This window comes from Neltuma alba, unplaced genomic scaffold, assembly GCF_004799145.2.
Source record: "Neltuma alba isolate B1F8T4 unplaced genomic scaffold, ASM479914v2 tig00012663_pilon, whole genome shotgun sequence".
In the NCBI taxonomy this organism is placed as follows: domain Eukaryota; kingdom Viridiplantae; phylum Streptophyta; class Magnoliopsida; order Fabales; family Fabaceae; genus Neltuma; species Neltuma alba.
In genome coordinates this window covers 96,239-163,875 of record NW_021637096.1, presented here as the reverse complement: position 1 = coordinate 163,875, position 67,637 = coordinate 96,239, and the positions used below count along the sequence as shown (strand labels likewise).

At 37.3% G+C, this 67,637-nt stretch overlaps 11 protein-coding genes, 1 long non-coding RNA gene and 1 other non-coding gene across 19 annotated transcripts in view; 8 read left to right on the top strand and 5 right to left on the bottom strand.

The window, feature by feature from the left end:
- The window catches only part of LOC114729678 (heat stress transcription factor B-4), a 1,387-nt gene extending 115 nt beyond the window's left edge, over positions 1-1,272 (top strand). Inside the window, exons 1-2 of the mRNA XM_028916716.1 lie at positions 1-300; positions 425-1,272. The exon at positions 1-300 is cut by the window's left edge and continues 115 nt beyond it. Coding sequence (XP_028772549.1) covers positions 52-300; positions 425-1,201 — 1,026 coding nt within the window. The 5' untranslated portion in view covers positions 1-51 and the 3' untranslated portion in view covers positions 1,202-1,272. The remainder of the gene's footprint in view (positions 301-424) is intronic.
- Positions 1,273-7,485: 6,213 nt separating this feature from the next.
- On the top strand, positions 7,486-8,223 carry LOC114729666 (transcription factor HEC1-like). Its single transcript, XM_028916701.1, has one exon. It carries the CDS (start codon positions 7,509-7,511, stop codon positions 8,124-8,126), a length of 618 nt encoding a protein of 205 aa, XP_028772534.1. The 5' UTR covers positions 7,486-7,508; the 3' UTR covers positions 8,127-8,223.
- Positions 8,224-10,762: 2,539 nt separating this feature from the next.
- On the bottom strand, positions 10,763-14,586 carry LOC114729669 (uncharacterized). Of its 2 annotated transcripts, none has more exons than XM_028916706.1 (7): positions 14,196-14,586; positions 13,661-13,787; positions 13,450-13,545; positions 12,691-13,350; positions 11,975-12,341; positions 11,478-11,559; positions 10,763-11,261 (listed from the first exon to the last, which is right to left on the bottom strand). In XM_028916706.1, the coding sequence occupies exons 1-7, from the start codon at positions 14,391-14,393 to the stop codon at positions 11,055-11,057; spliced, it is 1,737 nt and encodes a 578-aa protein (XP_028772539.1). In that variant the 5' UTR covers positions 14,394-14,586; the 3' UTR covers positions 10,763-11,054. The 2 variants fall into 2 exon arrangements, with proteins under 2 accessions (XP_028772539.1, XP_028772540.1); XM_028916707.1 differs by having other exon boundaries at positions 11,975-12,338.
- A 3,379-nt stretch (positions 14,587-17,965) lies between these two features.
- LOC114729667 (THO complex subunit 5A) lies at positions 17,966-20,819 on the top strand. Its single transcript, XM_028916702.1, has 5 exons — positions 17,966-18,228; positions 18,539-18,829; positions 19,088-19,424; positions 19,919-20,256; positions 20,388-20,819. Exons 1-5 carry the CDS (start codon positions 18,025-18,027, stop codon positions 20,655-20,657), a joined length of 1,440 nt encoding a protein of 479 aa, XP_028772535.1. The 5' UTR covers positions 17,966-18,024; the 3' UTR covers positions 20,658-20,819.
- Positions 20,820-21,338: 519 nt separating this feature from the next.
- On the bottom strand, positions 21,339-25,148 carry LOC114729687 (ABSCISIC ACID-INSENSITIVE 5-like protein 5). 2 transcript variants are annotated; one of them, XM_028916726.1, is made up of 5 exons: positions 25,076-25,094; positions 23,410-24,634; positions 22,644-22,715; positions 22,482-22,511; positions 21,339-21,823 (listed from the first exon to the last, which is right to left on the bottom strand). In XM_028916726.1, exons 2-5 carry the CDS (start codon positions 24,508-24,510, stop codon positions 21,749-21,751), a joined length of 1,278 nt encoding a protein of 425 aa, XP_028772559.1. In that variant the 5' UTR covers positions 24,511-24,634; positions 25,076-25,094; the 3' UTR covers positions 21,339-21,748. The 2 variants fall into 2 exon arrangements, with proteins under 2 accessions (XP_028772559.1, XP_028772558.1); XM_028916725.1 differs by having other exon boundaries at positions 23,410-25,148.
- A 5,619-nt stretch (positions 25,149-30,767) lies between these two features.
- On the bottom strand, positions 30,768-33,999 carry LOC114729668 (protein DCL, chloroplastic-like). 2 transcript variants are annotated; one of them, XM_028916704.1, is made up of 4 exons: positions 33,429-33,999; positions 32,543-32,657; positions 32,403-32,444; positions 30,768-31,249 (listed from the first exon to the last, which is right to left on the bottom strand). In XM_028916704.1, exons 1-4 carry the CDS (start codon positions 33,776-33,778, stop codon positions 31,073-31,075), a joined length of 684 nt encoding a protein of 227 aa, XP_028772537.1. In that variant the 5' UTR covers positions 33,779-33,999; the 3' UTR covers positions 30,768-31,072. The 2 variants fall into 2 exon arrangements, with proteins under 2 accessions (XP_028772537.1, XP_028772538.1); XM_028916705.1 differs by lacking the exon at positions 32,403-32,444.
- Positions 34,000-39,446: 5,447 nt separating this feature from the next.
- Positions 39,447-45,401, top strand: LOC114729684 (serine/threonine-protein kinase tricorner-like). Of its 2 annotated transcripts, XM_028916720.1 has the most exons (13): positions 39,447-39,838; positions 40,657-40,831; positions 40,912-40,995; positions 41,558-41,799; positions 42,444-42,666; positions 42,855-43,019; positions 43,101-43,232; positions 43,348-43,461; positions 43,837-43,884; positions 44,409-44,487; positions 44,567-44,623; positions 44,948-44,983; positions 45,107-45,401. In XM_028916720.1, exons 1-13 carry the CDS (start codon positions 39,651-39,653, stop codon positions 45,136-45,138), a joined length of 1,575 nt encoding a protein of 524 aa, XP_028772553.1. In that variant the 5' UTR covers positions 39,447-39,650; the 3' UTR covers positions 45,139-45,401. The 2 variants fall into 2 exon arrangements, with proteins under 2 accessions (XP_028772553.1, XP_028772554.1); XM_028916721.1 differs by having other exon boundaries at positions 39,450-39,838; positions 44,948-45,401.
- Positions 45,402-45,479: 78 nt separating this feature from the next.
- On the top strand, positions 45,480-47,622 carry LOC114729685 (uncharacterized). Of its 2 annotated transcripts, XM_028916723.1 has the most exons (5): positions 45,480-45,918; positions 46,007-46,104; positions 46,259-46,435; positions 46,872-47,118; positions 47,199-47,622. In XM_028916723.1, the coding sequence occupies exons 2-5, from the start codon at positions 46,012-46,014 to the stop codon at positions 47,303-47,305; spliced, it is 624 nt and encodes a 207-aa protein (XP_028772556.1). In that variant the 5' UTR covers positions 45,480-45,918; positions 46,007-46,011; the 3' UTR covers positions 47,306-47,622. The 2 variants fall into 2 exon arrangements, with proteins under 2 accessions (XP_028772556.1, XP_028772555.1); XM_028916722.1 differs by having other exon boundaries at positions 45,480-46,104.
- An 871-nt stretch (positions 47,623-48,493) lies between these two features.
- Positions 48,494-59,507, top strand: LOC114729691 (coenzyme Q-binding protein COQ10 homolog, mitochondrial). Of its 2 annotated transcripts, XR_003738764.1 has the most exons (5): positions 48,494-49,259; positions 49,634-49,829; positions 50,384-50,515; positions 51,369-51,633; positions 59,498-59,507. XR_003738764.1 is itself a non-coding variant. In XM_028916729.1 (4 exons), exons 1-4 carry the CDS (start codon positions 48,988-48,990, stop codon positions 51,513-51,515), a joined length of 747 nt encoding a protein of 248 aa, XP_028772562.1. In that variant the 5' UTR covers positions 48,494-48,987; the 3' UTR covers positions 51,516-51,683. The 2 variants fall into 2 exon arrangements, 1 of the variants encoding a protein (XP_028772562.1); XM_028916729.1 differs by lacking the exon at positions 59,498-59,507 and having other exon boundaries at positions 51,369-51,683.
- Positions 53,210-55,451, top strand: LOC114729672 (pentatricopeptide repeat-containing protein At2g04860-like). The gene has a single exon (XM_028916709.1). The coding sequence runs from the start codon at positions 53,265-53,267 to the stop codon at positions 55,449-55,451; it is 2,187 nt and encodes a 728-aa protein (XP_028772542.1). The 5' UTR covers positions 53,210-53,264.
- On the bottom strand, positions 57,203-58,938 carry LOC114729692 (uncharacterized). Its single transcript, XR_003738765.1, has 3 exons — positions 58,879-58,938; positions 57,445-57,541; positions 57,203-57,278 (listed from the first exon to the last, which is right to left on the bottom strand). It is a non-coding gene; the product is annotated as an uncharacterized LOC114729692 (long non-coding RNA).
- A 917-nt stretch (positions 59,508-60,424) lies between the features above and the next one.
- Positions 60,425-64,232, bottom strand: LOC114729671 (protein WEAK CHLOROPLAST MOVEMENT UNDER BLUE LIGHT 1-like). The gene is made up of 2 exons (XM_028916708.1): positions 63,045-64,232; positions 60,425-62,529 (listed from the first exon to the last, which is right to left on the bottom strand). The coding sequence occupies exons 1-2, from the start codon at positions 64,230-64,232 to the stop codon at positions 60,658-60,660; spliced, it is 3,060 nt and encodes a 1,019-aa protein (XP_028772541.1). The 3' UTR covers positions 60,425-60,657.
- Positions 64,233-65,682: 1,450 nt separating this feature from the next.
- Positions 65,683-65,755, top strand: TRNAR-CCU (transfer RNA arginine (anticodon CCU)). The gene has a single exon. It is a non-coding gene; the product is annotated as a tRNA-Arg (tRNA).
- The last annotated feature ends 1,882 nt before the right edge of the window (positions 65,756-67,637 follow it).

Below are 67,637 nucleotides of genomic sequence, written 5' to 3'. Positions count from 1 at the left end.
CTCTGATATATCACGGACTTCCACCAGCCTCAGTCGCGAGAGCTCAGCGACATGGCTCTTCTGCTAGACAATTGCGATGCCATATTGCTGTCCCTTGACTCCCACAAGTCGGTGCCCGCTCCCTTCCTCACCAAGACCTACCAGCTCGTCGATGATCCCGCCACCGATCACATCGTCTCCTGGGGGGAAGACGACACCACTTTCGTCGTTTGGCGCCCCCCCGAGTTCGCCCGCGATCTCCTCCCCAACTACTTCAAGCACAACAACTTCTCCAGCTTCGTTCGCCAGCTCAACACCTATGTATGTATTCTTTTTCTCTTTATGCATATCTCGCCATCTTCTCTCCCCGATATTTGAGCTTCTTCTTCTTCTTCTTCTGTTTAGTATTGACTGTTTGATCTTGTGTTTTTTTCAACTGAACTAGGGTTTCAGAAAGATTGTGCCGGACCGGTGGGAGTTCGCGAATGAATTCTTTAAGAAGGGAGAGAAGCACTTGCTGTGCGAGATCCACCGCAGGAAAACGGCTCAGCCTCATCATCATCAGAACCACCACGGCGTCGGCGTCCCCTCTTTCTTTCCCTTTCCTTCCAGGCTCAGCATCTCTCCTCCCAGCGACTCCGACGACCAGCACAATTGGTGTGACTCGCCGCCGCTCACTTCTCCGGCTCCTGTTTCTTCCCTCATCAACGGCACCAACTACAACTCTTCCTTCACCGCTCTTTCCGAGGACAACGAAAGGCTCAGACGAAGTAACAACATGCTCATGTCCGAGCTCGCACACATGAAGAAGCTTTATAACGACATCATCTACTTCGTTCAGAACCATGTCAAACCAGTCCCTCCGAGCAGTTCCTACCCTTCCTCTTTGCTCTCTCCACCTATGACCACCACCACCCCCACTGGTTCCATGGTGCAAAGGCCCCTGAACCAGCTTTTGGGGTACTATTCCATGAACAATAAGCAAACTCCGCCTATTGTGAACTCACCTACCAACACATCAAAGAGCTCCATAACCATAGTTGAAGACCCCAGCAGTAACAGCTGCAAGACCAAGCTCTTTGGTGTATCGCTTCAGTCTAAGAAAAGGGTGCACCCTGAGTACGGTTTTAATCCCTCCAATTCATCGGACACCAGCAAGGCTCGTTTCGCTTTGGAAAAGAATGACTTGGGCTTGAATCTCATGCCTCCTTCGACTTGTTAGTTGCTTTTAGATTCACTTGTTTGATTTTCTTTCCTTTCTAAATCTATTTATTTCCCATCCTTAATTTTGAGTCTCAGACAAAGGCAGATGATATTGATGGATACTTGTGTGTGCGTGCCTGCGGCTGTTTGTGATTCTGTGTACATATAACTTAGTGCCCCATATTATATCTTTGCTCCGCCCAACCAACCCCCATTGATGGACGGTGGATGTGGTCTGAGTGAAGGTCAAATGAATCCAAACTTTAATGTTCAAACTGTTCTTTCTGTTTTACTTATACTGTCTTCCTTTCCATTGGTGCAATTTATTGCTTTCGATTTTGGGATCTTTTCTTTCATCAGTTTCATATCTCCCCCTTTTTCTGAGTTTGCTCTCTGCATGCTTCAGTTACATAAATGCCAGCGGCAGAGGGAAGTGGGTTTTTTGGGGGGGGAGGAGTTCCGTACAGTTCCATTGGGTCAAAAGCTGAGAACAATAAGCTAGGCTAGACTAGCTGGCTCAGGCAAAAAAAAAAAAAAAATCTCTAGGGCTTTCTCTACCCAGCCCCCACTAATGGCTTCAATGTACCGGCAAGCAACACAGAATACTTTGCATCTCAATTCAAAAATCCCATGAAAAGACGAGTGATAATACTATAAAGTAGGTGACAGCTAATCAGGTCTACTTGCTCAAGAAAAAATTCCGCTCAGAATGATTGTGCTCGTCATTGTTTTCTCCCCATCATAGTATTCCTATATAATTATATTATCATTTCAGCAGAAGAGAGTATATTACTATGATTTATGGGGAAAAGAAGGTTATCATACCCATGTCATGGACAATAATTCTGCCTCATGATTTAATGAATCGTCAGTAGGGTAAAAAAGTAAAAGCCGCTTCCCCCCATAAAAAACAAAGGGAACTACAGAGAGAAGGGAGAGAGGCGAAAGATAGGAACAAAATAATGAAAACTAGAAATCAAGAGAAGGAAGATACAAGGATACGAATAATCCGATGAAAGCGAAATGTGGGAGGAAAGTGGCTAAAAATGTTATTTGAGATGTTTCTATCAAAGCTTCTATACTTCTTCCTCTTCGGACCAGAAACCTTTGCCTTTTCCTACTTTAAGTAGTCATCTGATTAACGTTTTCGCAATTCTCTTTGGATTCCAACTCTTTTTCCCTCCATTCCCTCCTCTTGGTCTCTCTCTTGGCTTCTTCCTCTCAGACTGCAACACTAATACTGGCCATTATTATTATCACTCACAAGTCACAATAGCTGTGGGGGCTTACCCGCTGCATCAAGTATGAACAATTCGCGCCCTTTGCCCAAGAACCCTCGTGTCTTTTCTCCTTGTCGGGTCGTGCTACATCCCTATCAGGGTAAAGTACTCTCTCATAAAAGTTTGACCCTTCTTTTCTTTACCTTCTCCTCGTTATTTTAATCTCAGTATATTCGTGTTCGTGTTCACATTCACGAATGAGGGGCATTAAATTAAATGCCACAAACCCAGAACACTGCGAGAGAGAAGGCGAGTGCTTAGGGCGTCTCTCGAGCCTAGAGCAGAGACGATCAATAAAGATTCAAATAATTCAGGACGAACATAAAAATTTAAAATAAGGTAAAGCTGGGAACATTTTTGTGGCGCGGCAGGATAATTAAGTTGGTCTGAAGAAACTGTTGGTCACTAACAATAGAATAGGAAAAAGAGAACTTTAAAACGAGGAAGGCCTGCTGCTTTCAGACGCACCTTTTATCCTACCGTAGTATACCAAACACAGCTTCTTAATAAAGCGGTCAAAAAGACTCTCTCGTTGAAATATACAGCAGTGTACGTAGGCTTATGATTCTTCAAAATTCAATTAAAATAACACTGTGCGAAGGAGGATTAACCAGGAAACTAATGCAAATAAGTAAATAATGCAGAGAAGTTACATCGCTATCGGAGGATAAGCGGTATAAACGATTTGTCCTTTGTGGGCAGGGAAGAGGACGATGCACGTGTATGTGACAGGAACGAACGAAAGAGTAAAACTGGGTGTATAGTATTGTAGGGTTTCGCTGGTAAAGACCAGAGAAGTGAAAGCAAAGGCGGGTGGGTGTGGATGGTAAAAGACGCTTTAGGAAGTGCGTTTCTTTTTCATTTCTTTTCTGCTTTGTGGCAACGCCCCTCATTGACTGGTCACATATATATATATTATATTCAGAAACTAGTCTGTGAATATTTTCTTCACACGCATTCGTGTAACTGTTAGAAAAGATTTCGATTATTTTATTATTTTAGCCAAACGTTTCAATCATTTATTATTACTGCTATATTCTTGTTCTTCTCTTCTTTTTATGTGCCGTATGCTTTACTCGACCAAATGTTGGGGGAAAGCAGGAAGAGGAAAATCAGGGAAGCTCCCAAGCCCCGTCTTCTTGGGCCCTGATTTTTTTTTTTCTTATGGAGTTAAGAATAATTGTTCAGATCGTAGTGTGGCATTGGGCCTGCGCTGGCTCTCTAATCCATGACAAAGCCTGTTTGGATTAGCACAGAACACGCAGAATTTAAAACCCAGAACAATGGCGGGTTTACGTACGACTCCACTCCGGATGGTGGCTGAGGAATTTTTTTGTTTTTTTTCGCTGCCTGCTTTATGGTGTTTGTTTTGTGATCATTGTACTGTAGTTTCAGTTATTTCGGTCCTTGAATCACCCAAATAAAAGGACAAAAATAGTAAAATACATAATTCACAGTACCACAGTAAGGAACACAAGACAACATATAGCCCCCAGGACCCCCCCACGTCGTGTTGTGACTAATGAGTGTCGTTTGAAAAATTTACTGCTGGGCTGGTCCTTTATATCGTAACTCTGCTCAAATCCTCAACTGCCATCCAAGTATCTTGGTTTCTTTTGGGGGCAGTAAGAAAGTTTCTTTTCTTTTCTTCTCTAATCAACGAGTATAGTCATACACTTTCTCCTTCTTCTTGGTCCTCTTCCTCCTCCTGCTCCTCCTCCACCTCTAGATTGGATTGTGACAGTGAAATAACAGACATTGGAGCTTGAAAAATGTTTGTGAGATTATTGGAGAGTACAATGGTTTGCGCAACTGGCTAAACACAGAGTTGATGACCCAAGTGGGAACAGATGAAGAATCATGCACATACAAACACGTAATCAGAGATGCGGCCACTCTGTTTGACACACCTGATGGGGACCATTCCAGATTGTAATACATCATTGGCTTTTTTTTGCCCTTTAAATTAATGAAAAGCAGCTTCAATTATATGCTTTGATGAGCCCGCCCCTGCATGCGTTTTTTTCCAACGGCGAAGCTGGCTCTACGAATTCAAAAGGTGGCAAACATTCAGTAAAGTATGCTCCGTTCATGTCTTCATATCAATAAACCAATAAAGCACAACAGAATCATTGTGAAGACGGTGGGACAGAATGTAGAGTAACTAAAAAGAATCCATCAGCACCCAAAAATCTCTTCTCTATTAGAATGCAGAGAAGGTTGCCACGAATAATAATGGAACAGTACATGGTAGATGAGTTCAGAGATGAAGGAAAAAAGTGGCCAACAACATTTCTCTCTTCCGCTGGTTTTGAGTCACTCATCGTGGTTGGTCCCAAGAAATAGAATAGCTCCATCTAGAATGCCCCTTATACTGTTTATTTGTTTTAAACATATACGCATGAACGCAATTAATCCTGTGCTGCTACGATCATTTATTGAGTTTTTTGTCGCTGTGTGTGTGTGTGTGTGTAAATTAGGATTCAAATACTTCGACATGAGAAGAAGGTTTGGATGTATTTCAGGGGGACCAGTGGAAACAGATGACTCGTACCAAGTTGAAGCGTGTACCCCAGCACTTGGTTAGTTGCTTGCCCAAGCTTGAAACTAATATTTTATTTTCGAATATAACCCTTTTTAAATCTTCTTGAAAATGTATTTCTGGTAATGAGACGAGATTTTTAATGGGGAAACCGGGAAAGCATTGTATTGTAAATAATTAATCATTTTTATCTCCAAACCCTTAAATGCATTAACGCACAAGTATACACATATATAAAGAGGTGCTTTAATTTTGGTATAAGAGAAATGAAAATATTAGCCACTTGGAAGTAAATAATGATGAGGGGAGGTAGGAGATAGTGAGTTGAAGACTATGAGGTCAACTCCTCATAATATAACTAAGAAAAGCCAATAAAAGCCACATCATGTAGCCCAAATAACTTTGTTCTAGTCTGAATTTAAATATTTGACTGGATAAAAAAAGTATTTAAAAAATTGTGTTCAACCAATCAATAAAGGTTGGGTATAACAAAAAGGGTTAATTCTTTACAAAGTGATAAACCAATATTCAAATTTCTTTTAGAAGCAATGCCTACATTTAGTGTTTGACAATGCCTCTGACATGATAAGAGGATATCAATACCTAGCAAAAAAATTGTGTTCAACAATCATTTTGTTAAACATATATTTTTTTATATTCACATTTAAGAAGAATTGCTGAAAAATTTTTAAAAACCCTCAACGCAATGAGCATATCTTGACAAGTTTTCAATTTAAAATTGAAAGAATGGGAAACTTTTAATCTTGTGATGAAAGAAGAGGATACTTGGTAGTATACAAATGACTTTGCCCAAAAATATTAGGGTAAAATACACAAAACTCTCTGAACTTTGGGTTAGTTGCATATCACCTCTCTAACTTTCAAAATTAAGAATTCTAACATTTCATGTTCTGACTATAAATTTTTCTGCCTTTAAAATTACTGTTAACTTTAGTGATTTTTGCCATGTTGCAAGTTTTAAACCTTTTATTATATATCATATCAATTAAAAAAATAATACTTATCATTTGACGTGTAATTTTAAGTATTTTATACTTTTTTATTTTAAAAAGACATTCAGATTTAGTTAATTTATTTTAAGTTTTTAGAAATTTTTTTTCAAATTTCAAATTTCATGTCAAATGTCAAATATTATTTTTTTAATTGACGTGATGTATAATAAAATAGATAAAAATTGTGAAATGGCAAAATTCGTTAAAGTTAACGAAAACTTTAACAGTAAGGGAGTTTATAATCAAAACATAAAATATCAAGATTTTTAATTTAAAATTTTAAAAGTTAGGGAGGTGATGTACAAATACAACTAATCCAAAATTTAAGGGGATTTTTTCTATTTTAGTCAAAATATTATGCAAAAATTATATAAGAAGCCAATATACAAGGAGGCTGAGCCGTTTCTATTTCATAAGGGGAATATTGTCAACAGAGAAAAGATAAATGGATGATTTTGAGGCGTGATCATCACCATCATCATCACAATCGACCCTTATTATTATTTGCAAGCTGCGGCAAAATGATCAACCACGATACAGTGCATTGAATCATCCACCACCGCTGGATGGCTATCATCTCTGACACCTCCCACGTGCGTGGGTCTTCTTCCCTCAACAACAACACGAGAAAGAACCCTGGTGCCAAGGCAAACTTGATTAACCACCCCCACGCTCCCCACTCGTATCCTTTCAATCCTCTTATATGTAGTGTGGTAATTTGTATGGCAGATTAATTAATTAAACGTATTATTCGCTGATATCTATATCTTCTATCACTCCGTCTCCGTCAAGTTCGACGGCGCATATATATATATATATATATGTATATGTATGTATATGGCATCCCTCCCTGAGACCCTGACCATACAATAATGCTGTTTGAGGTCGCAATAATTGACACGCAACCCCCCGTGTTCTCATTTTGATACCAAAGAAAGATTCTTTCCGCAATAGGAAGCATATACATATATTAAAAACACTCAAGATGAGGCTAAACTTCTTAATTTGACAAAGAATAAGAATATTAAAGCGTCATTTGTGACCATACATATATCAGAATATAGAATAAATCGATGGCGTTTATTCAATGTACATGTCACTGTACGTGAAGCCACTTGTTGCACAATATACAGTAGACATTCAATTCAACTATATATATATATATATATATATATATATATAAAGTCAATTCCTTAGGAACTTGGTGCAGCTGGCCAGCCAGTCTGTTCCAATGTCACTATTATATTGATATTTTCAGCATCCATATCGTTTCTCCTTTTCTCACCAGTAGGGCAGCAGCCTGCTAAGCCTTCAGCCTGCGTTCTCAAACAACTTCTATCCCCCTGATTGATTCCTCCTTGTTTGTGTCTGATATTTTAATTCCTTATATACCTCTCTCAGCTCGTAGCTATAACCATACATATATAGATGGACTGTGGCACTGGAGATGGGCCAAAGGGGTCATTCTCATGGGCGTCGCCGCAAGATCAGATGGACTCGACGACGCAGCCTCCCCAGTTCTCAGCAGCTCATTACATCGAAGATTATGAAGCGACGGGCTTGCCTGTGCCGCCACCTGAGCTCTGTGGAACTACACCAGCGATCGGCAAACCTAACTGGTGGTCACTCGCAAGTACAACAAGCACATCATCGTCGCTGGGAAACCCTACGCCACAACAGCAAGAGCAAGACTTGACGGAAAGAGGGAAGAACCCCATGAGGGAGATGATATTTAGGATAGCAGCGATGCAGCCAATACACATAGACCCGGAGTCAGTGAAGCCTCCAAAGAGGAGGAAGGTCAAGATATCAAAGGACCCTCAAAGCGTGGCGGCTCGCCATCGCAGAGAAAGAATCAGCGAGAGAATAAGGATATTGCAGAGATTGGTGCCAGGTGGCACTAAAATGGACATCGCCTCTATGTTAGACGAAGCTGTTCACTACCTCAAATTCCTGCAGTCCCAGGTTCACTCCCTCCAACGAGCAACCTCAAACAATACCCCACCACCACTCCCTCTCTTCATGTCCTCTCCCCCCAATCCTTCCTCTAATTATCTTTCTCTGCATAAGCTTTCTCAACCTCCTCCTAACCCGAACCACTTTTGCTGAGACTCATAAGTTCAAATATTATAACTTCGAGTTTTCCAGTTTTTCTCTTCATTCATATATATGTGTGTGGGCGCGCGCATGACTGTTCTTGTTTATCTATACACAGTAAGCTTGTACTCCCCTTTTTGGGATGTTCAGTTTTGTTATTAGTAGTCAAAGTTGAGCACCGGTTCTAGCCAGTGTAGCTTTTCTTGGTTTCTTTCTTCATTCAAATAGATCTGGAGCTCATTCGCACGCAGAAGATTGTTTTAGAAAACGGGAAAAGTCAGTTTTCATTATTTCTTAATAAGAAATGAAGAACAATCACAATGTGGGCTCGTGCGCCTGGACAATCTAAAGTGACAGAAGATATATAGTTTGTGTTGGTGGAGATCAGGGTGCACGGGAGTAGACTGTTGAATATATATATAGATGCACCAAAAATTCGATACTGCCTGCGATCGGAGGTAGCTGTGACTTTGAGGATATGGCAGGAAATGATTAAGATGACAGGATTGAGTTTTAGAGGGCAAGTGCATGGAGTTGTGTGTGATAATGAGTGAGGGTAATAAAAGATGAGAAGCGGGACAGAACATGCACGAGAAGTGCACGTGATGATCTAACAGGTGTTTAAAACTTTTAAATAACAATCAGGGAAGGCCGATGAGTAGTCGTTTCTTGTCAATGCCTTGACATGTGATCTCCATCTACATGGTCAACTCGAGTGAGCCATGTCATCTCACGTGTATGTCCACGTCGGATATTCAATACAATACTTCTCTATTCTTGTTTATAAGGTATTTTCAGCATGTTTTACAAACAAACAAAAATCTTAAATTTTATTATCTTTATTTAATGTATATTATAATTGATGTAAATAAAATCAATATAATAATAAATAAGAGATAAAATTATATATACATACAATAAATTTTTTTCAATACCGTATAAATAAACAGGGGATAAAAAAAAGACTTTGTCTCCGTACCCTTGTTAATTGATTGTCCTAACTCCTAGCAAGACCCGAAATGCCATATTCACTTTAGAATTCCAGAATTTGATGCTTCTATAGAACTGAACCTGAGAGTGGAAGAGTAATAAATACGTGGAGAAGAGCCATAAATGAGTAGACAATTTGGTCAGAGAAAGCTGTCAGAAGACCCATGTGACCGTCTTGCCCCAGGCGCCAACACAGAGAGACCATGGGTTTGACTTTTGAGCTTGGAGTGAGAAATTTTCAATAAGAGCATGACAAAGGAAAATGAAAGGTAAAAGAAAAGATAGAAAGTGACCCAAATTATATTTAGCACCTAATAGAAAACATAAAACACACATATTAATTACAAGTATCGGATAGAAACAAAAATATAAATTCAAACAGATCACTTTATTTATATATTTTTTTTTTAACAAAAAAATTATAAGTGAGCTAGGTCCAAGAACTTATTTGGACCAGAACATATCTTCATACTCAAAAAATATTTACAAATTGTGCATCAATAATGTTCTCATATCAACAGTGAGATTTAAATTTATACTTTATGAGTTATGAACGACTCCTTACCAATTTAATTAATTCTTGGTGTTTGTTTATATATAATGTAAAGAAGTTGAAACCGCTGCCATTTCTCTGAGGGGATGGGGAAATGAAGTGTGGGCTTTGCATTGTTGATGTCGCCGGTCATTGCCAACAAGCAGAGTATTTCTTTTTGAGCCGAACATTAAAAGCTGTCTATTCGGTCCTCTCACAGCTGAGGTAGTGACTGGTAAAGTTAGAAACGGAACAAATGCATAGCTGATATAGTAATGAATGGCACAACGCGAGCAATTAGTGAGATACCAATAAAACACTCAACGAGAGTTTAATACACTGATGTCGGGTGGTTTGATTGGATTAGTCAAGGCCTTGTTTGCCATGGAAAGATCCTTCTTCTTCGTCTTCCTTTTACAAAACAAAATTGGGCTAAGACCCTTTGAAGGAGCCTGGTTATATTTTGTTTTGGGCCGTGCTTGCCTTTCCTATGCATTCAGCAACAATGAGTCAGGAAGAGAAGATTCTATAAACCGAAATGGCCACAAAATGAACCCAACTAAACCCAACTTTCTAGTAACACATGATGGATCCAACTTCAACAGAACCCCGTCCAATCAACCCTTATTTCCTGCTTTAACCTTTACCATGTCCATTGCGACATACGCCCTTCTAACCTGCTCTCTTGCGTTCTTCTAGCGCAACAACTGCTTAAGCTTCTCTCAAAACGAAATTAGGTGCTTTAAACTTGGTAGGAAATAAGTTTAGAGAGAGAGCAATAACATAAATTGATGCACTTCAGTCTCTATAATTGTAAGACAAACGGTAGAGACGTTTTGCTCTGTAATAATAGATGGATTACATCTCAACGGGAAAATTGGGCGAAAAAATTACAAAACACCGCGCATAGAGTTTGGGCCGCGCCAATACATGCATCATGAATTTATATAGGGCGAAAAAGGCGATCAAACTAATTTACCAGTTACATTGTGCATCACACTATTCATTCATATCCTCCATCCGACGCATTTGAACCCCTCAGAAAACCACTCAGACCAAACATGGATGTCAATAGTAGAAGTTTCATGTTTAGTTGCAGAGACGACAATAAACTGCAGCTTATTTATATTTTTAAAGGAAAGCTGAGGATTAATGGATAATATGACAGAAGAAAGCAATAACTTGCCTCTGCTTGAAAAGTCAAAACAGTCTAATAACGCGTGAAAATGATTCTTGTATATCTAGCTAATAACATCTGTTTACCTATCAGCAATCTGTATCCATTTGACAAAAATTTACCATTCAGAAGCATACAATGATGTAATTTCTGAAACAGGACAAGGTTTGAACTCTACATTTTACAGGGAAATTTGCCCAGCATCAGGCGAACTGAGAACTTAACAATACTGGACTGTGCATCAAAAAGCCTGGCAGGTGAAACAACCACCCAAAGAACCCATGTGGCTACTTCCACGGAATGATATGGCCTTGTGGGGAGTTCCAGCAAGTCCGTTGGCCTCGTTGGCTAAAACTGAGCTTCTCATTTCCTGAGCTTTCTTTTGAGCTGATTTCAGCTTGCTCATGATCTTGTCCATAGAAGATGCTCTCTTCTTTTCCAACTTCATCTAAAATAACAAATAAAATAATGACTATAATAATTCATTGTTTCTGCAAGCAAAATTCACATTCATACAATCTGACCCACAATAGTCAAGTTAGCAGGAAATATGCTACAATCTGCTAACTTAGGATTAACAAAATTATGTTAAGGAAAACGAGGGAAATTTAATTTAATTATCACCGATAACTGATGGTAAGGAAATATGTTATTAGAGAGTTACCTCTAGCTTCCGTATCGCTGCCTCAGCTTTTGCCTTTTGCAAGTTTTCCCATGCAGTGATTTTGGCCTCCTCCCTTTTTGCCCTAAACAAAAAGGGAAAAAAAAAAAAGCTGGCATTTTACTAACATTAGAGATAGAGATAGCACTAACAACTGTTAAGTAGGATATTGCGAGATTTTTCTCGTGGCAGATACTGTCAGATCAGAGAACTTTATAAACTTCAGTTCTCTAGTTTTGATTATGCAGGATGCTGTTGTGATGGTCCGCTTCTACACCCTTGGGAAGGGGATGAAGATGGATTATTGATTACTCGAGTAATCATATCAGTACTAATAAATTATAGCCAATTTAGTAACCAAATCACAATAAACTCCTAGACTACTGTGACCTGCAATTTAGTAATCATTCATGAGTTTAATAAAGCCCTGCTGTATCATTTTCTTCCTCATTTAACAAAAGAAATTGCATAAAATTAATATAATAAAAAACAAGACATACTTTGAGTGAGTCTTTGCTGTTCCAGTCAGGTCCCAAGATGAAGAATGAGCTCTTATTTCTTTCTTTTTCCGCTTGTCAACATTTTCTGAGCCTTTCCCTGAGAAGAGGGCTCTATGCTTCTTGGACCACCTTGTCATGGTGACTCGTTCATCAACCTGCACATCTCTGATATCCATTTTAGAGGAAGATACACCCTGCAATTCAGTGATGGGCAGGACAGATGGTGTGGAGGCAGAGAATGATGTCCTCGTGCTGGGAGAGGAACATTGGCTACCCTCTGGACTCATCTGGGTTGCCATGTCCCTCCTTAAAATAGCACCAGATACATTGGTGGCAGCATCTTTGAAGCCGCCAAACTTTTTCTCTGCTAGAACCAAGGGCAAGAGAGCAACATAAGATGCATAGAAGCACAGTTGAGTGGTCATATAAGGAAACCATCATTTATAGTTATGATGACTCGTTAGATTCTGCATATCAAATAAATATTGACATGCGTTAGGGGGTTTGCACGAGGTTCATTTAAAGTTAGATAACTAGATTCCACGCAAAATTGTTTTAGCCAATCCTTCTCAGCTCTTATACACCAGATGATCCTCATAGTTTCTTTCTCTGAGATCAAAAATATTCGACGATGTTCCAAACTTCAAAGATAGTCATTGCAAGCACCTAACATTGAAGTAAAATGGAAAGGAAGATTGGAACATTGAATATAGTACCTTGGGAAGGCATTGATGATTGGCCCTGCATCTCAGAGCATCCATGCACACTAACTGAGCGGGCCATGCAAGATTCTGCTTGCATCGGAAGGATTCCACGAGGGTCACTGGATTGAATTGTCAAGCTATCAGTTGAGATAACACCACCTGAAAATGGAGAACAAGCCATGAAATTCCCCGCATTTTCCCCTTCGAACATTGGTGCTGCCGGCGAATACAGTGAATAATAACCAGCACCAGGAGGTCCAAGCGGACCGCTCTTTGACTTTGGCCTCCTTTGGGGCTCAGGAAGCGAAGCCCGCCCCGTGCTATCTCCTGAAACGGGACTGAGAATCCATCTCTCGGCATCCTCCCATTTGGATGGCAACGTTCTTCCATTATTGAGAGGTAACAGGGCACCAGCGACATGCTTCCGGCTCGCATTTGTGTGCAAGGGAACTCGCTCGGAGCTCCAACCCTTTTGCATCGCAACACTCGCTTTTCGATAATCAGGTGTAGCAGGACTAGGGAAAGCGTCAGATCTTAGGGAATAAACCGAATTCTTTCTCATGTTTCCCAATCGAGGAGAAGTTCCGGTCGCATTGTTGAGATCTAAAGAAGCAGGCCTTCGCCGGTCTGTCTTCTTCAAGAAAGCTTCGGACCTTCTCCTATTTTGGCATTCTTTATAGAGAAGAGAAGAAGTAAAGTGAATAGGCGAGACTAAAAAATAAACCAGAGCGAAGAGGCTTTACTTCGGATTGTGTGATGCGATAAAGGTACCTTTGAGAGCTAGAGAGAAGGAGTTCCTCGCTGAATCCAATTGCAGGAGTTGATTTCCGTCTTCAGTATCACCAGCATCGCTGTCATCCTTTTGAACTACGTGAAATTAATAGGAGACGGATAGTAAGTCAGTGGGCACGTCAAATTTAAAAACCGGCCGGGCCTAGTCACTTTGCGGATTTTGAAATTTTCCAACAAAACAAAAGCGTACCTTTCGCTTTTTCTCCCTTTCTAGACAGACGACCGTGCTTCTTCTTGTGCAGTGCAGGCTTGTCTGGATCTGGATCTGGACCACTCCAACTCTCGTGAAAAATCTCATAATCATGGCCTGCCAAATGCTGCAAGAGATCCAAGAAATCAACACTAGAAACTGGGCGAATCTCAAAGTAATTAGCTAAGATTTGACCAATCACACATGTGCCATCGCAATTCGCACGGTGGGATACCGTTTATTTATCCGAAAACAAAGAATTAGATCCTTTCGTCGTTTTTCTTCCTTCCGAGAGACATAGAAACTCAATGTCAACTTCGTTTTCACCAATTTTAGTTCAAATTAGCAAGAAGCACATAGATTACGTGACTAATTACTTTTCATTGAATGACAGAAACCGCAGTTCAAGAAAATTACTGCGTGAAGCTCCTTTGCTGGATGAGAACGAAATGTCATAAGACGACATACAAGTAAACAAATCAGTAAATAAATAATGCAGGAACGAAAATGAAAATGCAATCATTGTGAGAAGTACCGGGGAGATTTCAGAGGCTAAGGAGTCATGGTCATGAGCATCGGACGCAAAGGATCGGCGATCGACGCTTGCAGAAGCAGAGGAGAAGAGGCTGAAGTTGGAGTCAAGCGTGAAAATGACGGAGTCAGGGCTAGTATCGCGAGGCCTGAAACCAGGTCGACCAGACGGCGCTGCTTCCTGAAACCCTAACTCCGGCATTGTCTAGCTCAAAGAGACTGAGAATGAAGAAAGCATTGCGATGGCGGGACTGGAAAGGAAGGGTCTGACGTCTCAGTCAATAAATAGTAATGAAAACACAGATAAAGACAAAAGAAAATAAATCGGCTTTTGAACTCTCAAGATCGAAGACTTTGTGTATGCTCTTTAAGGGGAATTTTCATGGCGTTCTAGTAGGCAGTGCTTCGTTAATCAAGTGCTGCCGCTTATTGGGATTGGCCTTCCTTCCCCCACTTTGAGGGTTCTTCCTCATTACCCTTTATCATGCTATTATTCCAGCTATCATGGATTTGTCTGGTGGTTCAAGTGAATTCACGAATGGTCCACCTGTTGCCTCCATTGATTCAAACTAGCTCGGGATCACGGCGCCTTTTTGGTTTTCAAAGGTACTAGAAATTTGTCAGCATAGGATAAATACTACCATGATTATGTCGTCATGTTGTTCACAGTTAAAGATCTCAGTCACTTTCCAGGTAAAAATGCTGGTTAAAAAAAAGTTCCGGGCAAGAATAATTGGCCAGGAAAAAATTACAGGTGAGAACATACCAGAGGAAAAAAAAAAATTAAGAAAGTGTTTGGATAGAATCAAAATCATAGTTTTAAAAGTGTTTTTATGATATATAAAATAAATATATAGAGGAATTTATTTCGATTGACGAAAAAATACTTTTCAGGAACATCCAAACACCCCCTTAACGGTGTAGAAGTAACTTTTTTCCAATCTGACTTTAGTATAATGTGATTTATATTTGAATTGGCTTTTGAAATAAGTCCGTTTGATAAATTGAAACTTTTTTGGAAGATTAATGAAAAAATCAGTTTAGATGAGAAATAAATATAACTTGTATTGAGTAATACTATTTCTTGTCCTTAATATAAGAATTGGTTTGATATTTAACTTGATTTTAAATATAAGACATAATCTATTTATTACAAACAATTAATTTAACTAACTTTTTTTAATTTTTCTAAATTAGTCAATTAGTGTTTATATTAATGATAAAAAGTATTATATATTTAATATTAAATGTATATAACGTAAAAATTATAAAAGAAATATAAAAAACAACATAATTAAAAATAAAGAAATTAATCGTGAAATCACACCCTGATTTGTGTTGTGGGGCGGTCCCGCGGAGTCCAGGCTTGCGGGTTCGTTTCGTGGCGCGAGGGCTGCTTTATATTTAGGGGGTGTTTGGGAAACCCAAAACCATAGTTTCAGAAACACACCTTTCCATAAAACGAGATAATCTCCTTCACATATTTACTTCGTAATCCGTAAAACACTTCTAAACCATATTTCTAATCCAAACACCCCCTTAAAAGCCTGAAATTCCTGGGAACCAAAAAACTTTGGCCTGTCTTTGAGTATTTGAGTATTGTCGTCTTCCTCCACGACCATCATTGATTGCCGCTCAGTAAGCGTGTTTTGGTATTTTAATCCCTTTCCTATAAAAAAAAAAAAGTGTTTTGGTAGAATTTAAATTATAATTTTAAAAATAATCTTATAATGACATGAGTATATAAGGAAATTTTATTTGATATTGTGTGAAAAAACGTTTTAAAAATATTTTTTGGATAGACTAAATACTCCTTAATTATCATTGGCAGCTAAATACTGCAACGTCAACGCGGACCACCGCCAATCACTGGTATTAGCCACGATCATCAACTTATGGGGGTCAATTTTGAAAATCAGAGTTCAAAATTTTTGGTTGTAGAGATTCCGAGCTCATTACATTGTAAACAAAAGAGGCTTAATTGTGCTTTTTCACCAAAAATAAAATAGCATAATCACGCTATCAATCTGACGAGAAATGAATCTACTTGGGACGAAGAGTGAATGCTCAGGGAAAAAAAATGATCTAACATTTTATTCTGGTCAGCAATTCCGAAGTTCCTTTTTTTTTTTTTGGGTTTAAGATGTAAATTTATTTTAAAAGTTTAGCCCTGGACATCTGAATTTATTTTTGTATAAATTTTCCTTAAAAACTTAAAATCATAACAATATTGGCAAATTAGTATCACCATTTTATCCATTAATATTAGTTTTTTAATGATATAAAATGAAATTGTTATAATTTTAAATTTTTATGATAAATTTTTACTCAGACGCCTGTTCGCTCAAGTAGATTTTCACTCAAATTTATATTTTTAATTTTCTTTTTCCTTATCCTCCTTGCAAAATTTCATGCTCTTATTGCCTTGTTATTTGCTCCCTCCTTCCTCTCATTATTAAACTCTCGAGTTTTTTTTTGGTTCAATCTCTCATTTAATATGTAAAATCTTTAATGACTTTTCTAATCTATCTTTGTTAAGTATAATTTGTCTTTTTTTGTTGAGAATCAAGTTGGTTAGAATTAAAAATAATATTTAAAGCTATTTCGAAATTCTAAAATGATAAATATAAAAGGAAGTGGAGGAATATTACTTTAATTATATATAGACAAATAGTTGGCAAAAAACGTTTTTTTTTTAACCTTTATGGCACTTTTGGTTGGATGCATTGCATTTGAATTCCTTGTAATGCTGATGCAGTGCCAGCTTTCACATGTTTGGTTTGTACATTTAGATTGTAAAAGGGATTCAAGATGCATCAGGATTACTTCAAATGATGTAATAGGAATTGCACTGCTAAAGGCCCTAAACGAGGATTACAACACGTGGGAATTTGAAAAAAGATATTATTTATCCTTGTATTTTTTATCATATTTTTCTGCCCTGATCTCATGCTCATATTTGAAGTCTTCTTCCAACTCTCACTCCTGGCCTTTCCGCTGAGAGGAGAGAAAGGCTAATCTAAAAAGTACTTGGGGTTTGAATAAGTGACAGGTTAGAGAGGTATTTTGAGAATTTCAAAATAACATAAAATGAATCAGCCTTCTAAATTTTGTTTTTGGTTTTTACTTCTTTTTTTTTTTATATAAATAGTTTTTACTTCTTCTTTCTGGTTTTGATTCAATTTTGTCGGAAGAGATGCAACCCAAAATACAAGGAAGTTGGGTTGAGGGTCAACGATGGATGAGGAAGAAGGAGGGAACGCATACCTAATTGCAATTTTATCTGGGTTTAGGTGTATTTTTGTCCTTTTAGTTTTATTCGTGTTTAATTAAATATGCATAATGAATTAAATTTTATCATTCTTAATTTTGAACCAAACAATTTTATTGTAATTACATTACCTACATTCCCAACTACTACTTCCGATCCTTAATATAAGACTTCATTTAACTTTTATTTTGATTCAAATATAAGACCTCAATCCATTTTGTCTATCATATTTATGTATTTTTTTCAAAGTAATCCTTCTAATAATAATAATTATAACCATATACTTGATTAGTAAGGATAGTTTAAAAAAACTACCTTAACTTATTTTTTAATTTATTCAAATTAATTAATAGCTCTTATAATTATAATAGGGGATAATATTATATTTCATTACATTCCCACATATTCAAGTGGACCAAATGGGCCATGATGCTGGTCCCCAAAAAAAAAAAGGGCCATTAAAGAATAACCTCCATTTGATAATTCTCAGCTCCGACGCCCACACAATTTGGGAATTGGGAACCCCTGGGGTGTTGGTGAGCAATTAACGGCGGGAAGAAAAATGGAAGACGAAGACAGACAAGGTGCGCACTCAGCGGAACAGCGCTCGTTGGAGGAATCTCCTTTCGAAGTACTGCAAAATTGCAAGACTTCGGCGGAGAACATCGTCGCCGAAATGCTATCTGTTAAGAAAGATGGCGCACCCAAATCGCAGCTCAGAGAGCTCGTCACTCAGATGTTCCTCAACCTCATCACTCTCCGTCAGGTCCCCGACTCTACCGCTCTTGTTTTCTGCTCTAGGGGTTATGACTAACCTTTTAGTTAAAATGGTTTCTGCTCTGCCAATTCAAATGAACGATCCTGATTTTAATTCGAGACAGTATCCGATTTCCATAAGTTATCCTTCCTATTCCCTAATTGTTTGTGATGTCATGAGTTTAGCTTCCTAAACCATTCAGCAATGTCATGATCTATCTTTCCTATTCAATCCCTATCATTCGACATACCAAGATTTAAGTCCCAAATAACGCGCTTCATATTAATTCGAAGGCATATATATGTCTTTATGTTTCCAGGCAAACCGTACCATCTTGCTAGAGGAAGACCGTGTTAGAATGGAAACGGAACATGCAAAGCCGCCGATAGACTTCTCAAGTTTGCAGCTTCAAAACCTGATGTATGAGAAAAGCCACTATGTTAAAGCAATAAAGACTTGCAAAGACTTCAAGTCAAAATATTCTGATATTGAACTGGTAACGGAGGAAGAATTTTTTCGCGATGCCCCGGAAAACATCAAGCAGTCTGTATTGTCAAATGACAGTGCCCACGATTTGATGCTTAAGAGGCTCAATTTTGAGCTATTCCAGGTAAGACTCGGTAATTATTGCAAAAGTTCACCCGTTGCATATAACAATCAGCAATTAGGTGGATTTGTGCGCATAATAGATGTTAGCTTTTAGGGGTATCAATGCAACAAATTTTGTGTTTCTTGATATATGCTGCATCTTTGCCATGTTAAAACTGGACACTTTTGTCTGTTTTGTTTGTGTTAATAATCTGCCTTCATAGTCTTTTCTTTCAATTGAAGAGAGTTAGATGCCATAATAGTTACTATTTTGTATCAGCGGAAGGAGCTCTGCAAACTTCACAACAATATAGAACAAGAAAAGAAAATCCTTTTGGATGCAATTGCAAACCGGAAAAAATCCCTGTCAAGTCTCCCTTCACAGTTTAAGTCTCTTAAGAAAGCATCGCTGCCAATACAAAGCCAACTAGGAGTTCAGCAAGCTAGGAAACTAAAGCACCAGAGTTTGGCAGAGTTGCTTCCACCACCTCTTTTTGTGATTTACTCAGAGCTATTGGCTCAAAAGGAAGCATTTGGGGAATCAATTGATCTGGAGATCACGGGAACCCTAAAAGATGCTCAAACATTTGCCCGTCATCAAGCTTATAAGGACACTGGTAAATGACAGTTGACATTTAAATTCTGGCATTCTTTGAGGGGCATCAAAAATGTTATCCAGTACTGTAGCAGCTTGCAGTAAGTCTATTGACAAGGGATTATGAATCTGTCCTTTCTATATGTTTCTAATGATTAAACCCTATACTAGACCATTACTCTGACAATATTATCTAAGACGAGGATTTATGATAGGTGAAATATTAACAGCATCCAAAGAGTATCGGAAAGAAAGTCTTGTAAGTGTTCAAGATTAGTTTTTTTGGTAAAAAAGGCAATATCATACAGAAAGATTAGTTATTCCATATATGCTGCCTTAAGATAATAAATGGTACAATTGAACATCTATTTTTAATTGTGTCCACCCCACTTGGCTTTATGATTGCTAAAGTGTCTGAGTACTAAGTTCTGACCCTCTTCAAATTTGACATTTATTTTATTATTCCACCTCAATAGAAAATTCATGATTTCAGTGCAATTTGGTTTTGATTCTCAGGTATTTCCACCTCCTTGGGTGTTAGCAAATTAAGAGACGAAGCACCTGATGACATAGAAGATATGCAGGGACAAAGAAAACGGCCTAGGATGGTTCAAGGCAAGGAGAGTCTTTACCACTCAGCCGCATTGCAAGTCCATCCACTTAAAATCAATCTCCACGTGTATGATGATGAGGTTCCCGATTTTAAGTCGGCAAAACTCATCATTCTAACATTTGAATACTTGGTGAAGTTGAATATTGTATGTGTTGGAATTGAAGCATCTGATGATGGTCCCAACAATGACATCTTGTGCAATTTATTCCCCGATGACACAGGTCTCGAATTCCCTCACCAGGTATGCAAATGGGATGTTTTCTAATTCATTTTTGTGGCTCATTCTTCATTGTATATCTCTATCCTTCATTTATTCCCACAACTTTGTATGATATGTCTGTGTCATGATAATCCTTTTGATTGGTAATACAGTCAGCCAAGCTCATTGTCGGGGATGCTATAATGTTCAATGATAATAGAACATCACGCCCTTATAAGTGGGCCCAGCACCTGGCGGGAATTGATTTCTTGCCTGAGGTGTCCCCCTTGTTTTTTGCTGGGCATGAAACTTCAGACAACAGGGAAGCAGCAAAAAGCGAAGGTGTTAGATACAGTCATTCACTATGCTACCAGCCGAACCAAGTACAGACAGTTCTGCGGAGAATACGCTCGCATAGAAAAGCTCAGTTGGCTCATCTGTGAGTCACTGCTCCTTTATGTTTTTATTTTTTTGGATACGAAGGATCCTCCTTGATGCTCTGAAGATCAATATTATGATGAGATCAACTGAAAGATTTGCTTTAGTTGTTAGTGTAACTGACATCTTAGTTGTATAAATAGGGATATTGACTCTGACTCCCTCGCTCAAGACTTTTGTAGCATTCTAATTTTAATTCTGATTCTAATTTTTGGAATTTTTTTTGGATCTTGTCAACTGGGCATGCTTAAGTTAAGGAACTTTCAGCGTCATTGGACTTTCATATGTGCCAGATTGGTGTCTATTGTTGTTGTTTTTATTTGCTTTTGGACCCTGTAAACCTCTTTTCTAACTTAAAAAAGGTCAAATCCTTCATAAATTTTATATGTCTAGTTACTTACAGGGTGAATGGACCTAGAAGGCGGGGAATACGCATATCCCCAAGCCCCTATGACAATTGAAGGGCGGCAACAATCGTCTCCCTAGAGAGGGGGCCAGTGACTCTGGTTTATTACAGAGCATGTCAATATCACTACGAAGGATCTTCTGTGATTCTAATCAATGTGACTGTAGTTTTGAATTAGTATTTGTGTGTTGCGAATTCTAAAACTGTAGCTTTGAATTAGTATTTGTGTGTTGCGAATTCTAAGTATGACGATGCCATTCTCATTGCTTTGTACTAGGAGTTATCAGAAATTTGCCCTTGAAATAAAAGCAATTCAAACACATACATACATACATAAGGGATGAAATAGTGTCAATGCTAACCGATGGCGCGAAAGAGGCAAGGCTGGTCTATTCTTCTAGGGTCCTATGAACCGTAATACAAAAGATGCAAAACTTAAATTTCTCTACGACTCATATTCGGCAACGAATAATCTGCACAAGAGTGTTTTCCAAAGACGACATGAAACTGAACGTTTGCAAAAACACCTCTTCTCCCCAACAAGTGTCTGAAGTAGAGGCTAGATATCAAACTTTCAAACGCCTATCTAGGAGTTATTGACCCCCAATCTACGGCAGAATACGGTATTTGGAAGTATGTACGTGTAGTCATGCATTTAGCCTACATCAGCATCATTTCACCATCTTCATTCTACCATGGTCCAGTTTGAGTTCGTCTCAAGCATCTTCTCTTGACTGCTTGTTGCGTATTTATCATCTCCATAATCTGGGAATGGCAGAAAAGTAGGGATCAGTTTCTAACCATATGCATGAAATATTAAGTAGTGCCCACAGCTACACGAGGGCAAATCTGATAGCGGCGAGTGTTTATTATCGAGTCTTCAAATGATGATGGCCATGAACTAGCAGTCCTAAAACAGAGTAGCTGATGGAAGTATTCACGAAGAAAGAAACTTTCAACGTCATCTGTTGCTCTCTAGTTCAGAATTCTCGAACACACGCATCATATAGGGAAAATCCTCAATTAGAGAACTAACAGGCTAGAACGATGGAAGGTAGGGATTCTTGCGATAGGTAAGCGGACTTTTTATGACCCATTGCAAACCACTAACAGCTCCCAAGGGCATAAAGAAAAAAACCAATTTCTATCCCAGAAAACAATTCCAAACTAAGACCTGGCAACCGTAATGGGTCTATAAAACTAAAACATATTCTCTAGGGTAAAGATGATGCTGTATTTCTTCGGCCAGATTTAAATCATGATACCGGGACCAAAAATAGTTATGAAATGGGGCATAACCTCATTGCTCAACCATGAGAAAAGTTTTGACCACTCAATAACAGTAAAGGTCAAACTAAACATAGAAGATGGAAAAGAACCCTTAATGGGGGAAAAAACAAAGGTAAACAAAGGCCCAACTTACATGTTTTTTTCGAATTTCCATGATTTCAGCCTGCAGAGTCCAAAAAGATGATGCATCAGAAAATATTACACTAGTGTACGTGAACTTAAGCCATATGGATGAATCGGCAGGTGTTCCGGCATCTCACATCCGCATGGAACATGCTGCAATAACAAAAATTACCTGCTTCCTTCGAAGTTCTTGGTTTTCATCTTTTAACATTTTAACTTCTGCTTCCAGTTCCGTGGTATATGCCTGGAAGAAGAGAAAGTCGAGGATCAAGGTGAAAAAAACATATCAGGCATCCTGATACATTTATCAAAACTTCCATCTGGACCGTCTTCCCACGTTATGTCCCCAGTAAAATCGATTCGCTGGTAAAATATATTAACTTATGCCTAGTGCTTTTAATGCTATTTTATGCATTTCATTGATCAGACGTTTCAATATCTTGCACAGCATGCCAACGGAGAATAAAAACAGAGTTAAGGTCTAGTTGAAATGTTAGCATAGAAATTAAATAAGGCAACTTCTCATCATATTATGTTCTTTAGATCCTGGAAATAATTGCATCTATTGATTAAATATGCAGAATTTTTTTTCCTTATTGAGATTACACAAAATCTCTTTCCTGTTACTAGAATTACATAAACAGTCTGCAGCAGGGGCCAACATCTTGCGTGAGATCAGCTAATCCAGATGGCAATTCTACAGAAGAGTCAGAAGGGCGCGAGTTCCTTTCTATTTTAATCAATCCACAAATTTCATTACAACCCAAGTGGATTGAAGTTACTCTCTTGAATTCAAGCACTCAACCAGTCGAATGAGTAAATGCAGCAATCTCGATTGTTAAATTTAGAATAATCCCAATAAGTCAATATAAAATTGTAGAAACAAAGAAGCTGGGTTGACGGGAAGGTGAGAACGAGCTTATAGAACAAAAATTCACCTGCTTGCGAGCCCTCGACCTAGCAGCTGATTCTCTATTCTTTATCATTCTTCTCTGCCTCCTTTCAATTACCTTCTCCACAGCTCCACTGCGCTTTCTTCCCCTTAAACCACCATTGAATACATAAGGAACTGGCGATACTGACGAAGTATCCCCGTTAATCTTCCCAGTTTCATCGCAAGACAGTTGATTCGCTGGGGATCTTGTAGCTACATGAACACCCCCATGTCCGAAACCCATACCATCGATCCCTCCACCTTGCAGTGCAGAACCCGGAACTATATTGGCCTTTAGATTCTGATCAGCAAGTCCCACTATTCCGCTCTTGATTCCTTGATTGCTCATTAATGGCACTGGAGCTGCATAAGACATAGCAGGTTGCTTTGGAAGTATCTGCGGTTGCAGCTGCGGTGGCTGTGAAGTAGGCAACTGTTGATGATTCGATCTAATCCCGTTAACATTGAACGGCAAATTGGTTGACGATTGAAGAGTTAGACGATCGTTGTTATTGCCGGGAATCGGGCCTCCTACTAACCCTGCACCCTTGTTGAATTGCGGAGAACCCATCTCTAAACCACCATGATTCCCTGTCCGAGACAAATCGGCGAAAAGCCCCCCGTTTGGCTTTTCATCTAGTTGTATATCTTCTCTGACCACGCCGGCTCTGACCAAGAACTCCTCCAGCGTCATCTCTCCCAGAGTCTGCTGCCTCTGAGGAAAACTGGGGCCTCCAGGACCAGTAGCAATCCCGTACTTGGAAATATCCTTCCAGACTTCATCCACTGTCTTCTGGCTAATTGTCCGTGGCAGTGTCAACGATCCTTGTTTCTGCAAATGGCCATCACCAGAGGTACCGGTCACCGGTTGAACAAAGCCGGCGGACGCCATTGTTTGCATTTCTTCAGCTGTCCAAATGTTCTTGAGCAACTCATCCATGTTCATGGACCCAAAGTCCTTTCCAGGACCTCCCATGGTACTCATGAATTCGTCAAATGTCAGAGAGTAGACGGACGGCTGTCGTGCCAGGGAAAAGTTCACTGGTTGCCTTCCGCCACTGCTGTTATCGACCGCAGGGTCGTTCTTCACATTCTTAAAGTTCATTGTGGTCTCAATCCGGGTGAAATCTGAATGAAGCACTATCGGAAGCTGATCTAAGCTTACTACGGGCAAAAATTCAGACTCCACTCTCTCACACTTCTAAACGAACTCAACGAAACTCGACTCACTATCAAATACGAAATAGAGAGAGAAGAGACTACGGACTTGAGTTTACATGTATAATAGAACAGTGAATTAAGCTCAGCTTCTTCAAACTATGATGGAAAAGGCTCAATTGAGGTACAGTACTGTTGAGAAACCTGTTATTTTTCTTTCTCAAATATATATGTCGTGAGAGAAATTCATGAAACGTCCAAATGAACAAGGTTCAACCTGACTTCAGAATCAACCATTATTCCAATTTAAACGATGATGACAAAAAAAACAGAGCCACTGGATAGAAATGCATTAAAAAGGGAAGGAAAGGGGCAAAGAAGCATAAAGTAAAGATAAAATGAGTATAATAAAACTGAAATCTCCAAAGGATCAACTTATCGTCAAAATCAGCAAAGAAATCAATACAACTCAGACGGATGACTGTTGACTGATGAGTGATCAATTACAATACATCTCATTACTAGCAAAGGAAGGAGAAACCAGAAGAAGTAAGAACAGGAAAAGGTTAAGGAACGGAGAAGGAATGAGGGGTCAGTGCATTTACCCTTTTTATCTTAATTTTCCTTTAAAAGTTTTCCCGATTTGGTATCTTGTTCTGAAAATTTCCGTAGAGTAGTGTCTGGTGGTTTCCTAGGCTTCCTCTAAGATCGCCAAGTGTCCATGGCCCGTTGTCTCTTCACATTGTTTTCAGGATTGAATCGGGACGCAGTGGGGTCACTGGCGTAATCCGTAGTTTTATTAGTGCATTTATTATTAAATAATTATTTTGTCGCGATGGCGGAGAATTAGATAATTGAGTCCCTGCCCGATGCTAGCCTTTAGAAAGGCGAAACGTGGAGCAATGATCAGCAGGAACTGGACGGCCCAGATTGTGACGGAACCCAATCAAATTTTGCTTTCTGGGAGAATCTTGCCTCTACACGTGTCCCCGAAAAGAAGGGTCAGAGATTGGTTTTGATGGTCGGCGACGAAATGAGCGGCATAATCACATGCGGATATCCATTCAACCCACGTGAAACTTGTCACGGACTTGGTCGTAATTCCAACGAACAGTGCGGCCTAGCAAACTTCTTGCCTTAAGTTGCTAGTCAGCCTAACTCACGAAGGAACACAAAGGAACAAGAGACTCAAGAAAGTGAGAGTGTTGTAAGTACTTGAGAGATCAATACAAAGTTCTTTCTTTGAGTCTCTTGTTCCTTTGTGTTCCTTCGTGATTTGAGTCTCTTGTTCCTTTGTGTTCCTTCGTGAGTTAGGCTGACTAGCAACTTAAGGCAAGAAGTTTGCTAGGCCGCACGGTTCGTTGGAATTACGACCAAGTCCGTGACAAACTATGTGAAAGTTCTGCTCCGCCACCTCGGTCCATACTCAATAAATTATTATAAAAAAGTATACATAAAAAAACAGTACATAATTAGCTTGAAACTATAAATAAAAAAAATCAAATAATAAGTATTCTATAAGTTTTGCAATTTAAAATTTAAAAAAGAATCCCCTTCAAGAGGGGTCTCGCGTTGGCCCAAAAAAATAAAAAATAAAAAAGAAGCAAGGGCCCACTAATGTGGCAATGACCCTATGGTAATTATGTATACCTTGTATTTTTTTTAATTTTTAATATAAAAGTTAATTGACTAATTTAAATAAATTAAAAAATAATTATATTAGTTATTTATAATAAATAGGCGTTGTCTTTTTTAAAATATCCTTAATAATTAAATGTATAAGCTAGAATTAGAATTATTATTATTATTAAAATAACTATCTTAAAAAATAAATATATGAGAAAAAAATAAATGGAGATATTATACGTAGTGTTATATTTGCACGGCGTGACCGGAAGTTCGCCCCGGGGGTGGTTAGTATAAGCAGAAGACTCATCATAAAAGTCCAACTATGAAAAATTTCTACGTTTTATGAGGCTTTCTACCGTTTTTTCCCCCATCCTTCTTAAATAATCGGAATGATTCCTTTTTGGGTACGCACTTTTGCTATGCGTCCCTTCCCAGCATCGACACGTCTTCACGCCTCCATAACAGACGTCTCCCACGACGCAGCCTCCCACTGGTCTGTTCTGTTGTGCTGTCTGTTATTATTTGTTCTTGAAATTTGCATATTTGAAGAGAAAATATACCCACTTTTTTTTTTATATGTGGTAGTTGTGAGAATCAAAATCATCACCACTTCTTATTTATTTTTTAGATAGGAGTTATATTATTTATTTAAATGATGAACAGATACTCTCTAGCCAGAAAAAAATAATGAGAAGGTACTAATTCAACGTCCTTTTGTCAATATTAGAAAAGCATGCCTTGATGCCGGGATGAAGTTTACAATGGGAATGCTGTGCCCAATGCAACTTTCAGTATTTAATAATTTGTTGGAAACAAAGTCGCATCAACCTATCCATATATAATAAGAACAACGTCATTTTTCTCCTGCTAAACTGCCCATCTACATGGCAAGAAGGAGATAAGGATTCCCCAATTTGTGACAAAAAAAAAAATCCCATTATGGCAATAATGTAACAGTAATACCCAAACAATATAAAATACAATTTCCACCTAACTCTGCCCGCAGAATCCGCCCTCACATGCTTTGCTTGTCTATCTTTATTTAAAAAAAACCATTCATAATAAAATATACGACACCACCCGAATTCATAACATGTTAAAGAAATGGCAGAAACAGAGATCCCTGAAGTGAGTCACACTAGGGGTGGTTGTCAAAATGAGAGTTCCAGAAATTGTAGTGAGAAAATGTCAATGACAAAAGATAATGGAATAATAAAATAAGCACGTCAGCAAATGAATAAAAATATGGGAGAGAGTAGAATCCTGTCGTTTTCATTGGGAACCGACAAAAGTGCGAGAGAAAAATAAAAGTTACAGCCTTTATCCTCCAAACTGCATTATTCAAAGTTAGGAGGAGGATGTGGACGTGGGGGAGTTTTGTTTGGTGGATAGACTTGGAAGTTGGAACCATCCCTGTGACGATGACATTATCACTTTCTGCTGTTCCCGCATGAGCAAGGGCGCCCAGATAATAGTGAGACATTTTTAGTGGAGCTTTAAATGTGATCCTTCCCTGATTATCTCAGTAACACTCATTCACACCCAGATTAAAATCTGCCAAATAAAACCACTAATTCCTGAACCAGTTTGATCAGAAAAGCATGATGATCAAATATTAAGCAGAGCGTCATGAGTTGTGGATTATAAGTTGAAGGGATCTCCATCCATCTAAGACTAGTTCTCTGGGATTAGTTCCTTTCTTTTTGGGACTTGTAACAATAGTATGACATGCGGATGTTCACGAAGGGGGCTACTTGTACAGGGTTTTAAGCGGTAAGAAATCAAGTAAAGTGCCTCTTTCACTCAATAGGTTAGTGTTTTGAGTTTATGATGGACTCTCCCCTGATGCTTATATTTCATGGAAGACCCAGGGGTGTGAAACTGTGCGATTGTCCCACGGAGGTCCAGTTAAGTCCATGGTAACGAACAGGGATAAATGACCCGATGGCCCATACAAAACTAGACACAGAGGCAGGGTGCACTGCCTCGTGTTGCTATCAGAATTCAAACATCAAAGGGACAGGCGTCACTTTAAGTTGGTAGATGCAGGGGAAGCCAAATAAGAATTAGACACGTGGAAGACAATATGTATCTCCCAAATTGCCAAAGTGCAATTCACATGCAGCCATCGACAATAATAATAATAATAATAATGAAAAAGATTGTCTCCTCCTTTTCTTCCTGGAGCAGTTTTGTTATTCTTCACTGTGGCCGTTCACGTCAGCAGTTCAGAACCTTATTACATTTCAGCTTAATGTTTGTTCTTCTTTGAAGTTTTCAAGTGTTTTCTGATACTCGGGATATATAGAGTATATGTAATATTTGAGATCAGTCCGTAGCCCTGAGGATATTCTTTATGGATCCAATCGTTGCATACAAGTAACACTTTCAATAGTTTGCATGCGCGCAGCTGAACTAGTTTAATATTTATGTCTGTTCATTTGGGACCACACCGTTAAGATGAACGCAAGTATGCAGCCAGCAGCCCCGGACTAACGACTTCATTACGTGTAGGACTCTGATCCAAATATTTTGACCGTTTATAATTGTTCATTACTTGTTATATTATACCCAAACCCTTGCCCCTGGGGTTGCTTGTTCTCATACGGATGTTTTGTGACCACAAAAATGAAAAATCCTAACTTGACGGCGATGATGAAATAATATTATTGCTTCTTTATTAATTAAATTCCATGTTTGTTAATTAGAATATTATCATAAAAAATAAAGTCAAATCATTTTCCAGCACTTAAAAAACCATGATAATTTCCAAAAAGAAACCAAGGGTTAACCCCTCTTCTCCTAAAGGGGCATCAGATGCAGTGGAAGCTTACTGATTTATTCTTGGCCCCGATATGTGGAAGAGCAGGGGTCAACTGGCCTTGGGCCAATAGTCTAAAAGAGAAGCATTAGACAAATATGGGATCAGCAGCTAAAAGATTACATCCACCAACCGTGATTTCACGCTGACACAAGTCATGAATGATGATATGATATGCCCCAAATGTTATGTGATTTCCACGTAAAAGTCTAGTTTTTATATAAGGCTCTTATCCTTGATATAATGTATTTTGTCTTTTATATTAATGTATTTTTTTTTTCCAAGATAGTTATTCTAATAATAGTAGTTTTAGCCAATATACTTGATTAGTTAATTAGCTCTTATATTTAGAGTCGAAAGTAGTAATTTGTAATAAGCATATTAGAAATCACAGCACTTCAAGATAATACGATTAATATTATCTTCATTAAACATATGGGATGTATACATCTGGGAGTAATTTGCATTGATTCCAGAAAGAAGACACCTCTCGATAGAAATGCCAGGCAAAGAAAACAACGTGACCATGGAAAAAGAATGGCAATAAAAGAAAACATGGAATTGAAATGCTGTTGCCTAGTGGGGAAAAATACTTCATGCCTTGGTTTAGGCTCTCTCTCTCTCACGAAATGCTCGGTTGACCTCCAAATAAGCTGGAATTAAAACAGAGCAAATACTTTGCACGCATTGATGGGTTTTACCTTGCGGGAATCTGGCTTTGGCTTCCATGGTTATATAATTGAGCGCTCGCACTCGGTGCTGTCTTTTGAAACGTGGATCAATGACCAGCCACCAGCTGGGGCATCGTTCTCACAGTGCCCAATCACATTTTGAAAGGTTGAAGAACGGTCCCGGATATGGACACTTGGCTCGTTGTGAAGAAAAAATGGATCCAGATTAGGCGGGTAAGAGAAAAAGGACATAACCCCGTGGATTAGAGCCTTATCGTAATAGCGTTCCATTGTTCTGCTCCGTGCCCACGCTTCTTTCTACATCGACTTTACTGCTCGTTCGAAATGACGTCGTTTATGTGAGTAAATCCGGGCCGTTCTCCCTCGGCTCCGCTCGACTTGGTAGTCAGGTGAATTAGTTTACATTTATTATTATAAAAAAAATCTTAAATAAAAAGTTTGAACCGTTTCCCAAATCAATCATCGTCATCTCATAAACAGTACTCGCACTGCTTATCATATTCCCCCCATAACACACAATAACATGTCTTATCGCGTAAAATAAAACTGGGGATAAGCCCAACAAATGAGAAAGCAAGCAGCCTTGGGCCGAAAGTGCCCATTGATCACTATTCAGCTACTCGTGCAATCCCTTAGGTCGACCCAGAAATTAGGCTCCAAGTTGCTAACCAGTCAACGCACAAGTTACCTTCCCTTCCTGTATGTGAGCTAATCAGCGATCATACGCCCACATTTATTACAGATCTATTCTGAACACAACTGTTCATTATATCCTGGATCAGTGTCACAACGGTGGTTGAATCTGACTTAACAATAACCTTCTCAATGCCCCACCTCTTCAATGCACAAAAACCAGACGATACCCCCTATAATCTAGCATTCAAAACCACACAATTCCAAATCCTGTTTACAAAACCACCCAGCCATTCTCCATCCTCTCCCGCCTCCCCTTATTACTCCTCCGCACCCAGGAACCCCCGGCCGCCCTTTTGCAGATCCATCGATATTCAACTTAACCCAGCCCTTTCATGTAAATATTTTTAATTCGAAGCTCTCAATTTCTTAAAACAAATCTCAAAATTGAAAAACTTCCTCATACAATCTCACTGAAGCTATTGTCAATTAACAAAATCCATCCCCCTATATACATAATCTGCATTGCAAAAAATTAATATTCAAATGAGAATTATCAACAATAGAGGAGAGTAATTTTCACTTTCCAGAATTATCGCCATCTTTCAAATAATTAACTGCTAAAGTCTATTCCCTCCCCTCAGCTGAACAATATTTTCTCGCCATGTTCCATCTTTCAGCGGCGCCTTCAAATGGCATCCAACCCAGCAACAAGAAACTAGACATTGGCAACTTCAAAAATTACGCCTGCGCCGCCGGAAATGTCTGAGAATGAAACTGTCAGCATATAATGGATAATTCTTTCTGATCAAACCTTTGATGCATTTCCAATATGAAAAGTCAACCAGCTCCCCATCTTTTCGTACTATGAATAAACACCTAGATCTTTCAAAGTTGGGGTGATATCCAACCTGCCATCGAAAAAATTATCAGACATATTTGAGCATCAAATCAAGATAAAAAACCAATCACTAAAAAGCAGTAAAAATAAATAAATAAAATAAGCCAGGTTTCATGATAACAGAAGAAAAAACAGATTGGACAGAATTTAATGGTAAATATTGTTAGATGCAATCGGAACTTGTGGCATGTGCATAAAACCCAAAATTTTAACTTCCTGAACTTACAGATTCTTTCTTTGCCCTGTCATGTCGAAGAGTGTGGTCAACTTACATTAGTCCTAAATAGAGTGATGAAATAGGGATCAGAAGCCAAGGATAACTAACCAGCAGCGAGGAAAGCAGGATCCTATCATGTTACGTACTTATCAGCAGCTGTAACTGTTGCCTGGCATATGGGATTAAACATAGGTGTTTAGGAAGCACATCCGACTCTCTTGCGGATGTCAATACCTACCACCTTGGCTCTAGACAAAAGGAAGGGGTTCCTAGGAGTTGGCTATTCACATTGTATATGTTATGTTTCTAACTTTGTAATAATATCAAACATTATATAATATATTTAGTTAACGACAAGATACTTTGCTAAGGCTGTTAAATCGACTAATGCAAACACATCGTTTGTGTGAGCTTATAACTAGCGGGGGATGAGGGTGGCTTTTGCCAGCGGGAGGGTCATTTGGCTCACTGCTACTTAGAAAGCGCCAAGCGTGAAAGCTCTACTTCCTCTTATGTCCCATGATCGGTAATACTATGACCAAAAGCTAAAATTGGCCAGTTACAAGAGACTTTACAAGGCTAATAAATGCATACATTTTTCATGTGAAATTACAACTACCATGGGATGAGAAAAGAGAACGCCAAGGAGTGGACAGTAAAGCATCTTTCAAATTCATCTTTCAGATACAACAAAATATGGGCAATTTAAAGATCATCTTGATAGTATCATTTGCATCAGGAACTTGATAAACTACAAGGTTGAGAAGCATAAAAGAATAAATTAAGTCCCATAATCAGTGCATCACTTGATACATGAAATCCAGTTTGGCGACTATGAAATCTGGACTGAATACTCTAACAGAATACAGACCCATTTCAATGATCAAATGAAAAAAGGGGGAGCTACTTGCGAATGGGAAACATACAATGTCTGTAAATAACTTACCAAACCTTCAGAATTCATAAATACGAGGACCGAACACAAGCACTGAAACATATATAAATTTGGACTTTCTTTAATTTCTACTATATATTAATTTCCAGCATATATAGTAAGCAAGAATGCCAGTAGAGAAAGAAAGTTACCGTTATGTAATCAATTCCACATCCTTTCTTCTTCTCGAATTCTGGATGAAAGGGAAGGAGTTTCTCAAGAATGGTATTCTCGTGCTCTGGAATCAGTCTATCTCCACTTTCATATCTATGGCATGATTTCACAATCAAAATTTTATGATTAGCATGAAGGAAATCAGAACACTTCATAAGAATATGATCAATAATATTATTGTCATTAAATTTATCAGATCTTTGGGAAAGAGACTTTTACAAATAATATGCAATGATTTTAGACCCTTCTTAATGGAGTGGTGGGAAAGAGAGCAATAGAGAGGGAGAGAGGGAGGCTGATAGGTAATACTCAAAATTCGGGTGAAAAATACAGATTGCAGATTGCATATGTTAATCCAATGATCGATACATTGGAGTTAGAAGATTGCAAAAGGTAATAAGGAGATGGTGATGCACTCTCGTACCTCTCACTCAGACCAACACAACCCTTAGGGATGGATACATTGGGGTTAGAAGAAATGTGCTTTGTTGAGCGGGAAACAAGGAGAGAGTAGGAGTAAATTTGATATGAAAATTAGTCATGCTTTCTTGATAAACAATACTGGGGTACAGTTGACAGTGGAATGCAAGTCAGTTTTACACCATGCTCACAATATAGAAGTAAAACAACCAACCACAAGGCATTTAAGAGACTTGAACTTTTAATATCTGTTAAGTAACTCATCCCACTAAACACCAAAACAATTACAGGAACAGCGCCCAAACTTTATTCCGGATTTTAAATATGATAAATACAGATTTTCGAAGATGACCGGCCGTATCGTTAATTCGAATTGCCTCCCCCGAATGCTGAGACTCTGAAATCCTGTAAGAGGAAAATGTCATGGTAACAAGGAAAACTCACTTTCCAGAATGAAGAATCATCCTCACAAAACCAACCAAAGGAACAGTATCCTCCAAAATCTGGTCCTCCCAATCAACCCATCTCTCGTGTTCACTGACATCGTCAAAGGCCCTCTTTACGCCGCTGTCCTGATCTTCTTCCAAAATTTCAGAGATGTCCTTACCGGGAGAAACGACGGGCTTCCTGAGCAAATTATCGGCGTCAGAACCCGTGTTGAGGGCGCAGAGACGAGTGTGTAGCAAGGATACGTTCCGACGGAAACGGAAAGAAGGAACTGCCGGGGAAAAGTGGAAGGACACAGGGTTTGTGCGAGGGTGGGTATGTGGCGGCAAATTAGTTAATGAAGCCATGCCTGGAGCACCTAGCTGTGCTCGCTGCTTGCTCTTCCTCCCTCCTTACTCTCTCTCCCTATCTCTGTCTCAGATCAGTTCTCCCTTATCTGGCATAGCGTCCATTTGCTCGTATACGTTATACGGTCATAGACTCCAGCGTCAGCGTTCACCTTATCGGTTTAACAGAGGAAAGCTCTGCGCAAGCTAACCCAAAGAAACAAGAAGACGGAAAACCGAGCACGATTCTCCTTTCTCGGCCTGTCAATATATGTTTTCTCGGATGACCGCAGTCACTCGTTATTGGGTTTACTTTGGGCCGGGCGTATAATTGGGTTAACAGTTGTGGCCGTGAGTAACAAGCAAGACTTTGTTTCGCTCACTTTATTCATTTTAAAAAAGAAATGACAAAATTTTAAAAATAAATATAATACTCCTCCGGTCCTTATTATAAGACCCAATTTAACTTTTTATTTGGTCCTAATTATAAGATCCAATCCATTTTTTCTCTTATATTTATGCATTTTTTTCAAGATAATCCTTCTAATAATGATAGTTTTAGCCAATATACTTAATTAGCAAGGATATTTTAGGAATAACAACACTTATTTATTATAAATAACCAACTTAACTTACTTCCTTAATCTCTTCAAATAAGTCAATTGGGTCTTATAATTAGGACCGGAGGAGTAAAATTTATTATTTTTGAAAGTTTTTCTTTTTAATCTTCTATTTCCCCTATCTTTTGACCTATCCGGGCCAAATGAATGGTAAGTATTTATCTTTAGAAGCGAGGGGAAGCAATGAGTGAGGCTAAAGATTTATCCTATATTTGGTATGAGGAAAGTGAGGAAAGTAAAGGGGAAGGGAAGGAAAAAAATTTTTTAATGAATTCAAATTAAAAAAGTGGGGTAAAAACTTTTGATTAATCTTTATTAATATTTTATTTTATAATTTTTTATATTAAAATTTCAAGATCTTTTTTTTTAATTTTTTTAAATTCAGCTCATTAAAAACAATTTCAAAACCCGATAACAAAAAGATTATCGGCGAATCACATAGTACCATTCTTTTTTTTGACCAGAATCACATAGTACCATTCAAAGCATGTACATTAGGGGTACTTTATAATTTGAAGTCCATCTGAATTTCTCGATCAATGTGATTCACTGACACCTTCACAAATCATAAAGCTCATGGGCCAAGTACCACGAGAATGGGCTTGACCAGCGGACCCAATAGATTTGGAACTTGGAAGCCTGTTTGGCTAAACATATGATTCCGATTTCCACCGCTAGTAATCTTTTCGAGATCATTAATTTCATATTATCTCCGATCTAAACAAAAAAACTAAATAAAACATCTGCGTTGATCCTAAATATAAGATTGTAATGTATTTTATTACACAAATTTACCATCTTTTCATAGGATAGGTGCTTGTTATAATATATCTGTCATTATTATAAATAACCAACTTGCTTAATTTTTTTAAATATTAATAAATTAGTTATTTAATTATAAGGTGGTGTGACGTCATCCATGCGTGGGCATTTTCGAAAGATTCAACTTACACATGAGTGGGATCCTAAATGCCACGGAGCGTCAAAGACATGCTGTGAAGCACTAGCTGCAGCGCTGGAAACAGTAAGATATATGTGAGGAGAGGAAGTAGGTGGCAAGGCTTTGTTTGGCCTATTCTACACTGCGTTTCAGGCGTAGATGCTATCTCTGGTTTGCTAGTCAGTTTTGTGCATTTGGTGGCAAAGAAAGGACACCAATTGACCAGCTGCTTACGAGCACCACTATTTCTACGACTTCGTAGGAGGATCTTAGATTTGCAATCTAGGACAATAGGTCATGCTATTCCCCTACCTCACCTCGCCTCGCCTCCATTCCTTTCTCAACATTTACATTTTAAAAAGTCATATTCATCTATTGTTTTTATATTTCAGGACAATATTAATTAAGCCTTTTAATTATACATGCTACCTCCTCTGGTCCTCTCCATATTATAAGGGATATTCTAAAACTAATTTTTGATTCCAAACAGGCTACTTCTTATTATTTTTTATACGCCATTAATTACCTTTTTTTATTTTACTCTTATTATTAATTGAGATTGTGTGTTCTTTAAGCAGGCTACGTCTTTCATTTAAAAAGGAGTAATGTTGAAAAAATTATCAATTTATGATAAATTTAATAAATTAACTGTACTTGCATGAGTTAGCTAGAAGTGACCTGTAATAAAAAAAAAAAAAGAAGAGGCAGGTGTTTGGAAAACTCTCTAAATATTTTTTTTAAATTTTTTTTATGTAAGTTGAAATTCGGGGTAGCATTAGTTAGTTACTGAAATAAATTAATAACATATTAATATAATTTCAAGAATCACAATAAAGCTGTTCAGTTTAGAAAATTACATTGCTGCCTTCGGGTATTTTTGCTCTGAAAACTTGATTGACAGACTTCAGACCTTCACGAGGTATTATCCCTTTCGTTTGAGGGAATACAACCCTGTCGGCAAGGGTTGCTGCAGGTATTTCATTTTCATTTTCATTCCATTTTTGGATATAAAAAATGGAACAAAAACGTGATGCTTGGTGTTCATGGAAAAAGAATTAAATAATTTAGCAGGACAAAAGCTAAGATATCCATAGAAATAAATAAAGTTTCAAAAGCCCAAATATAGCTGAAAATAAATATTTCCTGTTAGGAGAAGATAGCTTGGCCCTTGGGTGATAAATGAGCTTGGGCAATTTTGGAAATTCATTACAATTTTTACAAACACTAACATTCCATCAATCTAGCAACAAAATAATTTGTTGGATACAATTTTCCTTGGCAGCAAAATGTTGGACGCAATTCATTTGTATCCAAGGCTCTGTTTGGATGTCCCTCCAAACCATGGTTTGGGGAAGAAACCAGCCAAACAGGGGCAGAAAATGTGAAACCATGGTTTGGGATCAAACCATGATTTCGGCAGAAGTGGTTTGAAGTTGCTTCTGGCTCAAATTTTTCAGACATTGGTGTGGGCCCAACAGCATATGACAAAGTAGCCTCCATAATTGATGCCTCACTCTCCATTTCACACTCGGTTCTTCACTATTTAATCTTATAATTTATAAATATATATACACATATTAATTATTTATTAGTTATATTATCTTATATATTATTAATTATGTTAGTAAAAATTATTTTATTAACAATTTTATTTCTTCAAATAAAAATATATTATAAAATCTATCCCTTATATAATTATAATATTAATTTATGCCCATTTTAGTAATTTGCACATATAAAAAGTGTTTCTGGTAACAACTATCCAAACACTCTCACTTCTCAGAATCACTTTTTCATAAAATCTATTCTATCCGAAATCTATTTTCCAGAAACTATTCTCCAAACCATAGTTTGGTTTTATCCAAACACATCCCAAGGCTGTCTGTCCCATACTAGAAGAGTGGACTTTCATGAATTAACAATTGTATCCCTCGATATTTCTGGCTGCAATTTAAACAGTGCCATTCCACTTCAATAACAGCAGCCATTTCTTAAGAAGTGTTTGGATGGAAACCAAACAATAGTTTTAGAAATGATTTTTACGATATATGAAGTAAATATGTGAAGAAGGTTATCTTGATTTGAAAAAAAAATAATTTTTAGAAGCACTTCTTATGCCATCCAAACACCCTTAGGGTGTGTTTGAATTATATTTGAGGTTCCAAACTGACTTCTCTACCAGCAAAAAGAGTGTTTTTGATTTGAGATGTGTTTGGAATTACATTTTTACAATCTAACTTATTTGTGCAAATGAGCACAAACTCCTTTTTGTTGCTTTTACCGGTAAGTCCAGGAAAAGCTTTTGGAGTATATTATTTTTTGGATGTCTGAATGCCTTTTTTTTTGGTTGGAGAGTCAAAAAAACGAGAACAGAGGCGCAACGTTTGCCACTGTTATATATAGATATATATTTATCCATTAAATATATTTAATTAAGTATTTTAGTATTTTTTTATTTCTTCTTAACAATAAATTAAATTTCCTATTTCTTTTAAAATGGTTACATTATATATATAATATTAGATATGTATTACTTAATAAAATTTTTGTCTTTTTAAGTTATTTTACATCTAAACTTACTTTTTATTAATCATTTAAACAAGTTTCAGCTTCCCAAGCTTTTCAGACTGATTTTTTACAAAACACAATCTAAATATAAATCATATTATACTATCTAACTTTTCTACTACCACTAATCCAGACACACCTTTAATGGTCGAGAGGGATGATTTCACTGACAAGAGGAAAAACGACTGAGGATTCAATGATATATAGGAAAAGCCAGAACTACCCTTTATAATTTTGAGAACCAACGCTTTTGAGCTGTAGATGACACTTCCTTAACAAGTGCAATACTTAGCATACATAAGATTTTTAATTGAGTTCTTGTTACGCGAAATTATTTGTAGAATAACAAAACAAATTATATTTGGATTTTTTTCTTAAATATAAAATACACAAAGGAGCTAAGAAACCACATACTTTATTTTGTTAAAGAAATGCATACCTTTTTAATAATTAAAAATTATTGAAAAATACTTGATATGTACTTAATATATGTACAAAAACATATAAATATTCAATTTTTTTTTTCTTGACATGTCAAATACTGGTATATTGACTCCATTCTCACAAAAAATTCCACAAATCCGAACGCTTTCAGCTTTCTGAGAGGGAAAGGGAAGCTCCTTTCCTCTGTGTGCGCTCCTACGAGGAAAGAAGGTGGGAATGGAGGTTTCACCGTAATGTACCAGGCGATTTTGAAGCCTGGGCCAGAGAAGCCACCCATTTCTGTCCTTGGGACCTATTTCTAGCAAACAAACACGTCCTCAATTTAATTTCTTTCCTTGACTCCCAAGTCTTGTCAGTATTGGTTTTGACTAGTTCAAACATGAGCTATTTTTATAATTTTTTTCTGCATTTAATTAAGAAAAATACTAGGTACTAAAGATATCCTTATCCTATGTACAAGTCATTTTTAGGGGGGAAAAATTATTAATTTCTCTCATAAGTGACTCTACATACATAGATGGATGGAACATTGATGACTTTTTTCAACTTCATCTTTTCTTATTTTTTGTGTGAATAAAGTAAAACTGTAAAAGTTTGTTTATGAGCGAAATAACAAAAGTCAATTGAGAAATTTATTTTATTCAATAATAATTCAATTACTTTATTTAATTTTAGTGGAGTAGTCAGAGGGAATAAGCTGAAAATAAAGGCGGGAGGAGTCTCGTGGAAGCATGATTTTCACGCTCGGGGATCGGAACGTGACCGTGTAGCCTTATACGGATCTCCGCCGACAATAGCGTCAAAAATCTCTCTCTCCCCACTTTCGTGTCAAAAGTCAGATATCACCATGATGCGAAATGCTTCCAAAGATTCCACCAGTTAATGTGAGGAAAACGATGCCGTCCATCCCACTCCATTCCCAACAAAATTTATCCTCTCTCCCAGTGACTTCAGATAAAGATCCCACCCCAAAAATGTAAATATTTAAAAGAAAAAAGAAGAAAAGGTAAAAATATGAGAAAAAAGCTCTCATCCAAAATCAAATAAATCGAGACAAAATCGAAGTATTGCAATTTATTTTCTGAGCAGGAAACAAATATGTTGGGACGACAACTCACTGATAAGACAGCCTTGCCACAGCTTCGTAGACTCCATCCCATCCCATTATATACCAATTGCCAAGTAGTCCGTCTCTGCGTCGGTTTCACCAACACTTGCAGATCTCTCTTGCGAAATCCTCTGACTCCGAAGCCTCCGCTCTTTCTGCACGCAATTCTGATTTCTTCCCCTCTGATTCCGCCGTTTTGAGTGATCCACAATTATGGAAGGTTACGACGGTACTGTCAGGCTTGGAGCTCTTCACATGAACCGTGATCGGAATGAATTGGACTCCGGTCCTGATGTATCGGTTTCCTCTCCAGTTACCAGACAGAAGGCCGCCGCCGCTAAGCAGTTCATTGAAAATCACTACAAGAATTATCTCCAAGGATTGCAGGATCGAAAAGAGAGGTACTTATTTTACTTACTTTTGCTACGTCTAACTCTGATTATTTTCCTTACTTTTGCCATGTCTAACTCCGATCGTTTTTTACGTCATAATTTTTTTGCATTTACATTCATCCTTGTCCTTCCCCTGATTCAGAGTTTCCGATTTCCATGGCCAATCTTTCAGTTAATACTTTAAGAGAATTGATTTCTCTTGCTGTCTGCTGGTCGTTTCTCTTTGAAGATTGCTGTGCTCATCCAATCTTTTACGTGTACTTATTCACGCACTTTTCTTCCTCTGCTATTTTTTAACCCTTTGTATCATTGCTCATATCATAGTTTTTGGTTCAACTCAAGCTGGCTGCTTTCGAGAATGTTAAAGCAATAGAATTGACGTTGTTCTTGGTTAAGTCTTCATATTGTCGTTTCTCCTTATCTTGAATTGGTGGTTCATATCGAGCGTGCTTTTGACAACTATGATATTTGAAGATCCCTCCAACCACGTGGACAGAGACATGTTCACTTGTTCAGTAAAAACCGCCTGGCCAGCAAAACTTGTTTTATCCTCTTATAAATGTCTGTTTCATGGACACGCTTTTCCAAAGTTAGAACTGTTTGATGCCATTCAAGAATCTTTTGAGTAACTGACTAAGAACATACTCTATTTTTCATTTACACGCGCTAAAACAGTTAAATTAGAAGACTCGCTTTATTTTTATCTTGCTTGAGTTATGATGTACTGTCGGGGGTGGATATATTAGCATAGATTTTATAATTATCAATTCGACTCATAAAAGTCAAAGCAGATAATGTTTACTTCAATTAATTATACTTTGTTTCAGACGCAGAGCACTTCAAAGGCAAGCACAAGAAGCTCAAATTTCAACTGAAGAACAAGAGGAAATGATGAGGAATTTGGAGCGCCGAGAGACTGAATACATGAGACTGCAGAGACGTAAAGTTGGAATTGATGACTTTGAGCAGTTAACCGTAATTGGCAAAGGTGCTTTTGGCGAGGTGCGTGATGAAGATAGATTGCATTACAAATTTTGGATTCTAATAGTTTGCATTGTCCGTAACATTTTCATATAATGCAGGTGAGGTTATGTCGTGCTAAAAGTACGGGAGAGATTTATGCCATGAAGAAATTGAAGAAATCAGAGATGCTTAGCCGAGGACAGGTAATAACAATCTAGCTTGGTGCATACTCTGCATACATGATACTTCAATGCAGCAATCTTCGTTTTAATCTGATGGTTATTTTACTCCAGTTTGTATTCATTCATTTTAATCTGATCGTTATTTCAAATTGCAATCAAAGATATACACTTTATCTTATACTTGTCTTTGGTGATCTTTCTGATTGCAGTTCATTGTGCTTCAAAAGAGCATTTGATATTACCAAAATTAAGTGCTGAATGCCAAGTCGTTTTCTGATATTCTAATGAAAAATAGGGTGTTGACTGGTACATAGTGACTGCTTAACCTTGTTTAACTTTTTCAATAGATATGTATGTTTTCCATTGATCTAATGGTTTATATCTGGCTGGAAAAGGGGCATTGTCTATGTACATTGTGTTGGGCAAAGATCGAATAAGATTTTCATTATGTATGACCTTCAGCTTCAAAGGGAGTTTTATATGTTTTCAAATTTTTAGTACTGAATAATGACGTCTAACAGGCTAATTTGGCCGCTAGAGTGGACTCATTTACTTATTACATCACATTGTCATTCTAATTCAGGTGGAACATGTTCGATCTGAGAGGAATTTGCTAGCAGAGGTTGATAGCCGATGCATTGTAAAACTTCATTACTCATTCCAAGATTCTGATTTCCTGTATCTCATTATGGAGTATCTACCCGGTGGTGACATTATGACATTATTAATGAGAGAAGATATCCTTTCTGAAGATGTTGGTCGCTTCTACATTGCTGAAAGCGTCCTAGCTATCCACTCAATACATCAACACAATTACATACACAGGTATGGTTATTGTGAAACTAATTTGGTCTCACTGCAATGCGAAGCTACTTTATGTACAAGAGCTGTGACCTATGAACACTGAATACTTTGAAAGTTCTTCATCTTTCGATATGCCATGAGAGCCCTCCTTTATACTAGCAAGGTTTATCCTAAAGGAAAAAAAAGGTTAGCTCTTGGCTTTTGTAAACTCTGAAGATGTTGGTCTAAAATAATAAAATTCTGTAAACTCTGGCTCAAATTACCAGGGGCCTGTATTCTTAAGGTAAAATATGTAATGCAGTCTTTCATCTTCTTAGAACATGGATTTCTTGCGGCTAAAAACAAGAATGACGTGGACAATTTAGATAAAGCTTGTCAGATTGTAAGGGGAGTGTATTTAAGCTGAATCTCTTATATGTCCCATATTGAATATCATCAATCAAGATAAAAAATGTTACTTGAGTCGTAATACGCTCCACCTAATACCATAGTTTCTTATGGTGGGTTTTCCTCACCGCTTAAGTCACATCATATTGGTCCATATCCGTAATTTATACTTAAGATCATTGTTTATGGAAAAGGATTTATCATTTTCTTGCGTGTAATTATTCTCAAATGTATCAAGCAATAAAGATTATGCTTAGTGAGATGCACTCTGCTTGTAGGGATATAAAACCAGATAATTTGATACTGGATAGAAATGGCCATCTGAAGCTATCAGATTTTGGCTTATGTAAGCCTCTTGATGATAAGTATTCAACAATTTTGTTGGAAAGTGAAGATTTCACGAGTAATGAATCAACGAGTGAGTCTGAAGGATATTCTGCAGCACCTTGGTCGATGCCAAAGGAGAAATTACAACAGTGGAAACGTAATCGCCGAGCACTGGTATTGCCATTTTCCTCCAGTTGAAGTCAAAATTCATTGTTGGCTCCAGAAAAGAAAACAAAAATCAAACTCTATGCCAAAATGACTTAATGATTTACAGAAGTTCTTAATTTCTGCTTTTAATTTTTTAAACAGTAAAGTATATTAACGCAAAGTTTGTTTATGTTTTCTAACTTCCATTTCTTCAGGCATATTCTACTGTTGGAACTCTTGATTACATGGCACCTGAAGTTTTGCTCAAAAAGGGCTATGGAATGGAATGTGATTGGTGGTCGCTTGGAGCTATCATGTACGAGATGCTTATTGGATATCCTCCCTTTTGTTCTGACGATCCAAGGATGACATGTCGTAAGGTATTTAATTCAATTGGTTTTTCTGTTCTTATAATCTTTTCCCATTTGTTCATAAGGACATGGTGTTGTTTATTGTATCAGATAATTAACTGGAAAACATGCCTTAAATTCCCCGGAGAACCCAAGATATCAGCTGAGGCTAAGGATCTGATTTGTCACTTATTATGTGATGTGGACACGAGACTCGGAACCAGAGGTGTCGAAGAAATAAAGGTAACAACTCTCTTAGGCATAGCCAGTATATTAATTATTAGGGAAATCGGATATTTTTCTGGAACATGCCCCTGTGGCAAGTCCATTATTAATATACCATTAATTCCTTTTTCAGGCTCATCCATGGTTCAGATCTGTTCAGTGGGATACACTTTATGAAATGGAAGCTGCGTATAAACCTACTGTCACTGGAGACTTGGACACACAAAACTTTGAGAAGTTTCCGGATGTGAGTACAAAAATTGTACATATAAAAAATGCTGACAGGTGAAAATGAAAAATTTGCGCTGCCAGTTCTACATGGAAATCCAAAGGGTGAAACTAGATGCATGCCTTAATTTCACAAAAGTTGTAAACTAATTTAATTTCACTGGAATTTTCAAGAAGGGAAATGGCTACTTCTTTCAACTTCAACATTTTCCATTTTATCTCTAAAGTTTTTCATCGCACTGCAAATTGATTGTGTTAGATATTATTTATTGTTCTGAGAGCCAGTGCGACTGAAAACTGCACACTATAGCAAAAGGATGATCGTGGCTTATTATGTTTTCCATTTTCATATTATCTCAGCACAACTAAACTTCTGTGAGTTTGTTCATTTCAGTTAGAAGGGCCACCATCAGCAGCAGCTACTATGGGACCTTGGCGGAAGGTAAATCATTTTCTCAAACTGCAATTTCTTAAGACCATTTCTAAGCTTGTGGATCTAGTTCATGGCCTAATATTTTCATGGGCGTGGAAAAAACAATTTTCTTAACCTTATTCTTTTCATTAGGCTACGCCATTATATTGCACATGTCGACTGTTAATTTTTTTCCCAAAAATTTTTGTTTCTTGATATGCAAGTACTAACGAAAGTTATTCAGAAGCCAGTTCAATAAATGTTCTTGGACATCGATTAACAATTAGATATCACTTCTACATTCTTCGGATCTATTAAAAAATTGCGTATTTTGCTGAACTGATGACTTTCAGCAATCAGCAGTCTAGTTTGGCCTGTATTACTGTGGAGTCAAATTTTCAGTTTGCAAATTTGTTCTCTATTGGGAGATATTTTGCTAATTCATTTCCCCTGAAACTTGCTTTTGAGGTCTTTTAGATGTTCTATATTTATGCCCCTTGTATTAAAACTGCAACTTTATGATACGTTGCTTTCCCTTTTGACACTTCTCGCAGATGTTAACATCTAAAGACACCAATTTCATAGGATTTACATTTAAGAAATCAGACGTCCTTAAATCACTAGGAAGTTCAGGTAGGTCATCTTCAGCGGTTGGATTATTTTGCTTCGCAACAATCCCGTTATGTAATTTTAAATGAATAACGTTTTGCAGATGCGGATGTTAGATTGCATGGATCATCACAATCTCCGTCCCTAATTTCATTGTTAGGTAAGATCTGATATACATGCACAGGGTCACACTTCACACGAATACATTCCAAAATTGTGGATCACACAACTAGTAGCGTAGAAATCTGCCTGGAGAAGAAAAAAATTGCAGCAAGTACACTTGATGTATTTTCTCCCCGCCCCTGTCCCTTGCTCCCTCTCTTTGCAATTGAAAGAGCAAGGGATGGATAAATGCATTTAGCAGAGTCCTGCAGACAATTGTTTGTGTGAATGACCAGCTAATCCTTCCTCCTGTTCTCTTGCTAATTGGCAGATTCTGATACAATTTTTGAGCCTGCCTTTTTAACATGCCTGGGTTATGCAGGTCGTATCGATTTGCAAGACACTGCCATCCCAGAAAGTGAGCAGAAACCAGATACTTGAGTCATGATCTTCCCTGTTGCACCTCTGTTGGGTCGTGTATTATATTCTATGCACATGACATTTGAAGAAGAACATCGCTGATCACTAAAAATGACCACAGCAAAATTATTCAATGGAGGCAGACTCGAATAAGGTCATACGCTGTGGTTGGAGAGCTAATACGGACCAAGCGGCTCAGATCACATGCTCTTTGCGCTCTCGAGTGATGATGCTATTATATCAAACGCAGTTTTCCCGCAACACGCGGCATCCACACATATTTGTTTAATATTTCAAGGAACTGAGTTTTAGACAACAGATTTTTGCTGTTTTATCATGGTTCTTTTGATAAAAAGGTTTTGGCAATATGTATGAAACTCGTTTATTCAAAAGATAAACCGCCTCATTTGATATTGCTTGTGATGCTTGCATGTTTAATCTTCTGTGGTGAGCCTTGAGCACAGGAAGTAGTCGTTTATTCATTTCGACCCAAAGAAAAGAATAGTCGTTTTGTTCACAAACGTTAATAATTATAAATATATTTTGACAACCATTAGCACCATAACGATCAACTAATGTTGCTGATTTGTATAAAATTTGTAATTTATAAATTTTTAAATATTCAATGTAAAATATCCTGGAATACGAACGGAGCAGGTGAGATGGAGTTGTCAATTGCAAGATCGCATGGAGATAAGATAAGAAAAGGACAACAGTATCCTATGGGAATGGGATTATCAAAGAACAGGAAAAGTGAGGGGGCTCAAAGCTGAAAGTGCAGTGCCACATCATCGAATGTAGCGGCGTATCATCATTTCATGGGGGGGAAGCCAGATATTTTGGATGCTGCTAAATATCTGTCGTCCTGTGTTCGCCAGCATAGATGACGTGGCGAGGCGATGGCCCCTGACACGTGTTAAAGCGATGACAACTGTAACTACCTTTCATCATTTTCTTTTTAATTTGTTCCAAGTTCAAGTTCCAATCACCGCTTCCACCACCTCTGCTCATCGTCGATCAGTTATCATGAAGAATCTGAGACCCCCTCAAGTTCCGACGATTTCGCCCAACGTCCTCAACCAGTCCGGCGACTTCAAGCTGCCGCCCAATCACGTGCAGGTACCTCTCATTTCTCTTCATTAACTCATTTCTTATGCCTTAATTTATCCATGTGATCTTTTAATTGACCGTTCCTCCCAAAAAAAAAAAAAAAAACCAACCGTAAACTTAATTCGAAGAAATATTTACTCGGCATTTATATTTATTTTATCAGGACCCTTCATGTAAGAGATGCTTATCAACGGAAGAGTGGACCGATGAGAAACACAGCATGTATCTCAAGTCCATGGAAGCATCATTCGTTCATCAGTTGTATAATTCCAAGCAAGTGCTGGCTTGGCGTTCTCCTAAAGCAACTCTCACCCACTCTATCCCCACTACTTCTACTCAGGTTTATCTTCTGTTGTTTTTTGCCCCCCAAATTAAGGGAAAATATTACTTGCATATCTCATAATAATCGGTGCACAGTAACTAATTTTTGTTGTCTGACTACAGTTGGGATTAAGATCATTAGTATTCCAATGTTTTATAGTTATTGTTACTCTGATATTACTGTTCTTCCTATTCTATCGTCTTCTAAATAAGGAGTTATTAGTGTATCTACAGCCCCCAAAAAGGATATAGATTACATGGTTTGAAATGATAGTAAATAAATTTGCCCGCATGTAATTAATTAAAACATGGCCCTTGATTAGATATTTGTTTTCGGCGCAGTTTAATTTCATGATCCCTTGCAAGCACCGAATGGCTAGTCCCCAAATTCTTCACTTAATATAGTCCTTTGATTAGAAGTTGGTTAAATAAATATGCTTATATTTTTTGAACAGTGGAAGGATGGGGGAGATGGATATTGGAAAAAGATGGAATATGAGAGAGAGAAGGGGCAAATACGAAGGAGGAATAAGGGGCATGATCTAAAGGCAAAGCCATGGATTCAGCAGTTGAGCTGCTCAAGCGGTAGCGTTGGGAAAGAAAGTACTACATCCACAGCCACAAGTAAAGGTGGTGGTTTGGGCCAGAGAAACCAAATCCCCTCTGCTTCACCTCACCACCTGTTGTTCTTCAGCGATATAGGTACGCTCCACTGTGACCACTCTCTTCTCCGTCCCCCAACAGTAAATTAAGATCGCTTAATTAAGTGGGGTTTTTTGCAGAGATGACAGATCAGAACTTTGTTGATGACGAAGTAGTGGAGAGCGAAAAGAAAAATGTTAAGAGGCACAAGCCTTTGATCTCCGACACTTCCATGCACCAATGTTGAGGTGACAACTATATGTTTGCAGGGATAATCTCTGGTTATGGGCCTCAGAATGCTTGATCACTTGCAGACGCACGCTTGCTATCTTCTGATTCCGATTCTGCTGCTCATATCTTCTGTACGGGCGGTGCATTATTAACGGGACAGTGTTATCTGGTGGTGATGTTTTGTATATATCTGTAGTTTATAGTTTGCTTAATTATCATTAGCCATCCTTTTAGGAGAGTTATTTTCTGAAGTCTTTGGCTCATTCTCCTCACTATTAATTGCTTCCTCTGTTTCTTTTTATGAGAAACAAATGCCTCCATTTTCAATACTAATGAAGATACTACTTCCGGTTCTTAATATAAGATACTGTTTGATTTTTATTTTGGTCCTAAATATAAGACCCTAATCTATTTTGTCTCTCATATTTACTCAATTTTTTTCAAAATAGTTTTTCTAATAATTATAGTTCTAATCAATATACTTGATTAGTAAGGATATTTTAGGAAAGATAACACCTATTTAGGACAAATAACTAACTTAACTTACTTCTTTAATCTTTTCAAATTAGTTAACTGACTCTTATAATTAGGACCGGAGGTAGTATATTAATTTAGTTGGAAACTTTATAAGTGTAGATAAACAAACATTGTTTTCCAACGATATCCTTAATCTTTCATCTTTAATTAGATAAAAGTAGCACGGAACAAAATTACATCTTCTTTTATTTCTTACAGTAAATAATGGAAGGAGTACTACTTGTACTGTTTCAAGTTGGTACCATCTGTCGTGACCTTTCCAGCTAATCATATCTTGGGGTTGTAAGCCTTTCAAAATGTTGCTTACAAGACCAGCTTTCCAACAATGAGTCATTTTTCTTAGGCAGAAGGAAAGTACATCCATTTTTATTTTATGTTTTCAATACGAATTATATTTGTTTAATAAAAATATATGAACATGGATAAAAATATATTTAAAGTTATACATTTATCATACAACGAATAAAACAATAACGATAACGTAGGAAGTATGCCTAAATTCTTTCGTAATTATAGCATCATATGATAAATAAAAAACATTAGATTTTTTATTTCGCCGACAAAAACGTTAGAAGAGCGATGGCAGGGGAAAAAAATAATTTCATGAGAATTTGCCGTCAATTTTCCACCTACCAACCCAAAAGGCCAAAAGGGGGTGGTTCTGCCGTGGAAGGCGCGTGTTCCTACATGTTTTGGACGGGTCAACAAGAACGGCGTCGTCTAGGTGGGAGCAACCACGTGGTTTTTGCGGGAATCCTGATCACTGCTTCGAGAACCGCCAACGTTTATTTTTATTCATGGTTGCCACGGTCTTTGAAGCCCCCGTCTAATTGGAAGAACAATCTCCATCCTCGATTTCTCATGAAATCCTCAGCTTCTTCAGTTCTCTGCTCCTGATCTTCGTCGATTTTGCTTCGCCGTGGCGTCTTCATTCATATCAGGATTGTTACAAGATTCGGTTTTTCGTTTCTTAGGCTTCACATTCTCGGTTCCTTTGACTTCAACTCGGAGCATGCGTTCTTCGCTCCTGAGTTTTTCCTGTGATTGGTGATTCTTTTAGCGGCCCAAAATTCCGATAAGCTAGTGATTTTAGCTGCATTTGTATTGTAATATCTAGTCGCGCCCGTTCAATTAGGGTTCCCCAATTTCTAGGATTCGAAAATGCCACCATTTTTGTCGGCCTCAAAAGCACTCCGATCATTTGTATCGCGTAAAACCGGGGTCAAGCAATTAATTAGTTCCGGCACGAGCCTTGGGCAGCTCGGTGACAAGAACCGGTCCATTTGCAAACCCTTTGGCTGCGCCGCTGATTCTGTATCCGCAATTGGAGCTCTGCATAAGAATCATTTTGTTCAGACGAGGCAGTTTCTTGGATGTGGAGACGGTGAAGAAGGTGTGCTATCCAAAGTGTACGAGGAGAAACGCGTTTTGGGGTAATATGATTATATCCATCTTTTTGTCTTTCCTTCTAGAATGCCTTTTCTTCAACGTGAATAATATGAACATTCTTTGGCAGAATCAGAGCGTCCCGCTGATCTTTGTGTCTCGAACTTCCTTAGTAAATTGTAGAGCGATCACACGCAGTTGGTTATTGATTTGTTTTCCTGAAGTTTCCATCTATTGCTACGAAGGATATATGCTGTTTTTCTGTGCAATTCTTCCCATTATTGATATATTAACTTTTTAAATGCACTTGCTAGACCTGGCTTCTTACGTTTCTTAATTCTTTTTCTTGGTGCAAATTGGGGATTGCTTGGAAACCAGTTTATCAATGAATATGCTAGCTGATACACTGTTTAATTCATAGGTACTCTCCAGAGCAATTATTTGACGTCGTTGCCGCTGTTGACTTCTATCATGGTTTTGTCCCATGGTGTCAGAGATCTGAGATACTTAAGCACTATCCAGATGGATCATTTGATGCTGAGTTGGAGATTGGATTTAAATTTCTTGTTGAGAGTTATATTTCCCATGTTGAATTGGAAAGACCGAAGCGAATAAAGGTATTCATCCTATTGTGATCTGCAGCATGATGGTTTAGGCCTTTAGGGGTTCTAGCTCGCTTATCTTTATCCTGTTTTCCTTTTATTATCTCTGGATTATTATTGTGACTCACGAACAACTTCTTTTGCGACATTAAATTTCAACACAAGGATGAAAATGATAGACCCGTTTTAGTCAAAATTCGATATTAATGTTAAGTTTAATTTATGTCGCTATGATAAGTGCTATATATAAGCCACTGTGATATATATGCGCTGATGAGCATAGGCATATCATGCAGATTTTGCAAAAACTAATATGGAACAGCTATCCTTGTATTGTGCTTCCCCCCCCCCCCCTCTCGTCATGATTTTCTATCTCAATAAACTAAGGAGTTTTCTTATCAGGAGGAAGAAAGTCCTGCAGTGCTAGAGTGTCTTTTAGTCATTTTCTGATAATTGATTGAATTTAGTGTGGGTGAACTTTAGACTCCTTATTTGACCATATCTAGGGTGTTCCGACTCTATTGCTTTCCCTTTTCAATTCACTCATAATGTTTGTTTTGTGCCTCCAGACCACTGTATCACAGAGTACCCTGTTTGACCATTTGATAAACATATGGGAATTTAATCCCGGGCCAGTTCCAAAATCTTGCAACGTTTATTTCTTGGTGGATTTTAAGTTTCAATCTCCTCTTTACAGACAGGTACAACTCTCTGGTTCTGTATCTTTCCCCCTCAACTTAGTTTTTGTCGTCATTTTTGCTTGATTGTGAGATCAGTTTTCCCTCTAATTCTAAATTGACTTGACTTGAGCCCTTCATGCGCTCCAAGTCCATACGAGGCCTCTGTGCCCACCTTCTTAATAGATATTTTCGCATGTTAAAAAGTATATGCTTATTGGAACTAAATAATACCTGATACTGCCATGCATTTCCCTTCCCAATGTACCCACATTTCTAGACATACAATTGACGTCATGGCCTTCGTCACAATCAACCTGGTCAAGACTACATATGCTGCACTAGTTACTTCAGCTTCCTCCTTTTGTTTCTGGCTGTAATTTTATCCTATACTGCTAGTTGCCCACCTCCTGCTGTTGTGATTTGCATCACGTTCTGTTAGACTGTCAACTTCGATGAAATATTTGTTCTATTTCAAAAACATGGGTTTTGCATAGGTGTTCATGTTATCTATGTTCTGAGTCTTGCCCACATGAGGATTCTATAATTTTTCAATTTGTACATATTTATGCCAAGATTTCAGTCCAAAATTTAAACATGAAAAGGTGTGCTTGTAGTTTAGGCATGCGTCTTCTGTTCTCTTACAGTTTTCTAGCTGTGTGACCCCTTTTCTTTATTCTGTTGTGCTCCTTGTTCCTGTTCATGAATGTTTAAAGTACTGCGTATCCCGTATTGGGTATCATTATATTTTGACTTTTGAGCTGTGACTAATTGATTTTTTTTTTTTTAAACCTTAGCTGTGGCTACTGATTGATAGTTTTTTTTTTTGGGTTTTTTTTTTGGGGGGGGGGGTGGTTGCTGACGCTCGGGTTCTCAGATTGCTTCAATGTTCTTTAAGGAGGTGGCCTCAAGAATGGTTGGTTCGTTTACTGAGCGTTGCCGTGTGATATATGGACCAGAAGTGCCAATCCTTGAGAATTCGTATGGGGAAGGGGCGCAAAGTTATCCTGCTCGTCGCAATTAGAACATAGTTGACATCAATTCACAATTTAATCGGGGATTGAGTGGCTTTTTGATTGTTTGCCACTCAATGCTATTGTCTTGTGGTTATTGTAATTTAAAGGCTTTAATGTCAATTATAAGTCACCTCACATGTTCTTAGAGTATCAATAATCAATTCTTTTTCTTCTACGTATGCCTTCAATCAATTAGTCGAGGAAGAGAGGCCAAAAATTAACAGTCATCTCGTTCTATTTATAAATTATTTTGAATATGATTCACTGAGATTAAGACAAATACTCCCTCTAAAATTGAAAAACCTTATAACTTTATTATTATTTAATATATGTACTTTTCAAGAAAATAACAATGAGCATAATAATAAATTAAAAATAAAATAATATATTTATTAAAATTTAATAAAATGATTTATAAACAGGATAACATTTTTCTATGCAAAATGTGTTTCTGCAAGCGAAAACTCAGAAAAGTCTATTGCATCATTCCGCCATCAAAAATTCAACCCACCTGGGGTATCAGAACATTCTTGTAATACTTAATGTTTAAGATGGAAAAAAAAAAACTCTTCTCACTCTATTTATAAGGTAAAGATAGAAAGTTTTTCTTGATCTTATTTAGAAAATTATTTTATTAAATTTTATTAAATTTTTAGTATGAATGTACTATTTTATTCTTCATTTATTATAATATAGATAGTTTTTTTAAATGTGTATATATTAAATAGAGATAAAATTGAAAAGTTATTATATTTTAATAAAGAATTAATTTAGTTTAAGATTTTTCTTGTTCCATGTAAAACAAGTTAGAAGTGGCTTATCAATAGGATCAGAAGAGTGTAATCTTATTCCCTCCATTGTTATTTATAAGTTTCAAATTTAAAAAAAGATGTGATCTATTTTATAAACTTTACGTTAGATTTGCCTTAACATTTGATGTATTTTGTTGAATGTTGCCCTTAATCATTTATCTCTTATCACATTTTTTTCACACATTTTTTTAAATCTTTTTTCTCATTATAAGAACATAGTTGGAAACAAAAATCTATTTCTAACATATTTATGCTTTTAATTAATTGTTGGTTATTTGAAATTTATAATAAGTATTGAAGGGAGTACTTGTTAGCTTCTGATTATTCTTACAAAGGTTTGGTGGTTTGTTATCACAAATTTTTGCGATCCCTCGTTGGAGGTTTTTGCTTTTTTGGTGAATTGGAGATATTTAGCACTGATGATAATGGACAACGATATTTATGAATTTTTCGCGGGGGGACAATAGGATCCAAGGCGGAATGGTAGCAGGGTTGTGTTCAAACTTTGCGCGTTTCTGTTTCATAATGGAATCTGCACACTCATCATCTTTATGTGCGTCCGCTTATCGATGGTGAATAATCGATAAGCTAGCTCAGTGCGGCTTTATAGATTTGATGATTTGTCGACTTCAATCTTGTTAAATGAATAGATGATAAATTATTACTATCTTTAAAAAAGCATTTACAAATTATTTGTGATTTGAATTGGGATTTTAACTACTCTTTTCCTGTTATTTTCTTTAGCTTCGCCTGAAGGCTGAAGTTTACAAGACAAGATTTTGGGGTGACTAATGACTAACTGATGTTGAACCGTCGTCCGCTATGGAGAAACGGTAGGCGCCTGTTTATTGCTATTTCGTCATTTTGTCCGTTCATTATCGCTTCTACATACACGTTAGAGTGTTTGGCTGCTCCCATGATCCATCCCCGTGAGGCCCTGGTATTATGAACGCATGCACGGTCTGGAGCTCCAAAACTCGCGGCATCTCATTCTTTCACTCTCTGCTTACCTCTTATAATGGAAGCCAAAGTGAGAAGTGGCCGCTGGTTATCTTCCGGCAGCTTCTAGAGGCTAATGCGAATCCCAATGATCTCACTTTTTCGTTACTTATAAAAGCGTTTGCTTCATCGTTCTCTTCTGATACTTATACCTCTGCGGTTACGGAATTTGAAGTTAGCCAAGTTCAAACTCAATTAGTGAGGCGAGGCATCAACCGTTTGGTTTATGTAAATACTGCTCTTCTGGATTTCTATATGAAACTGGGGCTTGTAACTCATGCTCGCCAGTTGTTTGAAGATATGCCTTGTAGAGATGTTGTTTCGTGGAACGCATTGATTTGTGGATATTCACGGAACGAACATGGTTATCGTGCAGTGAGTTTCTTTGTACAAATGCTTAGAGAAGGTTTCCGACCTGACCATGCGACAATTGTTGGTTTGGCACCTGCTTGTGGTCGCTGTGAACTAATTCTTCAAGGAAGATCACTTCATGGGTTTGGAATTAAAGCTGGCCTTGGTTTTGATTGTCAATTGAAGAATGCCCTTTCCTCAATGTATGCTAAATGCGAGAATTTGGAAGCATCAGAACTTTTATTTGAAGAAATGTCTGAGAGAAGTCTTGTGTCTTGGAACTCTATGATTGGTGCCTATGGCCAAAATGGATTCTCGGAAAAGGCGATGATTTGCTTCAAAGAGATGCTAAGTGAGGGTGTGCAACCCGGTCCAGTGACAATGATGAACCTTCTGTCAGCGAATGCTGCTCCAGAGTCTATTCATTGTTACATCATTAAATGTGGAATGACCAATCATGCTTCTGTCATTACTTCGCTAGTTTGCTTATATGCAGGGCAAGGGCTCACGCATATGGCAGAACTTCTTTACAAACATTTGCCAACGAACAGCCTGATTTCCTTAACTGCAATCATGTCTAGCTATGCTGAGATAGGTGATATAAATTCAGTAGTTGGGTATTTTATCCAAACTCAGCAATTGGACATGAAACTGGATGCAGTTGCATTGCTTAGTGTCCTTCATGGCATTATAGATCCGCCCCATTTCGCTGTTGGACGTGCTTTCCATGCTTATGGATTAAAGACTGGGCTGACTACCGATGGTTTAGTCACTAATGGGCTAATAAGCCTGTATTCAAAATTTGATGAGATAGAAGCTGTTTACTGTTTGTTTCTTGAGATGAGCTATAAATCTTTGATCACTTGGAATTCTGTGATATCTGGCTGTGTGCATGCTGGAAAATCAAGTGATGCCATGGACTTCTTCTGTCAAATGAAGAAGTCTGGACAAAAACCTGATGCCATAACTATTTCTAGTTTACTATGCGGGTGTAGCCAGCTTGGGTACCTGAGAACTGGGGAGACGCTGCATAACCATGTCATAAGGAACAATGCGGAAATGGAAGATTTCACAGGAACTGCTCTAATAGACATGTATACCAAGTGTGGAAGGTTGGATTATGCTGAAAAGGTGTTCAATAGCATCGTTGATCCATGTTTGGCAACATGGAACTCAATTATCTCAGGTTATAGTTTATACGGAGTTGAATATAAAGCCTTCACCGCTTATGATGAGCTGCAAAAACAAGGGCTAAAACCTGATAAAATAACCTTTTTGGGAGTTTTAGCAGCATGCGCCCATGGGGGACTTGTCTGTGAAGGAACAGAGTACTTTCGGGCCATGATAGAAGAGCATGGCTTGATGCCAGATTTGCAACATTATGCTTGCGTGGTTGGTCTATTAAGTCGACCGGGATTGTTTCACGAAGCAATGGAATTTATTAACAATATGAAGATCCAACCTGACTCTGCTGTGTGGATATCATTGTTAAGTGCTTGTAGTATCCACCAAGAAATCAAACTTGGGGAATGCTTGGCGAATAAATTGTTTTTCATGGATCAAAGAAATGGTGGGTTTTACGTGTTAATGTCAAATCTTTATGCAACTGTAGGAAGGTGGGATGACGTGGCAAGGGTGAGGGATATGATGAGAGACAGTGGAGGAGGCGGATGCTCTGGAGTGAGTGTTATCGAAGTAACATCCATTGAGGACTTGAACAACAACCTGGGAATGAATGAAGTCTATTTGAATACAAATACTCTGCAGCCCTTTTGTCTATAACTAGCATGTACTTCCCGCGCGATGCACGGAAAAATGGTTAATATGAAGTTATTTTATTTTAATTGCAATTAAGAAAATAATTCATTGGTTTCAAGCCAAAAATTAATGTTAAAATAAAAACATCTTATGGATTCATTTCAATCAACATAATAATTTCTTCTTAGGGTTTAGGGTTAAACCCTAAATTTATGCACCCAGATTTCTAAATATTTTCTGATAAACAACATTAGTTATTTTCATTTGAATGAATAAGTATATTATTTGTAATGATATTAATATATTAATGTAAACTTTGCCATCACACATTCCTCATTTATTCCTTCACTATGGTCTGCTAAAAATACTAAAATTTTAAAATAGTGTTTATGGTGATATTTCTATCCCCATAAAAAAAAAATATGATTCAAATTTTAAATCTTGCAAAAAAATAATCACAGAAGTCTATATTTTTTAAATAAAAAAAAGAGTCTCAATAACTTAAAAGAAAAAACATCATCTCTTCTTGTCTACGTAAATATCACGTATAATGATCGAAGAAATGATACATATATATATATCAAAAAATTTAAATAAGTTTTACTAAATTACTAAAAATGTGGATCAAGTTTTATTTGTTTTGAATTAAAAAGAAAATCTACATTCATTCTCAGTCTAGGTTAATTTTTACAAGGCCACATTAAATCCTAATCTCTGTTCTTTCACTTGAAGATTTCATATTTCCACCCACAAGGATTTTAAGTCAAATAATCAAAACAATTTAACTTTCATATTCACATAGGTTGATTTCGAATTCATCAAATATCAAACTGTACAATATTAAAAGCAATTTATAACGCTTAACCCAGAAATCAAAAGCTCTTTAATATTCCTTTTTTTGACCAGCAAAAGCTCTTTAATATTAAAGAGTGATAGGGAATTGATTGTCATGGACATGCCAAAACAATATTAAAAACAATCGTTAGACAAGGCCATGTAAGCATATCTTTTTACTTCTTTATCACATTTCCCCTCCCAGCCACATATTTGGTGACCGCTCTCCCAACCCAAAAACATAAACCAGATTTTACTTAAAACTCTTATCCCATATTATTTTAACCATTTCTGGAAAACAATATCAACATTAGAAAACTGAGAACCAATCAAAATCAAATTTTTGTCTCAATAACTAATCAATAGTTCATCAATTTCAAAGGATACGACAGACAAAATTTCTTATACAAACCAGAAAAAAAGTTGAACACTGACGTTAGCTCACTTCCCTATGCCTTTAAGCTCTCTACTAAAGCTCACTTCCCCGTGTCATATCATTAAAACTCACTTCCCTGTGTCTTTATCAAAATTGAGCAACAATTACATGCCCCTGTTTTAAGCAAGCTCACTCAACATTTGAAGAGTCTTCATATTGTTTTATCATACCTTCAGCCCATGATAAAGTTGAAGATAAAACAATACATACCACAAAATTAGATGACGCAGAGGCAATGAAATCAATCTTTTGGTAAACCAACCTCTTATAGAGTTTTGTCTATATTCATAAATAACCCTCTTCTGCTTTAAATGATATGAGAGACAAAAACTTCCCCAATTTTGCATTCTACTTAATCAAACACTGCAAACCTTACTTGACATTAATTTATTAGCACCATTTCTCTCTCACTCTATCCCTAAGAAGTCAAGCACTGCTCTGTTTTGTCTTCTTTTAGGTCTGCTACTATTACTGTGCATGATCATATGGCTTTTTCTTCCTTGTAGAGATACAATATTTAACTCAATACCATATCAAGAACTAAATGCTTTTTTCTTCATGCTTTCACTGTCTCCTATAACCTGCAATTAAAACAGAATCTTTCATGCAAATGATATTAGGTTAGCCGAGCTTTAAGTCTTCAATACTATTAAAGGATGCACTCAAACATCATTAAATGCTTCAAATAACACTATCAGATACAGACAAAAACAGTAGCTATATCCAAAGTACATTAATTAACATTACCTTGCATATTGGCTGCAGAAACTACACCATCATGGAATGAAACTTCTCAAAAACAGATTTATAAAGTTGGACCAAATTTATTCCCATACCAGTTTACCTAGTGAAAAAAAAAAGAAAGAAAAATAAGAAAAATAAACATCAAGGCATACAAAAATAATAATTGCTACCAATGTAAAGCACCACTACTAAAGAGCTCGCCTGAAGTCACATCATTCATAAACCAGGAATTCTAACCCAAAATGACATAGTGAACAGCACCCTAACAAATAGTTTCATCATGGTACTTGGGAAGCCGTATTGAGTCAAGGTGTTGTAAGCAACAACATAACAACACACTAAAAAATAGTTTAATAAAGTTCCAATACAATGGCACAAACACATGCTTCTTTTTTCAATTATGTTGCTTCAAAACTTCATCAAACCACTTGTAACATTCAAGCAATTTCAGAAACATTCACACATCCATATACTTCAACTAAAACAGACAGTTAGACAAAAAAACCATACAAATCACATGAATATTCAACTATCCAGACATTCAAATGTTTGAAACAACACAACAATTGTGATTAATAATTACTGCATTCCCTCACGTTCCTTATTACATAAGAGACCACAATTTACCAACATTCCCTCACCATGCTTGATGGTTAATATACATTTCAAAAATAATAATCTGATTGAAATAGTTAAATCCTCTTTTAAATCATATATAAAAAATAATAAGACCAGAATCAACCCAGTTGAATGACATAGTGAACAACACACTAACAAATAGTTTCATCATGACACTCGGGGAGCCATATTGAGTCTAGGTGTTGTATGCAACAACATAACAACATACTAAAAAAACACATTAATAAAGTTCCAATACAGTAGCACAAACGTAGGCTTCTTTTTTCAATTATGCTTCTTTGAAATAGTTAAATCCTCTTTTAAATCATATATTAAAAAAATAAGACTAGAATCAACCTAGCTCAATGATATAGTTCATAAATTAGGAAAAGAGAAATCTGAATCAAAGAAAAAAAATGGAGAGTATAAATTTTCCCAACGTGCATTCCTCTCTTTTTTCATCATTGACAAACCAAACCTGGAGATTGATTAGAAAAGGCAATCGCGGGGACATTGTCTTGTCTCTTATTAATATACAAGAGAGTATTTTACAGCTCATAGCTAAAATCCAATCTGAATAATCAATCTTGAAAGAACCTGCATGAGAAGAAAAGAAAGTCTACAATATGTAAATGCACCTGTAAGAAGTTTTGGAGAAGAAAAGAAATCAAAACATGAAGCAAGCATGACCTTCTTGGATCCTTATGCTTTAGAAAATAGGAAAAGGAAGAAGAGGAGAGAACAGAAACAAAGAGAAGACGAGGAAACATGGGTATAGATGGAGAAAAATAAGAACACAAATCGTGAAGGAAGCCTAACCAGATGCCTATCCCATTGCGCTTCACGAACTTCACAATAGCCGCGCAACGAACCTTCCTTTGATTCCCATCGATCACAAATCGATATAGCTTAGATTTCCTGCAACAACAAAAAAAAAATTTCAGCAGAGGGAAAGCCGAAGAAGATGAAGAGAAAGAGAGGGAGGATAGAGATGCTCAGCTGAATGCATAAAGGAGCACTAATTGTGCTTGAAGATGAATGCTCTGGAGAAGAAAAATCCAGAGAGAGAGGGAGAGAGAAAGGGGGTAGGAAGCAGAAATTGATGAATGCTTGAGGGAGGGCGAGGGAGACAAGATATAGCAAGGAGCAACGTTTGAGTTTGTAAAATAAAAAATGCAAAAATAATTAATATATTTCAAAATTCAAATTTTAAATTTCAAATTTTATTTGTATCTCACAAACCAGGCCATCAATTATTCAGGTTGAACAACACGGAACCCAAAAATTATCTTCCCAAGCCACAAACACATCATAAATGCTTGTACTTGGCTTGATAGCAGCCCGAAAATTATGTTTATTTAATTAACGTGGCTTGTGAACAGTGAATTGTGTCAAGAGCCACAGATAAGCCGTTTGAAGATATGGCTTGGTGGAAGAGTATTATAAGATACATTGATACTAATAGGAGAATGACATTTGCATCCATTTTTGTCCCTACTTATAAAACAGTTAGTTTTCGTCAATTTCAAAAGGGTCATTTATTTTAAGGGATTAATAATTCCTTTACAAAGAATCTAAATGTTACACTCTCAATGTTAACTACGATAAATTGCGTTAATCGCCAAATCTTTTACCCATGCAAATGTTTTTTTTCCCCTTCACTTTGTCAATTGAAAAAAAAAAGAAGGTAAGACTAGGAGACATTATTTTCACGATAAGATAAGGTATTCGGTAAACGTTTCATAAATGTTAACAAAACGATTGAACTGTTATGTGTTTTAAGCCTTTAAGGTGTTTGTCTGTGGGTTTCAGAAGTCTCTGCATGGGAACACGTATGGCATTGAGGCCACGGAAGAAACGAAACTAGAAAGAGCTGTGGAAAAGAAGTTGGCTAGGATTCCGGTGTATCCGGGAAAACGCAGAAGATAGCTTCTTGAAGAGGTCGAGTTCCTAGATGTCGATTAGGGCAACCCAAGGCCTGAGGAAACAGTTAGGTGCATTGGACGGCGATCCTAGCATTCAGGTTTCTGTTGGAATACGCGGAAAAGGATCTTGCGTGAATCTTTGGTAATGGACATCAAAACAATAGTTCTTCAGTCAATATTTACTTATAATTTATTCACTAGGCAAATTTCACGTCTGTTTTCAAAACTATTGAATATTATCAAGATATCCTGCCTCTTTTAAGACATCAAGAATAAATCTTGATACTCAGGATTAACGGTGAATGAAGCTTTCTTATTATACACTTGTACTTGCTAAAGTAACCACTGGAAAGGGGGGAAAAAAACTTTTATTCGATTAAATCTGACGAAGCTTTACAAAAGCATCAATATAACATAAGCCTATATACAATACAGAATCATCCTATTCTCGCTGTTCCTACCAAGGATGATAATTTTATATCAGAGTACCAACCAAACATGATCTTTTCAGTAAGACAAAGTATAATCTAATCAATCATACATACAACAATGACTAACATGTACTGGTTCTTTACAAATTTGAGGTTCCTGCCATCCTGGTCTATGATCTTCAAAAGGATGAGGAGTAAGACAGCCACATCATTACATGGCATGCGATATCTACTGAGGAAAACTAGGACTTCGTTGATTTTCTTCTGGCAAAGAACATTAAAACACGTGGGAATAATGACCTCTTTTTCTTCTTACCATTCTTTTTTTCTGGGGCCGGTCCATTATCAGTGTTGTTTTCATGTACATTAGCCTTTGAACTAGACATATAATGCACAGGACTACCTTCCTTTGGAGCTTCTTCATGGAGATTTACTTCCCTAGTTCTCTCAGAACTGACCGTAGGGCTTTGATTTTGGCTTATCACTCCTTGGTCAGACTCACCGGTCTTTCTTCGTTGTTCATGTTCAGCCCTCCACTTTCTTAATTCTTGTTCTATAGCTAATTTTCCTTCTGTTGCTTTTTCAGCTTTATCCATTGCCACCTTCAGAGATTCCTTTATGGCAGACATCTCTTGATTCACTTCTTCCAATCTCTCCAAGGTTTTCAATTCAGAATCCTTAGCCATCTCAATATCAGAATTAACAACTATAACCCTCAAATTGGCTTGCTCTTCTGCCTCGTGGGCGCGTTTGCTGAGTTCATAGTATTCCTCTAAAGAAAGTGTCACCCCATTGGAAGGGTCTGCATCAAGGTTTCTTCTAGCTGATTCACTCTCTTGCAATGCTTTGATTGTTGCTATCGCCAACTTCTCAGAAGCTCTGGCTGCTTCGATCTCCTTTTGAGTTGCAAGTAATTTGCTTTCCATTGTGATTGCTGCAGCCTTGGCTTGCTCGGCTTCATCCTTTACTTTTCGGAGCTCTTCACGGGCTGCTTGAGCAAATAAGTTGATCTGATCAGCATCTTCAGCTGCTTGTTGTAGTTTTTTAGGTAGCTCAACCATTTTTTCTTTAGCCTCTTTCTCCTTCATTTGCATTTCAGCTATTTCAGATCTAGTCTTCTCTAGTTCTGCTTCAAGTGAAGCAACAGTAATGGATGCCATTCCCTCCCTCTGCCTTATGGTGGCAAGAGTCGATTTCTGTTGTTCAAGTTCTGCTTTTAACGATGCCTCAGCCACCTTCAAGCAATTAACCTCGTGATTTCGTTCGTCCAAGTCGATCTTTACTTTCTCAAGTTCCTTTCCAGCTGATGCCACAATTGCCACTATTTCAATATGTGTTTTCTTCTCTAGTTCCTCTGGTTCTATTTTTGAAACTCCTTCAACATCATCTTCTTGCTTCAATTTTGATTCCATATAAACAGCTAATCCAGCTTTTAGCTCAAGAAGCACGGCAGAGGCTGTGTCTACTTTAGACTTGAGGTCCTTTGTTAATAAAATATGCTGGCTTAGTTTCTGGAGCTCTTCTTCTATTTGTCTAAGTTCCTTCTCCCAGTTGTGAGAATCTTGATCGCTAGCCATGATTGTTCCGATTCTTTTTTCCTCCGCTTCCAAGTGTGCAGAATGTGTCGACTCGAATGACTCTTTCGCAGCAATTAATTCAATGGTCAATTCTTCCACTGTCTTCTCCACTTCTTTTGATGCAAGTACAACCTCTTCAGCTTTCTTAACTGCTACGTCTTTATCAATCTCTAAGGAAGCATATTCCTTGCGCAATCCTTCCAACTCTTCTCTCACAAACATAAGTTCAGAAATAGCTGCTGAGAACCTGGCTTTAGCAACTTCAAGTTGTGCTTTGGCTGCGACGCTAGCTTCATCTGCAATACCCTGTTCCATTTCTTCAACCCTAAGCTTCGCAAGCTCTGAGTCCTGTCTTGCCTGGCGCTCTTCTGTTTGTGCCCTCTCTAAGTTTAGTTTTAGTTCCTCAATTAATCTTTTAGTGCTATCCAACTCCTTTAGTACTTGAATTTTTGCCTGTTCAGCAGCCTCAAATTGTGTTCTGTACCCCGGGATCTCCTCCTGTGCTTTCTGGAGTTCTTGTTCTACATGTTGGCGTCTCTGTACAACCACATAAAAAGTTACCTTTTTAGACAAAGCGATCATGAGTATCCATAATTTACCTTATGCAAGGCACAAAGCAAAGAAAATGAAGAACACTTGTCATATTACTCCAATTTGCTTGCTGATGAAATTTATTCTAGCATAAAGCACCATAAATATACATATTTAAACTCCATTTCTTGCGTCGATTTTGCACAAGATTATCTGATAAACAATACTTCCTCTTCCAGCGAAGGCAAACAGTTTGCCCTATGACATTATGACCTGGGCCAAATGGGAGGAAGTTAAACATGCCCCAAAACAACATTACAACAACTATCGAGGCTATAACTATTTTTTTCGTATCTCTCTCCGTCATATAGATTCTTTTGGAAGCAACCAAAGTGGCCAAAAGATTTCTTTCCTTGTGAAGATCCAAGAACATTAAAATTTAAACAAAGAGATAAAATAAGGTAACCTGAAAATGAGAATGGTGATAGTAAAACATGAAAAATAATACAAGACATCCTTACTTCCACTGTTTGGTTTCTATGAGCCTTCCAATCCACAATTCCTCCAAATTTGGAAACAGCTGCCTTGACAGATTCAATTGGAGCTGCTGTGTCAATATGGCCAACCTGCTTAGCATGTGTAGGAGTGTCGTCCATTCCCAAGACATCAGTACCAGCATTCACAACCTGTTCTTCTGGTGGATTTATCTTTTGCTTGTTGAGATCATCTTGCAAATCTCTTACACCAGTAGAGGAAACTGATATTGTAAGGTCATCTTGATCATTTGTGTCGCCCGTTCCGAGGACTTCAACGGCAAAACTGGCAACTTGTTTATCCGGTGAATTGATGCTTAGTTCATTGTGATCGTTCTCCAAATCTTTTAATTCTAAATAGGAAGATGATGGTATATTTTCATTATGATCATCAATGTGGATCGTTCCCAATACTTCAGTTTTAGCACTGGCAACATTTACTTGAGGTGGATCAGCCTTTTGTTCATTGTGATCATTTTGCAAATCCTTTGCTTCTGAAGAGGAAAAAGATTGCACAATCTTATTATGATCATCAGTCTGAACTATTTCCAAGACTTGAACAGCGGAACCACTAGCCTGTGTTTGAGGAGAATCAAACTCTGGTTCATCGAGGTCATTTTGAAAATCTATTGTCTCAAAAGAGTAAGCTGGAAAGATAGTCTCATTGTGATCTTCATTGTCGACCACGACCTTTTCTTCATTGTTGACACTCTGCAAATCTTTTGTTTCATGATAGGAAGCTGATATAATTTGATTATGATCATCAATACTATAAGTGGCAGTACAACTGCCATCTGGCATTTGTTGCCCATTCGAGATACTGTCTTTAGCTGCTGGTCCAGTATTTTCAATAACATTTTCCTGATTGCTTCTCTCTTTCACATCATCCATAGTATTTGAGGTTGAAGTTGAATTAACTATGGGAGAAAATCCATGTTGCCCTGCAATTTGACCATCCAAAGCATATGGTGATCCTGTAAATTCGGTCTCGGTCAAATTTGGGGTAGATTTCACTTTTCCATTGCTGAGTTGATTGGTTGGAGCTTCCATATAAGCATAAATGTCCGGCGGATTCAGCACTTCAGAAGTCTCTTTAGCGCGTTCTGTCATTGGCTTCTCCTCAGTCCACTTTGAAAATGATTCCGAGAGAGGCGCCTTCATTTCAATACACTCCATTGGTGTAAACTTGTTGGGAGAACCAAAGAGGTCTCTGAGATCAAGTGATAAACAAAAATGTAAAGCCAAGATATTAAATTATCACAATCTCAAGATTGAGAATGTAAAATGTCAAAATTAAGAGGGATGCTAATTCCCCTAACAAAAAGTATCGAACATTTAAGTGGATTTGAAGCCTCTCATCCATATCCATACTCCACCCGAGTCTTACAACATGAGTAAGCCTGGCTAAATAATGAAATTTCAATTCATTAAAAGTTTTCCTTTCATCATTTCTGTTAGGAAATCTGACAAGGCTTGTATAATGACAATGGAACAAGGTTTCTTCATGAGTTTGTTAGGCTGAACTGCAATTAAATGCACATATAACAAAGGAAATGTACGTTTTATCATCTCAAATCCAAATTAATGAAATCAAATATACAATCATGAATAAAACGTAATTTGAGATACAGATAGGGACAATGATAATTTGTATAAATAGAGTGCAAATGAGAATAAATACCATTTGTGTATGCTCATGTTCGTATCTGCACTTGCTAAACTTTAAAAGAAAACATATCGGTTTCCACCTGTTAACCATATGGAGTAACGTCTAGAATATACTTATGCATAGGATGGATCTTTAAGTCATGTAGAACAAAGCCTTGTCAATCTGAAACTGGGAGGATGAAAGATTGAAATTTTTTTTCTAATACGTCTCTTCAGGAAGAAAAGAAAGTCGATATAGAAAAGCAAAACTAATGAAGCGGAAACTAGCAGCAACAGAAAAGAAGAATAAGATTGATGAAGAAGAAGAAGAAAAGAGAAGCCTACCCAGGATCAGCATGAATGAAAAAAGAGTATTGATATTCACGGAAGAATCATAATGGGTGAAAACAGAGAGGAGAAACGTAGTGAAATGAAAATAAGAAAATTAAAATTAGGTCCTTCAAAAATAAAGAAAGGTGGGAAAGTGGCAACTAAATTTAGAAGAGCGGGAAAGGCGGGAAGGGTGCACAGTTAGTGGAGCGTACCCTCATCAAACGGACTATCAATCTATGCCTTCTCTCTCTTCCCCTTTTCCTTCCACTTCGACCTCCCATTTTTCATATCAACATTCAACACTTGTTCTGTTTTCATGGGATCCCTCCGCAACAACAGCTTTTGTGTTTACACCGGCCCAAAAATCTCATGGCCAACAACACCTCTCTTTGAAACCCTTCGTTACATTAACACAACATAATTGTAACTAGACGCACTAGCTAGACATGTTTTGTACGAAACTGACAAATAATTCACATCATGATAAATAGTACACTTTTATGCAGCCGGTATGTTTCATATTGAAGGATAATGTTCTCCGGTTTTCGTTCTCAGTCAATTTATCACTCTCACTTGATAAATTGAGGCGTGAAACGGCACGCTAATATATTATAATATGTTACACAATCTTATCATCCCAACCGAAGCGCTTGTAGCTCAGTGGATAGAGCGTCTGTTTCCTAAGCAGAAGGTCGTAGGTTCGACCCCTACCTGGCGCGTTTTTCGGTTTTTACACCAAATTTATGACGGTAAAATAAACACTACTCCCTCCGTTCCTTATTATAAGAGACATTTGATGCTTATGGCATGTTCCTATATATAAGAGACACTTAAAAGTTGTCTATACTTTTTTGTGTTGATTTCCTATTTTACCCATATTTATTGTCTCCAACTCACACTCTCTCTCCATCCTACTTCTCTTTCTTTTAATAATTTAATTATTCTATCTCATGCTCTCTCTCCTTATTAATGAGGGCATTTTTGAAAAAAAATTATATTTTTTACACATTGATTGTTCTTAACTAATTTTAACTACTTTTTTTATCAACGTAATTCGGTTATTTGTCTCTTATAATAAGGAACGGAGGGAGTAATTTCCTAGCGGCCACAGGCCCTAGTTTAGGGGTGAACAAAACTGAACCGTAACCGAAAATCGAACCGAACCAAATTTAATTTCAATTTTTCGGTTTGGTTATTTTAGTTTTCAGTTATATATTCGGTTTTTATTTTTGTAATAATTCGGTTTCAGTGTTCGGTTCGGTTAGTTAAAAAAATTTCGGTTATAACCGAAAAACCAAAATAAATATATTATATATTTATATTTAATGAATATTATTATAATAAATATATATGTAGGTTTATATGAACTCTTTAAATATATTTATATTTGATAAATATGGTTATAATAAATATTATTATAATGAATCCCATTAAATGATGACATATTTAATAATTAATGGTTGTAATTGTGTTTTATTATTATTAATAATTTAAAATCACTTTCATATTTATATATTTCGGTTAATCGAATCGAAATATTTCAGTTAATTCTGTTTCGGTTAGTTTGGTTATCGGTTTCGGTTCGGTGTTTAAAATTTGCTCTATTCGGTTATTCGGTTAATTCGGTTATTACCAATAACCGAACCGAAAAACCGAATACTCACCCCTTCCCCAGCTTGTCACGTAAAGAAAAATATCAAAGCAGCAAATTTCAGCACTGCTTCTACTTATTTCCAAAGACTGAGACTTAAAAATTTATTAAAAAGATCTAATGAAATAGGTGGTTCGACATACTTATCCTCCCAAATTAATTAGATAAATATAAATTTGAATGAATGATTTGATTTCGTGTAAAGATATGAACATTAATTCCTTTGGCATGTATAGATAGGTGGGTTTAAATAGCAGCAGAAACTTATTAATTCCTCATATATTTATATAATGCTGCTGTGGGGGGATTACATAAATAATAATTGAGCTAAAGATCCCAAATATTGGCGAGGCATCAGGAGTGTGACATCAGTGACACTTACGAAATAACAATATAATATCGAATGAATCGGCTGAAGCCGAACACAACCTAGCTATATACTTCAAACTCAGAGAGCACTATTAAACCAATGGTGTGCAATAGTAGTATATAGATAAGAATATAATTTAACAGCTTGTCATGGAAGCCAAGGAAAACAGTTTACTACGGGTATCAAATCCTTGTTATTTGAGAATATAGTTTCGTCCGAGTCACTTTTTGTCCCCAAAAAAATACTAATTTTTTATCTTTAAATATTCCTTGCCTTTTTATTCATTAGCTAACAACCCTCTTGCCATCGTAATGAGAGCAACTTAGTCATCAAAGAGGCAAAGATTAACGTAACCAGCACAAATCAATACATACATATTTCACAGAGAAGACTTGAAAATTTTGGTATATTTTCTTATGTGATTTTCTAATTAATAAATAAGATATATAAATGTAGTACACGAGAAAAAATGAATATGGTGTTAAAATAAGTTATGAACAAGAAAATGCACATTAATATTTTACAGCTGACTTTCAATTATTTTGAGTCCGTTTTTTAATTGTACCAGATTAGTGGAGGA

Excerpts from the sequence above, each read along its gene's own strand:
- LOC114729666 (XM_028916701.1), top strand. The coding sequence starts at position 7,509 with ATGGACTCGACGACGCAGCCTCCCCAGTTCTCAGCAGCTCATTACATC.
- LOC114729672 (XM_028916709.1), top strand. The coding sequence starts at position 53,265 with ATGAACGCATGCACGGTCTGGAGCTCCAAAACTCGCGGCATCTCATTC.
- LOC114729685 (XM_028916722.1), top strand. The coding sequence starts at position 45,829 with ATGCTGCTAAATATCTGTCGTCCTGTGTTCGCCAGCATAGATGACGTG. Across the intron at positions 46,436-46,871 it reads TCCCCACTACTTCTACTCAG|TGGAAGGATGGGGGAGATGG; the intron begins GTTTATCTTCTG and ends TTTTTTGAACAG. Across the intron at positions 47,119-47,198 it reads GTTGTTCTTCAGCGATATAG|AGATGACAGATCAGAACTTT; the intron begins GTACGCTCCACT and ends GGTTTTTTGCAG.
- LOC114729667 (XM_028916702.1), top strand. The coding sequence starts at position 18,025 with ATGGAAGACGAAGACAGACAAGGTGCGCACTCAGCGGAACAGCGCTCG. Across the intron at positions 18,830-19,087 it reads TCAATTTTGAGCTATTCCAG|CGGAAGGAGCTCTGCAAACT; the intron begins GTAAGACTCGGT and ends ATTTTGTATCAG. Across the intron at positions 19,425-19,918 it reads TCAAGCTTATAAGGACACTG|GTATTTCCACCTCCTTGGGT; the intron begins GTAAATGACAGT and ends TTTGATTCTCAG.
- LOC114729669 (XM_028916706.1), bottom strand. The coding sequence starts at position 14,393 with ATGCCGGAGTTAGGGTTTCAGGAAGCAGCGCCGTCTGGTCGACCTGGT. Across the intron at positions 13,788-14,195 it reads TAGCCTCTGAAATCTCCCCG|CATTTGGCAGGCCATGATTA; the intron begins GTACTTCTCACA and ends GATCTCTTGCAG. Across the intron at positions 12,342-12,690 it reads ATCATCAATGCCTTCCCAAG|CAGAGAAAAAGTTTGGCGGC; the intron begins GTACTATATTCA and ends CCTTGGTTCTAG.
- LOC114729671 (XM_028916708.1), bottom strand. The coding sequence starts at position 64,232 with ATGGAGTGTATTGAAATGAAGGCGCCTCTCTCGGAATCATTTTCAAAG. Across the intron at positions 62,530-63,044 it reads ATAGAAACCAAACAGTGGAA|AGACGCCAACATGTAGAACA; the intron begins GTAAGGATGTCT and ends GTGGTTGTACAG.
- LOC114729684 (XM_028916720.1), top strand. The coding sequence starts at position 39,651 with ATGGAAGGTTACGACGGTACTGTCAGGCTTGGAGCTCTTCACATGAAC. Across the intron at positions 40,832-40,911 it reads GCAAAGGTGCTTTTGGCGAG|GTGAGGTTATGTCGTGCTAA; the intron begins GTGCGTGATGAA and ends CATATAATGCAG. Across the intron at positions 44,984-45,106 it reads AGACACTGCCATCCCAGAAA|CAAAATTATTCAATGGAGGC; the intron begins GTGAGCAGAAAC and ends AAATGACCACAG.
- LOC114729687 (XM_028916725.1), bottom strand. The coding sequence starts at position 24,510 with ATGAACTTTAAGAATGTGAAGAACGACCCTGCGGTCGATAACAGCAGT. Across the intron at positions 22,716-23,409 it reads GGTCGAGGGCTCGCAAGCAG|GCATATACCACGGAACTGGA; the intron begins GTGAATTTTTGT and ends CTCTTCTTCCAG. Across the intron at positions 21,824-22,481 it reads TGGAAATTCGAAAAAAACAT|ATTATGGAGATGATAAATAC; the intron begins GTAAGTTGGGCC and ends TGCCATTCCCAG.
- LOC114729691 (XM_028916729.1), top strand. The coding sequence starts at position 48,988 with ATGCCACCATTTTTGTCGGCCTCAAAAGCACTCCGATCATTTGTATCG. Across the intron at positions 49,260-49,633 it reads GAGGAGAAACGCGTTTTGGG|GTACTCTCCAGAGCAATTAT; the intron begins GTAATATGATTA and ends TTTAATTCATAG. Across the intron at positions 49,830-50,383 it reads AAAGACCGAAGCGAATAAAG|ACCACTGTATCACAGAGTAC; the intron begins GTATTCATCCTA and ends TTGTGCCTCCAG.
- LOC114729668 (XM_028916704.1), bottom strand. The coding sequence starts at position 33,778 with ATGGCTTCATTAACTAATTTGCCGCCACATACCCACCCTCGCACAAAC. Across the intron at positions 32,658-33,428 it reads ATGATTCTTCATTCTGGAAA|ATATGAAAGTGGAGATAGAC; the intron begins GTGAGTTTTCCT and ends ATCATGCCATAG. Across the intron at positions 32,445-32,542 it reads GTGGAATTGATTACATAACG|TGCTTGTGTTCGGTCCTCGT; the intron begins GTAACTTTCTTT and ends TATATGTTTCAG.